At 59.0% G+C, this 69,137-nt stretch overlaps 2 protein-coding genes across 2 annotated transcripts; both read left to right on the top strand.

Annotated features, from left to right (window-relative positions):
* The first annotated feature begins 13,109 nt into the window (after positions 1-13,109).
* On the top strand, positions 13,110-15,893 carry LOC128826489 (T-cell-interacting, activating receptor on myeloid cells protein 1-like). The gene is made up of 3 exons (XM_054009793.1): positions 13,110-13,861; positions 15,360-15,490; positions 15,583-15,893. The coding sequence occupies exons 1-2, from the start codon at positions 13,546-13,548 to the stop codon at positions 15,488-15,490; spliced, it is 447 nt and encodes a 148-aa protein (XP_053865768.1). The 5' UTR covers positions 13,110-13,545; the 3' UTR covers positions 15,583-15,893.
* Positions 15,894-25,441: 9,548 nt separating this feature from the next.
* LOC128826311 (immunoglobulin superfamily member 1-like) lies at positions 25,442-63,350 on the top strand. The gene is made up of 18 exons (XM_054009559.1): positions 25,442-25,509; positions 25,619-25,654; positions 27,383-27,673; positions 29,688-29,978; positions 30,726-30,791; positions 31,621-31,686; positions 33,044-33,334; positions 34,702-34,986; positions 39,280-39,401; positions 39,991-40,090; positions 52,971-53,006; positions 54,313-54,597; positions 55,137-55,427; positions 57,943-58,134; positions 58,737-58,850; positions 60,070-60,195; positions 60,992-61,029; positions 62,947-63,350. Exons 1-18 carry the CDS (start codon positions 25,479-25,481, stop codon positions 63,184-63,186), a joined length of 2,901 nt encoding a protein of 966 aa, XP_053865534.1. The 5' UTR covers positions 25,442-25,478; the 3' UTR covers positions 63,187-63,350.
* Positions 63,351-69,137: the final 5,787 nt, after the last annotated feature.

Here is a 69,137-nt window from a genome sequence, read left to right as displayed (position 1 = left end):
TGAGTAATCAGATGATGAGAACTTCTGATCACTTGCAATCATGACTGGATATCAGAGTACTATGTTAGCAGGATGATTGCTTGCAGAGCCACTCTTTTCCATCACGAGCTTATTCAGAAGAAAAAAATAATTCTATGAGCTATTTCTGTGTTGCCCTCACAGCTCCAAGCTCTGCCTGTTCATACGTCTGACCTTAACATTGTCCAGTCCTTAAATTGTGCCTTGTTTTTCTTTGGAAAGACGTTAGCAACAGCAGCACATTTTGGGCAAGGCCAGAAATACAGGATAAATCAGTGTCAAGTATCAGGGGTAGCCGTGTTAGTCGGTATCCACAAAAACAACAAGGAGTCTGTCAGCACCTTAAAGACTAACAGATTTATTTGGGCATAAGCTTTCGTGGGTAAAAAAACCCTTAAAAAAGCCATGCAGCGGAAGAAGTGGTTTTTTACCCACGAAAGCTTATGCCCAAATAAATCTGTCAGTCTTTAAGGTGCCGCCAGACTCCTTGTTGTTTTTGATACATCAGTGCCTCTAAACTGACATTTTCACAGCTCTCGCATGATCTGCTGCACGGATTCTTCACAAGGAAGAGTTCCTGGCCTTTTTAACTCGTATTAACCATGCATTTACTTCATGAAAGTTGGACAAAACATCGTGAAAACTGAAAACACTGGCTCCCCAACCTCTGGGCTGGCAAAAGCTATCCTGACTCACTGGGAACAAGAAAAGAAAAAAAAAAAGCAAGAGAATCTTAGTACAACATATGGTCACTCGACACCAGTGGTTCCCAAACCGGGCTTCGTGAACCCCTTGGGGGGTTCGTGAAATGTTACAGGGGGTTCTTGTGAAAAAATTTCCTAATGGCGGACAGAGCTGTCCCTAGGGAACCAGGGCAACTTGGGACTAACAGCCAAGAGGCCCTGGACTTCCAAGAGCTAAGCAGATCTATCACACTCAGGAGATTTAAACTTCAAGACTCCTTATAAGAAAGGGAAAGGGAGGTGGATATTTTTTGCTGTTTTTAAAATTAAATAGAGAGCTAGGATTGTTTTTAAAATTACTATGCAGAACAAGTTTAAGCTTTGTTGTAACGTGCATTGTTTGCCTGGACTGCTCAAGACCTGAATGCTTGTGTATGAGGAACTCTTTGAGTTGGCTTCTTAAATACCTTCCTGCTGTTTCACATCTGAGACTCCTTCATGAAACATAGGCGCCTTGTCTTATAAGAGGCTTATACAAAGTGGTACAAGCTACGAAAGTGAGATCTTGGAAGAGTGTTGCCATTTTCATAATGTAATAAAAATACTGTATGATAAATAATAATAATAGTGTGCAATAATCTGGCCATAAAAACAAATTTTATATTTCCAAGATCACTGCTTTTATAGTTTATACTCCGGTAAAGGAGAAAATCCCTGGAAACATTCATTTTTGGGAGGAGGTTCGCGAGACTTGACATTTTAGTGAAAGGGGTTCACAGGTTGTTAAAGTTTGGGAACCACTGCTCTACTAGTCAGGAGCGAAGCATATTACAGTTGTTGGAGGGCTCTGTTTAACAGTAACGGCTAGAGGAAACCGTGTCAACATTTTTCGTTTCTCTGATGAAAACTGGCTCCCTCCCTGCCCCCAACCAAACTTGGCATGAATAACTGTCAACTTAATTGTCTGGTTTTGGGTCAGATATTGATTTTTTTTTTTAAATATAGAAATTGGATTCAGGATTGGTAGCCAGCAGTTTTGGCAAACGAAGTTGTTAAACGACGCTCTAAACGGCAACACGGTCCCGCTTTCATGCTTGGCTCCTCCCCAGCCTGCTGGCCCCACAGCTGCAGTCCAGGAGGAGATCGGTGGAAAGCTGCAGGACCCCCAAATCCACCTCTTGGGGGGCAGAATGGCAACAGCAGCAGCAAACCCCCAGGTCAGGTCACAGCACCAGGGACCACGGACCATGGTGAAGTTAGCGCAGCATCTGATCTCGGGAACGGGGACTGTGGCAGCTCCTCCTGCCCCGCGCCCTGGGATCGGATGGGTCGTGCCTCCCCCACCCCCCGGGGAGAGACGCTCCCCAGCCCCCCAGCTGTGCGCGCCCGATACAAACCAGCCCCTGCTGCGGGGGAGTGAGTCACTTTCACTTTCACTTTCTCCCACGCAGCCCGCCCGAGCAGCACCTCCCCCCAGCCCTGCCTGAGGGGGGGTGCTCTGCAGGGGGAGGGGGTGCTCCGCGGCGGGGGGGGGGGGGGGCAGAATGCACCTTATGGGGGGCGGGAAGTGCAGACCCGGCCCCAGCCGCGCCGCTGGGGAGTGGTTCCCCCTGCCCCCCAAACCAGCCCCCCCTCGCGGAGGCCTGGAGCCCCACACCCCCTCCCCGCGGGGGGGGGGGGTGTCCCAGAAGCGCAGCAAAGGATACCGGAGCCGCCAGCTGCCTCGCCACACGCCGGGGAGAGTCTCACACCCAGCCGGGTCCCGGTCCCCCGCAGCCGGATCCCGCCCCCGGGCCGTGCCGCCCCCGGCTCCCGCTAGGACCCAGCCCGGCTCCCCGCCCGTCCCGCAGCGCGTGTCTGGGCTCGGCCCCGATCCCCGGCCCTGCAGCGACTCCGAGCAACAGATCCCGGCAGCCCCCCAAAGCCTGGGGGGTTTGCTCCTCACGGGGGTTCCTGCCAGAGCAACCGGGACGGGAAAGTGGGGACAGGGACGTGTGAACCTGGGGGTGGCAGCTTGGGAGTGTTGGTTAACCCGGTCCGCTCAGGGGTGTGTGTGTGTCTGTCTGATTGATTGATTGATTGTGGGGCTGGAGGAACCCAGCCCAACCGAGGTCCTGCAGGGTGGCTCCATTGGGAGGGGACTTGCAGCAGGGATCAGTAGGTCTCCGTGTGAGGACACAAGCAGCACACTGATAGACGTGCAGAACCCCCCCACCTCCAGAAAAGTAACCCTAAGAAATGAGCGAACCCCAAAGTAACGGGCAAATCTGGCAACAACTTTCATGCTCCAGGGCGGGCGCTGGGCCCAGCTGGGCCAGGAAGGAATTTCTGTCCCGCTCCATGGATCGCTCCGTGGGGGGCACTGTGTGTGTGTGGGGGGAGATCCCTTTTCTGCTCTGAGCTGCTGCTCCAGGGCGGCTAGACGGGCCTGTTGGAAAATGTCAGGGAAGCCTGGGCATCTCTTGACACCTCCTGAGATTGTCCCGTTCCCAGCTGATCCCCGGACTGGGCAGCTCCCATGTGGGGCTGGGAGGTGATGGGCGGTGGGGTGGGTCCCGGCAGCTGCAGGAGGGGATGTGGTTTGCTGGGCGTTGCAGGGATCTGGCTTTGCTCTGACCACGGTAGATTTGGGCTGGAGATTGCAGAGAAACCATCTGATGGGGAAGAAAGGGGCCGAGCACATCACGGGCTTCCTGGGGCTGCAGCCCCCGGCGCAGTTCCTCATTCCGCTCGCACTCGGGCCTCAGGCTGGGTGGAGCTGGGCACTGAGGTATTTGTGGCAGCGCTGAGGGGCCCCCACTGCCCCGGCATGGCGTCTGCTCTCACCGTCCTCCTCCTCGGTGAGTATCGGAGTGTGTGTCCATGGTGGGGATCAGAGACCAGAGGGTATGCTCATAGGGAAAGGGGGGCACGACGGATCTGTGACCATAGTGTAGGATCCAGTCACTCTGGGATCTGGTCCCTAACAACCCGTCTCCTTTCCAGACTACTGTCTGGCGTGAGGAGCAGGGTGTTGGGACGTGAGTGTCTGTGGGGCCAGGGGACCCCCGACCAGGGATCAGGGATGGAGTCACTGAGGGTTCCCAGCCTGGGGGAGCAGCAGCTGCTGGAGATTCGGGGCTGAGGGAGGGGGAGCTGCAGAGCAGGAGGGGTCTTTCCCAGGCAACACATCAGTTAGGGGGTGATGGGTGGAGCTGAAGGTTATAAACCTCAGTGTATAGTAGAGACTTGCACAGTCCCCTGCAAGTCAGGGGTGGTGCTGTGCACAGAACCCAGGAGTCCTGGCCCCATCCTCCCTGCTCTCCCCACTCCCCTCCTAGAGCCGGGAACAGAACCCAGGAGTCCTGGCCCCAGGCCAACCCCTCCCCTGCTCTAACCACTATCCCCTGCTCCCCTCCCAGAGCCAGGGACAGAACCCAGGAGTCCTGGCTCCCAGCCCTCCCAGCAGAGAAGCCAGGGACTGAATGGACCCTGGAAACTGGACTGGCCTGTCACCCGCTAGGGAGCAGAGCTCTGGGCTCCCAGGGACTGGGGTTGCTCTGTGTCTCATGCTGTTAGCCCAGGGCTCACAGAAGACTGTGGGCCCCTGTGGAAAGGCATCCAGGAGCCCGTCTCCAGGGCTGCTGGGCAGAGAGCTGGCAGGGAGAAAGTCCCATTGAGAAGGGACAGAGATGGCAGGAACAGGAGGAGGCAGACAGAGGCAAGACAGAGGCATGAGGGGGAAAGTTAAAGGCAGAACCTGGCAGTGAAACACGAAGAAAAAAAGAGTCTCTACGTTACCTAAGCAATTGTTAGAAAACCACAAGAGAAGTAAAGCACGAATGACACATGATGGAAACCAGCTGTGAGCAAAGAGAAATGGGCGGAAGAAATGAGGAGGAAGTGAGCTGTAGTGAAAGTACAGCCAATAGAACAGACAAAACGTCCCCCCAGCACCTTCAGGTGCAGCGACAGGAAGGGAGAAGTTGTCCGAGATCAAAGGGACTCTAGAAAAAGCAGCGGAGGGACAGTTGTTCGATTGAGAAGCCGACCCATCGCCTGGAGAAATAGCTGCAGGTATCTGAGCTGGAACTCAGAGCAGCAAACAGAGACGGCGCAAGGGGATGGCTCAAGACACAACAAACCAGCCTAAGAACAGAGAAGCCGCGAAGGGACCGTAGAGCGGTGGGTTCTGGCCTAGTGCCTTGGACGTTCTAACGCCAGATCCTGGTGCTCCAGGAATGTAAATTGTTGCCCAGGAAGTGGGTTGAATTCAGCCAATGGCAGTTACTGTCCAGGCGAGCTCAGCAATAGTTCCCAGTGTGACCCTACCCAGCAGTTCCTGCTACACCAGCCAACTCTGATTCACTTGTGATCATTCCCCACTCAACTGATTTCTCCTTCCCCAGCTGATGGAGATAAAATGCAATTGGCCTCTAGGTCCCCTCGGCTTCTCCTTGCCCTGCCCCAGCCACCCCTCCACTGGCTCCTTGCAGATGGATCCGTGTGTTGCCCTGCTGAGGGGTGAGGGACCCCGTGTCTCTTGTGTCACTACCCCAGCTCTCTCGGTCTTGGACTTGGGAGGAAAGCATCCAGGAGACTCTCTCTGCAGGCCCCTGTATCGGCCTCGTCACTGGGGCTGGGCTGTGGGGATGGGGCGCAGTGACCGTGCCGGGGTCTGTGTCTCACGGCTTGTCTCCTCCTGCCTGCAGAGCCCGGCTACCCCAAACCCAACATCTCCCTGCGCCCCAGTGGGCGGGTCGCCCCGGGGGGAGCCGTGACTGTCCGGTGTGAGTGTCAGTGAGCGAGGTTCCTTCCGAGTAAAGCCGGAGATCCGGACGCACGGCGCTCGCTGGACCCCGCGGGGGACGTGGCTGAGTTTCCCATCTGCAACGTGAGCTGGGGAGACACAGGGAGCTACAGCTGCTGATATAGCACCAAATCCGACCTGCCCGTCTGGTTGGAGCCAAACCACCCCATGATATTTGTGGTAGTAGGTGAGGGGCTCAGCTCAGCATCCCTGCTTCCAGCCCCACAGCCAGCCAGGCCCTCAGGGGGTCTCACCCTGATGGGACGCTCAGAGCCAGGCTCTGCCCTGAGGCCTGCGCCCAGCAGAGGGGACGCCTGCAAGGGGACTGGGACGGAGTTACTGGAGGTTCCCCAGCCAGGGGAGAGTAGCAGCCACTGGAGATTCGGGACTGAGGGATGTGGGATCCCTGCCCCCAGGGGGAGCTGCAGAGTAGGGCTCCTTTGTCAGGGGGATGCTCCCTTGGGCTGCCTCCGCTCTAGGGACGCACAGAGGAATTGGGGCCCAGAAGCTGCCCAGCAAGCACCATCCCCAGTACTGAATTCACTTCCCACCAGCCTGGACAACTGTATACTCCTGGGGGAATTCTGCGCCAAAAATTTAAAAATTCTGCACCAAAAAATTAAAAATTCTGCAGAGTATTTGAAAATTCTGGAAATTTTATTTGTCAAAATAACACAATATAATCATGCCAGTTTCAATTATTTTGGTCATTTAGTTCAAAATATCTGTCAACGAGTATGTCTGTAACAATACAGACCAAAAAAAGATTCTGGTAATTAAAAAGAAATAGTTTCCTCACTAGGCATATTAACACAGAACTTAGATTAATTCATTTAAATCACACGACAGAACTGTATTTCCTGCACCTGTCAGAAGCCATGGAAAGGCTTGGGGGAGTCAGGGGTAACGGAGGAGCTGAGGGAGTGGGAAGGAGCCTGGGAGTGAACCTGGAAGGTTTTGGGTGTGGGCAGGAGAAGGTGTTTTTTTGAGGGGGGGGATTGTTAGGGAGCTGGGAAGCCTCCCCTATGCAGACCCTGGTTGGCCTCAAACATCCCCCATTCCGTTAGGCATATCAGCCCCTGTCCCCGCAACCCCCATCCCCAGTCATATGTCCCTGCAGACCCCCTTCCCCATCCCCATGGGTCTCTGCAGCCTCCTCCCCCATCCCTATGGTCTTTGCAGGCCCCCTGCCCCATCCCCAGACTTAATGCTGTCACCCCACTAGCTCCTGAGCCCCGCTCTGTGACCCCCGCAGCAGCCCTGGGTGCCCCACTCTGCCCTAACCTGGCTCTGTGGGCAGGGCCGTCCCTAGCCATTCTGGGGCACTACCCGGGGGGAGCGGGGGCTGGCCCCAGGCCTCTGCGAGGGAGGGGCTAGCTTGGGGCACAGGAGGGAACCGCCCCCCAGCACTCACTGGTGGGTGCGGTTGGGGCCGGGTCGCTGCTCTTCCTGCCGCCGATGAGTGCAGGCCCGACCCTGCTGCAGTCCTCAGTGGAGTGGGAGGGCGGAGCAGGGTCTGGGGCCATGGGGAAGGGGTGGAGTGGGGGACGGGGGCGGACCAGGGGTGGGGGCCATGGGGAAGAGGCGGAGCAGGGGCTGGAGCAGCACGCAGCTGCATAGGGCACCAGGAAATGTGGTGCCCCAAATTTCCTGGTGCCCTACGCAGCTGCGTACTTTGTGTATGGGTAGGGACGGCCCTGTCCGCGGGCAGGTGCTGTGATGAACTTCTGCTCCTGGGGGAATTCTGCAGCACGGGGCAGGCAGAGAATTCCCCCCCCCCCCGCCCCAGAAATACATTCTGCCCCAGAAGAGCTGCAGTTCCGCCTCTGCCCACCAGGGGCCGCTGCGGCACCAGAAGAACGGGCTGTGTTCATGCTGCTGGCTGCTCTGGCGCCACAGCGCCCTCTGTGGGCAAAGGGTGGAACTGCAGCACTTCTGGGGCAGAATGTATTTTCTGCGGGGGGAAAAACCCAAAGTTATGCAGGACAGATGAATGCTACGCGTCCGCAGATGTGCAGAATTACCGTAGGAGTAACTGCGTGTGTGCGTGTGTGTGTGTGTGTGTGTGTGTGTTCCACCCGCTCCTGAAGGGGCTGGGCCCTGCTCTGCGTGTCAATCAAATTGGTCCTGTGCCCTAGTGCAGTGCTTTTCAAAGTTTGGGTCCTGACCCAGTACTTGGTTGCGGAATGCCAGGCACCGGGTCGCCTTGCTCAGCAGGTCCGGCTCCTAGGCAGGGGGGCCACGGGACTCAGTGCACTGCCCCCTCCACGAGCATCAGCTCCACACTCCCATTGGCTGGGAACTGGCCAATGGGAGCTGGGGGGGGGGATGCCTGTGGGTGAGAGCCACGAGGAGCCGCTTGCGCACCTCCACCTAGGATCCAGACCTGCCGGCTGTTTCCTGGCTGCAGCGCGGTCCGCGGTGCCAGGATACCTGGGAAGCCTGCTTCTGCATCCCGGCTGCACCGCTGACCGGGAGCTGCCAGAGGTAAGCTCATGCCCCAGCCCTGAGGCACCCCCAAACCTGGACCCGCTTCTTGCACCCCAACCCCCTCATCCCTGGCCCCACCCCAGAACCTTCACCCCCAGCCCAGAGCCCTGACCCCCTCCTGCAACCCAGCTCCTTGCCCCAACCCTGAGACCCCCAGCCCCTCCTCCTGCACCCCAAAGCACCCAGCCCCAGCCCAGAGCCTGCACCCTCAGCCCAGAGACCCCTCCCAGACCGTAAACCTCTCATTCCCGGCTCCACCCCACAGCCCTCACTCCCACACCCCATCCCTCTGCCCCAGCCCTGAGTACCCTCCCGCACCCCAGGGTCACCAGAAAAAAAGTTTGAAAACCACTGCCTTAGTGGATCAAGTACCGGGCTGGGCCTCAGGACTCCTGGGTTCTATTCCCAGGTCTGGACTTTGACCAGGTCCCCTCGCTCAGTGCCTCAGTTTCCCCATCTGTGCAATTGGGAGGGTGACCCAGCCCCTCCCCTCTCCAGATCTGAAATAAACACAGAATCACAAACTGCCCTGCCTGGCACCCCACAGCCCACCTTTACCTACGCCAGGAATGTGTGTAACACCTGGGGGAGATGGGATCGCTCGGGGATCGGGGGAGGCACGGGGGCCCCCTGCTCTAACCACTAGACCCCACTCCCCTCTCAGAGAGCCGGGGTATATTAAAGGCTAGCAGCCAGGACATCAGCTTTACGCAGAGTTTCACTGTAGTATCAGAAACTGCAAGCGAGCCCTGGCTCTGGGCAGACTTCCCCTTTCGTGGTTTTATCGGCTGCTCCTTTAAGAACTTAGGATCTAAATTTACCCCCATGTCCCCCCGTCACAGGGGCCGGAAACAACAACCCCTCCCATCCCCCCCCCGTCTCTGTCCCACGCCATTTGGCTAAGAATAGATTGTTACCTGAGAAGGAGGTTGGCCAGGCCCCTCCATGTGACGAAGTGGAGAATTCTCTTGGTGCTTTGTATGAGCACTGTGAGTGCCTCAGTTTCCCCGGTGTGCTGCATGTATAACAAGGTGATGGGAGAGGGGGTTTGCTGGTGCAGAGGGCCAGGTGTCACCTCGCCTAGCAGCCTGGACGCTGGACAATGCCTGGACATGGTGGAACGGAGCAAGTGATGACCCGGAGGCCCAGCCCATGTTGGGAGCCGGTGGTTCTGGCCAGTGGGAGGACAAAGGGCTGAGAAGAGACGGCCCTGGTGGTGGGTTTGCCTGGGACCGAAGACACAGGGCGGAGAAGGGGCTGTGGGGAGGTGATATCGGATGATCAGCTGGAAGCAGCTCGCTCTGGGCTGGGGACAAAGAGCAGCCGGAGCCCACCTGGACTGGGACAGACCCAGCTGGACGGTGCTGAGATGGGCCAGGCCTGAGCACTGCCTGGGCTGGGTTCGGCCGTACAATAAACCTCCTGTTTTACGCTGGCTGAGAGTCCCTGCAGGCTGGAGATCGGGGGCATCGCTCGCTCTGAGGCTGGCAGCCCTGGTGGGCCATTGTGAGGGGACCCCGAGGGGGCTCCCGGAGGAAGCAAGGTGGGCTGGAGGCTCAGAGGTGCGGCCCCAGGAGGTGGCGGGGCCAGAGGGCCTAACCCCGGAGAGCAAGTGCGCCCCTCGGGGGGGGGGGAGAGGGTGTCACACCGAAGGGGGGGTTTCCCAGTGACCGTACCAAGCCGAGAGAGCCTGTGGCCTGTGAGTCCGAGATAGGCGGTCGGAGGGTACATGGGATGGGGGTGGGGGACAGAGGTTTGAGAGGAGATGGGACAGAGTGGGGGATGGGAGATGTAGGGGAGACGGGAGGGGTGGGGGACGGAAGGGAGACGGGAGGGGCGGGGGTTGGAGGGGGGATGGGTGGGGCGGGGGATGGAAGGGAGACAGGATGGGTGCATGGGGTGAGGGGTTCCCCTCTCACAGAGTCGGGGTTCATGGATTGGGGGGGATTTCATTTCCTGCCAAAACTCCGTCAGAGCTGGGGCACCTCTGGCCGGCTGGAGGGGGGAGTGAGGGGCAGGCGATGACCCCCGACCCCCCATGGCCATGGGGCAGATTCACCCTGAAACACTCATGGGGGGGAGAACCAGGCCCCCTCAACCACTGGGGGCAGCTTCCATTGTCCCCCCGCCATTGCCCTGCCCTCGCTTAGCTCCTGCCCCCTCAGCCTCAGCCCCCTGGTCCGGAGGCGGACAAGGGTTTTGTGGGGCCCTAGGCCAGAGCAAGTGGGGGGCCCTCCCCACCCCTTTCTCCTGCAGCCCCCCCTCCTAGAGCTCCTGCCAGGGAACTGGGGTGAGGACTCCGTTGGCCCAGTGGCTAATCTGCCATTTTCTTGGCCCCAATGTTCCCCCTATGTTCTCCCACCCCCCCGTATTCCCCTGCCCCCCACTCTGCCCCTCCCATTTCCCGGAGAGCAGCCTGGCAACAAGCCCACTGGGGACACTGGGAGGTGGCGGCCATATTAACTGAGGGCGGGGGATGGGCATTTGAGGGGAAACAGGGGAGAGGATGGGGGGATGTGAGGAGAGTGAGGAGGGAGGGGCCAAGGTGGTGGGAAGGTGTGAGGGGGGCAAGCTGGGGGGGATTTGAAGGGGGATAGACCATGGGGGAGGCTGGGGGGGGGGAGGTGACTCTGCTAAGCCACGAATCTGCTGTTCTTCTCCCCCTCCTCGCTCCTTGGGGCTGAGAACAGCTATGGGGGGGAGGCTCCCGAGTGGTTGGGGGGTGGCTGGTGAGCAGGGGGGCTTCAGCATTTAAGAAGGCCTTTGTGTCCATCTGGTCAGGCTGCTGAAGGACATTTAATGCTGCCCTCCAGTCACGGTGGCCCCGGCGTTACCCAGCGCTGCGTGAGAACGGACGGGTGACGGCGCCACCATCACACCCGGGTCCTGGTTCCCAGCCCCCTGCTCTAACCCCTAGACCCCACTCCACTCCCGGAGCTGGGTCATCAGCTGGGCTTGAACCCAGAATGAAAAGGGGATGGAATTTTCATGGAAATCGTGGTCAGTGGAAGATTGAAGACCAGACCCCGTGGTCGCCTGGTTCCCAGTCCAATGCACAAGGCTGCAGGGTACGTTGAGGGTGCCCTGTCCCCGCTCTCCATAGAGACACTGTGAGCTGCATGGTGCTTGGCCAGGCTGACGGTCCCTGGGTGTCCTGGGTTTTGAAGGGACCTCTGCTTACTTTCACCGCACTAGATTTCACCTGCAGATTAGAGACAACTCGTGAGAGACGAAGGAAGAGACGAGACATCATCCACTTCCTGTAGCTGGAGCCACCAGCTGAGTTTCTCATTTGGGGCTCGGTGGAGCTGGACTCCGGGGTGTTAGTGGCTGCTCTGAGGGGCCCCTTGCTGCCCTCATCATGGTATCTGCTCTCCTGATCTTCTTTGGTGAGTATCGGAGACAGCCAGGGCGTGTGTCCACGGGGGGGTCTGAGACCAGGGCGTGTGCCCAAGGGGGCGGGAGGGAAGAACTGAGAACAGGGCGTGTGCCCTTGGGGGGAGGGGGTGATCAGAGCCCAGGGTGTAGGATCCAGTTGCTCTGGGATCTGGTCACTAACAAGCTAGGGTGATCAGATGTCCCGATTTTATAGGGTACTGATTTTTAGGTCTTTTTCTTATATAGGCTCCTATTACCACCCACCCCTGTCCCGATTTTTCACCCTACTAACAAGCCGTCTCCTCTCCAGGTTGCTGGCTGGCCAGGCACAGTGGGGTATTTGCACGTGAGTATCTGTGGGGCTGGGTAAACTTTAGTATTAAGGATGGAGGGGGAGGGGAAAACGGGAGCTGAACCCTGAACCTTCACCCAGAACTCATTTTAACCTCTTAATATTTACTCCAGGGGATTGAGATCAGAACCCAGCCCTGCCCCTAGTGCAGTCAGGGGTGACTCCGGATTGACCCCAGGGGCTGAGATCAGAATCCAGCCCACAGGTTACCTGTGGATGCAGTGAGGTGTCTGTTAGCCCAGGCGCTGTCCCTGGGGCTGGGCACTAAGGGCAGGTTACAGACACACGGGGAGGGGTTTGTGTCTCCCCATCTCACTCCTGTTTGTGTGTGAACGCAGAGCTCCCTGCGCCCGGAACCTCCATCTCCGTCAGCCCCAGCGGGGTGATCGTCCTGGGGAGCCGTCACCATCCTCTGTCAGTGTCGGTGCGAGGCCAGGAGGTTATTTCTGTATAAAGGTGGAATCAAAATCCGGGAGCTGGATGCTGCTGGGGACGGGGGTGAATTCACCATCCCCAGCACGGAGCATCACACGATGCCCCCACTCCCAGCCCCACACCCTGCCTGACTCACAGGGGTCTCTGGGACGCTCAGAGCCAGGCTTTGCCCTGAGGTCTGGGCCCAGCACAGAGGACGCCCGGCCCGGGACTAGGGACCAGGTTAACTGGGGGGTTCCCAGCTGCTGGAGTTTCGGGGCAGAGGGAGGGTGGATCCCTTCCCCCAGGGGAAGCTGCAGAGAAAGGGCTTTCTCAGGGGGATGCTCCCCCTGCTGCCCCGGCTCTGGGGACGCACAGAGGAGTCGGGCCCAGGGGCTGCCCAGCCGGCCCCACCCCCAGCCTGTGACTGCATTCCAGGGCTGGCTGTGTGATGCCCACCAGGGCTGGAGGCTGTCGGGTTAAAGAGCAGTGGGAGCTGCACACGTTGGCTGCTTGGCAGCAGTCTGGAAGCAGCTGCTCTGGGGAGACCCCCAAGCAGAGAAACGGGCTGAAGAAATGAGGAGGAAGTGAGCTGGAGCGAAAGTAAAGCAAATAGTACGGACAAAACGTCCCCCCAGCACCTTCAGGGGCAGCGACAGGAAGAGAGAAATTGCCAGAGAGGGAAGGGATTGTGCGTCCGCCAGAAAGCAGTGGAGGGATGGTTGTTCAGTCGAGAAGCCGACCTGTGGCATGGAGGAATAGCTGTAGTTAATTGAGCTGGAACTCAGAACAACAAACAATGACATCACAAGAAGATGGTTCAATCAAGATATAACGAAGCCTCCTAAAACATTGTCCTCCGAACTCGGGGCGTGCCGAGGCTGAAAACAGAGAAGCCGTGAAGGGACCGTAGAGCGGTGGGTTCTGGCCTAGTGCCTTGGACGTTCCTACTCCAGATCCTGGTGCTCCAGGAATGTAAATTGTTGCCCATGAAGTGGGTTGAATTCAGCCAATGGCAGTTACTGTCCAGGCGAGCTCAGCAATAGTTCCCAGTGTGACCCTACCCAGCAGTTCCTGCTACACCAGCCAACTCTGATTCACTTGTGATCATTCCCCACTCAACTGATTTCTCCTTCCCCAGCTGATGGAGATAAAACGCAATTGGCCTCTAGGTCCCCTCAGCCTCTCCTTGCCCTGCCCCAGCCACCTCTCCATGGGCTCCTGGTAGATGGATCCGCGTGTTGCCCTGCTGAGGGGTGGGGGACCCCGTGTCTCTTGTGTCACTAGCCCAACTCTCTCGGTCTTGGATTCGGGGGAAAAGCATCCAGGAGACTCTCTCCCTACAGGCCCCTGTATCAGCCTCGTCACTGGGGCCGGGCTATGGGGACGGGACGCAGTGACCGTGCCGAGGTCTGTGTCTCATGGCCGGTCTCCTCCTGCCAGCAGAGCTCAGCTACCCCAAACCCAACGTCTCCCTGCACCCCAGCAAGCGGGTCACCCTGGGGGGAGCTGTGACCGTCCGGTGTGAGTGTCAGTGTCCGGGAGCGAGAGTCCTTTTGTATAAAGCTGGAGCCGTAGGTGTATGGCGCGCGACGGATTCCGCTGGGGACGTGGTTGAGTTTCTCATCCGCAACGTGAGCCGGAGAGATGCAGGGAGCTACAGCTGCCAATACAGCACCAAGTCGGACCCTCCCGTCTGGTCGGAGCCCAGCGACCCCATGGAGCTGGTAGTAACAGGTGAGGGGCCCAGCTCAGCATCTCTGCTCCCAGCCCCATACCCAGCCAGACCCTCGGGGGGGCGGAGGGGGGAGCTCTGCACTTATGGGACACTCAGAGCCAGACCCTGCCCTGAACCCTGGGCCCAGCAGAGGGGTCGCCCGCCTGAGGAGCGGAGATGGAGTCATTGGGGGGTTCCCCAGCCAGGAGAGAACAACAGCCATTGGAGGTTAGGGGCAGAGGGATGGGGGATCCCTGCCCCCAGGGGAGCTGCAGAGCAGGGTCCTTTCCAAGGGGGATTCTCCCCGTGCTGCCCCCGCTCTGGGGACGCGCAGAGAAATGTTTGTCTACATGAAAACTGGACTTGAAATGACGAATCCCGTGTGGTTCCCAACCCCCAGTGGTGATCTCAGAGTGAGTCTGGGCTGTCGGTATTAGCGCCCCCTGGTGTGATACAGCCCCGTTTGGCAGACAAGCTCCCCTGTAGCTCTATAGACACAGGGACGTTCTCCCCCGAAATAGGAACAGCCGCTCCCAGACCTGCTCCGCAGAGACTCCGGGTGTGAATGGCACCTCCTGGCCTGCCTCCACTACAGGCAAACAGGAGGCAGTTAGCCCCCGCCCAGCGAGGGAAGGGGGGTCCCCGCTCCCCAGTCACTAACCCCTCCCACCCCCCGGAATGACAGTGAGGCTCAATGCTGAGTTGTGGGATGGGGGTGGGGCGATCGCTGAGTCACTATTTCAGCCCCTCCCGCCCCCCCGGACACTGGTTCTATTCCCGTGGGGGGAACTGACTCGACCCAGCCTGGCACGACGCCGGCTCCCACTCGCCCGGGCAGCACGGGGCCTAGGGTTGCCAACCCTCCAGGATTAGCCTGGAGTCTCCCAGACTTGGCGTTGGTCTCCCGGTGCCTATTGAAAGCAATCTGGGAGATTGTAATAGGATATTTAAGGAACTGAGATTATGTCATGTTGGGAATTCCCCCCCCCCCCCCGACCCCCAGAATAGCTTCAGTCAGAGTTGGCAACCCTAGCAGGACCAGGTACCAGGGCTGGGGAGGAAATTACCATTGAACCAGCCCTGGAAACAGGCTCGTGGTGCCCAGGGGCTGGAGCTAGATGGGGGGGACAGGTCAGAAAATCCGGGTGGGTGGGGCCCAGACACCCCGGGGATGGAGTCTTTGACTTGGGAGGGATGGCGAGACAGCCCCACTGTCCCTCCCCCATTGCCAGGCCCCCAGCTCCCTGGATGCCTCCTGCCTTGACGCTCACTGCCTGGAAGCTGTGGGGGGATCCCAGGGGTGGGGCAGCGGGGCTGGGACCTACTGGGTGCAGGGGGGATGGGACAAACCCCCCCTCCCTAGGCCCCCATGGCATCCCCCCTGGCAATAGGGGGCGCTCTAGAGCCGGGGCACCTGGGAGATTCCCAGAGGGGGCTGGGATGGCCGTCCTGGATGTTCCTGGGGCAGCACCAGCTCCTGATCTCCCCATCAAAGTAACTCTCCCCTTCCCCCCACAGCTGCCCCCCCAGGGCACCCAGATTTCAACCACGCCAACATCACCCGCCTGGCGCTGGGCGCCGTGGTCCTGCTTGTCCTGGGGCTGATCCTGGCTGAGGCCTATTACAGCCGCCCGAGGGGGACACCCTAGGTGAGGTGACCCCGTTTGTGTCCCTTGCTCCCCTCAGGGGCTGAGCTCTGGGTGACATGGGCCATTCAGACAACGTCTCTCTGCACCCCCAGGAGCCTAGTTCTGGCCGTGCGGAGAAGAGAATCTCCCCAGGGACGAGCTGCTTCCCCTTGGGGGTCCAATCCCCCTCGTGAGCCGACTGCTGCACTCCAGGATTGAACCCCGGACTTCTGGCCCCGAGGACACCAGCTAGAGGAGCTGCCCCTGCGCTGGGCCCATCGAGCTCGCCTCGGAGCAGCCGCTGGAGGGCGGCGGGGTCCCACTCGCTGGCTCAGTCACGCCAATTTCTGCTCAGGGTTGTCCGTGGGGAGCGGGGATGCTGCGTCTGATCCTGGTGCTGGAATAATGATTGCCCCGCAGGTTTCTGTCCCCCTCCTCTCTCTGCAGCAGGCCCCCCCAGCCCCTTTTCTCCCCCTTTCTCCATATACATCCCCCGCCCTGTATTTCTATTGTACAAACCCCCAGAGCTTCCTTCTCCCCTGCCCCCCAAATCTGCCCACCCCAGTGGGCGGCTGTGATAACGGATCCTCCAAATGTCCCCTCGTGGGGGGTTCAGCTGACGAAGGTAAGTGAGAAGTTCAGGCAGCATCACGAGAACCTGGACGAATGAACTTTGGGGGGAAAGTTGGCGAGACAGAAAGACGGGATTAGTCCAACCCGAGCGGCCGCCGGACAGAACCCACGGGCCGGGCTGGGGCCCACCTGGGACACGGGAGAAGTGGGGGAGCAGAAATCCCTGACCCACAATTGGGGTGTTGGAAACAAGACCTCATTGGTGGATAAAATATTGCGGGGACGGGCTGTGCCGCCCACAACCCTTTGGGGCCTTAAAGAAAGAGACTCGCTTCACCGTCGTGGCTGCCAACTCCTGTCTCCAGGGCCCCCGGGCCATCTGGACTCTGCTCCGCGGAGACGTCCTGAGCAGAGCGGCCGGAGAGAGGGACTCCGACGCCATCGCTCCTCCCCCGGCTGCACCCCCTGTGACGAAGTGGGGCATTTTCTTGTTTTTTCCTTGTTTTTCCAATGGTTTGCATGCAGAGGGAGTGGGACTCAGTGTCCCTGGGTTTTGCTGGTTTAACGAGGTGAGGGGAGAGGGAGTTTGTTGTTACAGAGGACTGGAGAGGGAACTTGGGACCCCAGCCAATGGCCTGGAGGATGGAGACCCCAGCGACTGGTGACCGGGTGACCCAGAGACCCACCTCAGGAGTTGCAGCCGGTTCTGGCCAGTGGGAGGACAATGGGCTGTGAAGAGAGGACCCCGGTGACCTGACCAGCTGGTTCCAGCTAGAAGGGGCCAGAGGACAGAAGAGAGGAGAGGAGGCCCAGGTGACCCGGTTTCCCTGGAGAGAAGACAATGGACAGAGGCGGGGCTTGGGGCCGGTGATATCAGAGGCCCAGCTGGGAAGCAGGGGGGCTCGGGGCTGGAGAGGGGGAGCAGGCAGAGCCCACCTGGATGCAGGGGAGACTGGGGTGTGCTGGGCTGAGGGAGGCCAGGCCTGAGGCCCTGAGAGTTTCCTGTGCTGTGTTCAATGCTCAATAAACCCTCCTGTTTTACACTGGCTGAGAGTCACTCCGGGCTAGAGAACCGGATTTTCTGTTTTAGCACGGGGCTGCTGCTGGGTGGCACTAAGGAGAGGGTCCCAGAGGTAGCAGGTGTCAGCTGAGCTTCTTGCCTCCCTCCACACCAACTCCCTGTGGGCCACCCTCCCCTCCCTCTCTAGTTCAGAGACTCCCTCTGTGGGGCCCCCAATTCTCCCTCCCAGGCCTGGGGCTTTGTGTGTCCCCCCTTCACTTCTCCATCAGACCTTCCCAGCCAATGACCTGTGGGGAATCCCCATCCACTCCTGGCTCCCAGCCCCCTGCTCTAACCACTAGACTCAACTACCCTCCAGAGCTGGGGAGAGAACCCAGATGTTCTGACTCCAAACCCCACTCCCGCCCTGCCATAACCCCCTAGACTCTGCCACTGTCTCTGTGCCTCAGTTTTTCTCTCTGTAACATGGGGCTAATGACCCTGGCCCATGCTGTGGGGCGGGGGAGGGGTGGCTGTGCCGGGCCCTGACCCCCTGGCTGGACAGAGGGGTCGGAGCTGGGTGTGGGGTTCTGCTCTGGGCCGGCCGGGGGTGCAGCTCAGCGGGTGTCTCTGTTCCGCAGACGCCTCCATGGACGAAGGGAAAGAGACGCAGACCCTGGTAAGTGTTCCCTGTTCCCTCATGGGGCCTGACCCCCAACCTTGACCTGCATCGGCCCAGCTGTCCCCTCACAGTCCCCCGCCACCCCTGGCACACTCAGTGGTTTGGGGTGGGGGATGGGCTGCTGGGATGGGGATGGGTTTATGGGATCGCCAGCTGGGGTTGCAGGGTGTGTGTGTTTCCCTGTCACCCCCTGCTGCAGGGGATGGGCCCTGCTCTGTGTGTGTGTTGGGGGGGGGGGGGTTGGTGCGTGCGCACACACACACACACACACACACACACACACACAGAGTGACTCTCTCCCCGTCCAGCCCCAGGCTGGACGACCAGGTGCTGCAGGCCAAGCGGGGGGGCCCTGCCCCCACCCAGCCCAGTGTGTACGCTGTGATCAACGTGCACTGGGGACCGCACAGTGAGAGCCCCCCACAGCCATGGGGCGCCAGCCCCCAGCGGCCAACAGACTCATCCCCCTGCAGCGCCAGCCCCAGAGAACTCTGCTTCTAGGGAAGATTAAGGGGGGACCCTCCCCCCCGCTGCAGCCTTGTGCCATCGAGCTGCTGTCTGTTGCGGATTGTGGGGGAGTTAGGGCCCTGCACCCCTCTTCCCGAGATTCACTGTGACTCTCAGCCAGCCAGTAAAGCAGAAGGTTTATTTAAGGACAGGAACACAGTCTCAAGCAGAGCGTGTAGGTACGACCAGACCCCCTCAATTAGGTCCCTCAGGGAGGTTCAGGGAGCTTGGACCCCAGCTTGGGGTTCCCTGCGTTGCACCACCCAGCCCCAACCGAAACTAACTCCAAAACTCCTCCCGCTGCTCCTCTCCTTTGTTCAGTCTCCCGGGCAGAAGGTGTTAATTCTCCCCACCCCCGTTCCTGGCTCAGGTTACAGCTCAGGTAGCTTCCTTCAAGGGAAGTCCCACATCCCCACTGCAACCCCCCTGCAACATTCCCAGGTCAAATCTGCCCTGCTCCCTGCTCCGTCACATCTCTCCCCCCTTCGAGACTGAACTGAGCGGGGTCACTCTGACCAGTGACCTGGGGAAGTTCAGGGCTCCCTCTCCGGGACAACGCGTCCGCTATCAGGTTGTCACGTCCCTTCACATGGACCACGTCCATGTCATAATCCTGCAGGAGCAGGCTCCATCTCAGGAGCTTGGCGTTGGCTCCTTTCATCTGGTGCAGCCAGGTCAGGGGAGAGTGGTCGGTGTGCACGGTGAAGTGACGCCCAAAGAGATATGGCTCTAGTTTCTTGAGGGCCCACACCATGGCCAGGCATTCCTTCTCGATGGCCGCGTAGTTCTGCTCCCGGGGTAGCAACTTCTTGCTCAGGTACACGATGGGGTGTCTCTCCCCCTTTTCATCCTCCTGCATTAACACCGCCCCCAGTCCTGTGTCTGAGGCGTCGGTGAACACCATAAAGGGCTTGTCAAAGTCTGGGTTTGCCAGAACTGGGCCACTGACCAGAGCCTCCTTCAGCGCCCGGAGAGCCTCCTGGCACTCCTCGGTCCAGACCACTTTGTCTGGCTTCCCCTTCTTGCACAGCTCAGTGATGGGGGCGGCTATGGCGCTAAAGTGGGGCACGAACCTCCGATAGTACCCTGCCATCCCAATAAAGGCTTGGACCTGCTTTTTGGTTTGAGGAGCGGGCCAGTCTCTGATCACCTCCACTTTGGCTGGTTCCGGCTTTAGGCAGCCGCTTCCCACCCGGTGGCCTAGGTAGGATACCTCAGCCATCCCCACCTTGCACTTCTCCGGTTTTACGGTCAGCCCAGCCTTCTGGAGTCGGTCCAGCACTTGTCTAACCTGGGATATGTGGTCCTCCCAGGTCTGGCTAAAGACACAGATGTCATCGATATACGCCACGGCAAAACTCTCCATCCCCCTCAGTAGCTGATCCACCAGGCGCTGGAAGGTGGCCGGCGCTCCCTTGAGGCCGAAGGGCAGGGTCAGGAACTCATAGAGCCCCAGAGGGGTGACAAAGGCCGATTTCAGCCTGGCATCTGCATCCAGCGGCACTTGCCAATAGCCCTTTGTAAGATCCATGGTGGTAAGGTACCGAGCACCTCCCAGCTTGTCTAGGAGCTCGTCCGGCCTGGGCATGGGGTAGGCATCGGCTACAGTGATGGCATTGAGCTTCCGATAGTCCACACAGAACCGGATCGACCCGTCCTTTTTGGGGACCAGCACCACCGGCGAGGCCCAAGGGCTGGAAGACGGCTGGATCACCCCCAAAGCCAGCATGTCATTGACCTCTCTTTCCAGGTCCTGAGCAGTTTTCCCTGTGGCTCGGAAGGGGGAGCATTTTATAGGCGGGTGCGATCCTGTCTGCACCCGGTGGACAGTCAGATTAGTGCGTCCAGGCTGGTTGGAAAACAGCTGCTGGTACAGATGCAGCACCCCTCCGATCTCAGCTCGCTGGGCAGGGGTTAGCCGATCAGAGAGGGGAATTGCTTCCAGGGGGAAGCCAACTCTTGTCCCAGGGAATAGATCTACTAAAGGGTCATCTCCCTGCCCCTCCCACTGTCCACACACGGCCAACACCATATTCCCCCTGTCATAATATGGCTTCATCATATTCACATGGTACACCCGGTGGTGGTGTGCCCGGTTCGACAGCTCCACCACATAGTTTACCTCGTTTAGTTGCTTGACAACCTTGAAGGGCCCTTCCCAGGCGGCCTGGAGTTTGTTTTTCCTCACGGGGATGAGGACCATCACCTGATCCCCAGTGGCGAAGGTGCGGGCCCGTGCTGTGCGGTCATACCAGACCTTCTGCTTCCTCTGGGCTCTGGCCAGATTCTCCCTGGCCAGGCCCATGAGCTCGGCAAGTCGTTCCCGGAAGGTCAGGACATACTCCACCACCGACTCTCCGTCAGGAGTGGCCTTCCCCTCCCATTCGTCTCTCATCAGGTCCAGGGGCCCCCTTACCCGCCTTCCATATAGCAGTTCGAAAGGCGAAAACCCGGTAGACTCCTGGGGTACCTCCCTGTACGCAAACAGCAGGTGAGGTAAGTACTTGTCCCAGTCCTGCGGGTGCTGATTCATAAATGTTTTCAGCATCATTTTTAGCGTCCCATTGAACCTCTCCACCAGCCCGTTGGATTGGGGGTGATATGCTGAGGCCCAGTTGTGCCGGACCCCACATCTCTCCCACAAGCACCGGAGTAGGGCCGACATGAAGTTGGACCCTTGGTCCGTCAAGACTTCCTTGGGGAACCCCACTCGGCTGAAAATGGTCAGCAGCGCATCCGCCACAGTGTCTGCTTCAATGGACGATAAGGGCACTGCCTCGGGGTAGCGGGTGGCGAAATCTACCACCACCAGGATGTATTTCTTCCCAGACCGGGTCGTCTTGCTGAGAGGTCCCACTATGTCCATGGCCACCTTCTGGAAAGGCTCCTCTATGATGGGCAAAGGTCTCAATGCTGCCTTCCCCTTGTCCCGGGCCTTCCCCACCCTCTGGCAGGGGTCACAGGATCGGCAGTACTGCCGGACGTTGGTGAAGACCCCGGGCCAGTAAAAGTTCTGTAGCAGCCTCTGCCTGGTGCGCCGGATCCCCTGGTGCCCTGCGAGAGGGATGTCATGGGCCAGGTACAGTAGCTTGTGGCGAAACTTCTGGGGAACCACCAGCTGCCTCCTGATCCCCCACGACTCCACTTCCCCCGGGGGAGCCCACTCTCGGTACAGGAACCCCTTCTCCCACAGGAACCTCTCCTTGCATCCTCTCCTCATGGTCTGTACCACACTGAGGTCAGCCAGGCCCCTTAGCTTCCGCAGGGAGGGGTCCTTCTGCAACTCGGCCTGGAACTCGGCGGCTGGGGAAGGGATGGGGACCTGCTCCCTCTCGTCGGCTGGGTCGGAAGCCCCAGCCACCCCGTGGCCTGTCCTTGGGTGTTCCCTCCCCACCCGGGAAGGGTTCGGTGCCTCCGGTGGGACATCCTTCCCAAGGTCAGGGCGTAGTGCCCCTCGCCGGCTCTGGCTACGGGTCACGACTAAGGCGGTCTGGGGGCTGCTTGGCCAGTCCTCTAGGTCCCCCCCCATCAACACCTCAGTGGGCAAATGGTGGTGCACTCCCACGTCCTTGGGGCCCTCCTTGGCCCCCCATTTCAGGTGTACCCTCGCTACGGGAACCTTGAATGGGGTCCCGCCCACCCCGGTCAGGGTCAGGAAGGTGTTGGGCACCACCCGATCTGGGGCCACCACCTCGGGCCGGGCCAGTGTCACCTCTGCGCCCGTGTCCCAGTATCCATAAACTTTCTTCCCATCCACCTCCAGGGGAACAAGGCACTCGCTCCGCAGGGACAGCCCCGCGCCAACCCTGTAAACGGAGAACTTTGAATCCGGAGCATCTGGCCCCCCAGAGAAGCTGGCCGGGGGCCCTTCTCTCTCTTGAGCAGTTGATAAGCTGCCAGCCCCTCTCGCGTGGGAAGCCGGCCCCTCGTCCGTCTGGGCCTCTACCAAGTTAACCCGGTGCGGGTTCGGTCTGCTCAGTCTGTCCTTGAGCTTGGGGCACTGGGCCCGAACGTGGCCTCTTCGGCCGCAGTAATAGCAGCTCAGGTCCCGTGGGTCCCCTCGAGCCGGTCGGTTGTCCCTGATGCTGGGCCTTCCCCGTGGGAGGGGATTCCCCATATTCCCCCTTTGGGAGGTCCCAGGGTGACTCTCTCTCTGCATCGCGGCGGGCCTGTTCCTTTGGGGCTCCTCCCTGCCACCCCCTGACCGGCTCTTTACAAACTCATCAGCCAGCTGCCCGGCGTGTCGCGGGTTCTCTGGCTTTCTGTCCACCAACCACAGCCTCAGGTCGGATGGGCACCGCTCATACAGTTGCTCCAGTACCAGCAGTTTAATCAGGTCCTCCTTCGTCTGGGCCCCACCAGCCCACTTGCTGGCGTATCTTTCCATGCGGACGGCTAGTTGCAGATATGAGATCTCAGGGGTTTTATCTTGACTCCGGAACCTTTCCCGGTACATCTCAGGAGTCAGCCCAAACTCTCGTAGCAGGGCCTTTTTGAATAGTTCGTAGTCCCCTTTCTCTGCCTTTCCCAGTTGGCGGTACAATGCCACGGATTTGGGGTCCAGTAAGGGGGTAAGGACCCGGAGTCTGTCCGCGGGATCCACCCGGTGCAGCTCGCAGGCCGTCTCAAAGGCCTCCAGGAAGTCATCCATGTCCTCCCCCTCCTTGTATGGGGCCATGATGCACTTATCAAAGCTCCGTGCAGTCCTGGGTCCCCCCTCACTCACCGCAGCCGGGGGTTCGCTGCCCTTCAATCTCGCCAGTTCCAGGTCATGCTGACGCTGTCTCTCTTCATGCTGTCTCTGTCTCTCATTCTCCTCCCGTTCCTGCTGACGCTGTCTCTCTTCACACTGATGCTGTCTCTCTTTCTCCTCCCGTTCACGCTGATGCTGTCTCTCTTTCTCCTCCCGTTCATGCTGTCTCTGTCTCTCTTTCTCCTCCCGTTCATGCTGTCTCTGTTGTTCACGATCCTCCAGCTCTCTCAGTTTTAGCTCTTTCTCCCATTCCAGCCAATTCCGCTCCCCGGATGCCGAACGTCGCCGGGAGGATCCTCTGCTGGCCGGCGAGCTTCGCCGGGGGGACCCCCTGCTGGCCGGGGGGGCCACGGCGCCTTCGGTATTTGCTGGGCTCCTCCCCACCCTTCCCCTAGGCATAGGAAGGAGGGGTCTCGGGAAGCCCTCAGCAGCCGGCTGACCACTCCCAGCTGGGACAGACACTGGTGCCTGCGCTGCATTTGCCAGGCTGCTTCCCTGAGACACAGGGATCAGTTCATTCGCGCGATCTTCTGCCTCCAGCTGGGCAATGAGCTGTTCTTTGGTGAGCCTCCCAATGCGCAGCCGCCTCTGCTTGCACAGCTCCACCAGGTCGCTCTTAAGCCGCTTGGCATACATCTTCCTGCTGGCCACTCACCGGCCTGTGTGCTCACAGCTCCCCACAGTTCCCAGGGGGCCCCCTAGTGTGCCAGCCCTTCTCGAGGTCACCACCTCTCTGCCAGGGTCGAGCTGCAGACTCCTCCGCCCCTGGGACCACTCGCTGCGATCCCCTCGGGGGACCCTGTTACTGCAAAAGTCCTTCTCGCTGGTCACACACTCCCAGGGGTAATAACCGTCCCTCTCTCACTCTTCAGCGCGCCTGGTCCCCGTCAATCCCCCTTCGTTTTACTGCTCCCCAGTCACTTACTGCAGGAAGCGCCGTCCACGGGGTGCAGTAGATCCCGCCGCTGCCACCAGTTGTTGCGGATTGTGGGGGAGTTAGGGCCCTGCACCCCTCTTCCCGAGATTCACTGTGACTCTCAGCCAGCCAGTAAAGCAGAAGGTTTATTTAAGGACAGGAACACAGTCTCAAGCAGAGCGTGTAGGTACGACCAGACCCCCTCAATTAGGTCCCTCAGGGAGGTTCAGGGAGCTTGGACCCCAGCTTGGGGTTCCCTGCGTTGCACCACCCAGCCCCAACCGAAACTAACTCCAAAACTCCTCCCGCTGCTCCTCTCCTTTGTTCAGTCTCCCGGGCAGAAGGTGTTAATTCTCCCCACCCCCGTTCCTGGCTCAGGTTACAGCTCAGGTAGCTTCCTTCAAGGGAAGTCCCATATCCCCACTGCAACCCCCCTGCAACATTCCCAGGTCAAATCTGCCCTGCTCCCTGCTCCGTCACACTGTCCCCCTGCCCCACCCAGACCCACGTGTGGGGGGCTAGGAGGACTCAGCACCGGGAGCGGGAGAGGACGCATCGAGACAGATTTTATATTATTTTGCATCTCCAGATTTGTAATAAACACAAACACCCCCCCGCGTTCCCAGGCACCTCACAGCCCCCCCGTCTCTGCACCAGAAGTGTGTGTCACACCTGGGGGAGATGGGATTGCTCTGGGGATGGGCAGGGGGACCCTCCTGCTCTAACCACTGCACCCCAGTCCCCTCCCAGAGCCAGGTTATATTATAGGGTCGCTGCCGGGGAATCAGGTTGACGCAGAGTTTCACAGGCAGTAGCGGAAACAGCAAGCAAGCGCCGGCTCTGGACACACATCCCCTTTTCACGCATTTTTCGGTTGCTGCTTAAGCAATTCAGAATCTAAATTTATCCCCCCCCGTCCCATTACGGGGGCCGGAAACCACAACCCCCCCACCCTTCTGTCCTGTCTCTGTCTCACACCACTGTGCTAAAAATAGCATCTGCAGTGACACTACCTGAGAGGGAGGTTGGCCAGGTCCCTCCATCCTCATGCTCCAGGGAGGGCGCTGGGCCCAGCCTGGTCAGGAAGGAACCTCTGCCCCACTCCGTGGGAGGGGGTCTCTCTGTGGGTGGCTCTGTGTGTGAGTGGGGATCCTTCCTCTGTTCTGAGGTGCTGCTCCAGGGAGGCTAGACGGGCCTGTTGGAAAAGGTCAGGGTAGCCTGGGAATCTCTTGACATTGCCTGAGATTGCCCCGTTCCCAGCTAGTCCCCAGACTAGGCAGCTCCCATGTGGGGCTGGGACGTGATGGTGGGGGGGTGGAGGGGACCAAGCAGCTGCAGGAGGGGAAGTGGTTTGCTGGGCGTGGCAGGGAGCTGGTTTTGCTCTGACCACGGTACATTTGGGCTGGAGCTTGCAGAGAAACCATCTGATGGGAAGAAAGGGGCCGAGCGCATCAGGGGCTTCCTGGGGCTGCAGCCCCCGGCACAGTTCCTCATTCCGCTCACACTCGGGCCTCAGACTCGGTGGAGCTCAGCACTGGGGTGTTAGTGGCAGCGCTGAGGGGCCCCCACTGCCCTGTCATGGCGTCTGCTCTCATCGTCCTCCTCCTTGGTGAGTATCGGAGACAGCCAGGGTGTGTGCCCATGGGGGGGATCTGAGACCAGGGTGTAGGATCCAGTCACTCTGGGATTTGATCTCTAATGACCCGTCTCCTTTCCAGGCTGCTGGCTGGCCAGGCGGAGCGGGGTGTCGGGAGGTGAGTATCTGTGGGGAATGGGGCAGCTGGGGGAATTTCCACATTAAGGACGAGGGAGGTGGGTGGGTGGCACAGATCCCCCAAAGGGATGATTCTGTCAGACCTCTGCCTCCTTCCACACGCAGAGGTGGGGACTGAGACCTCGCCGCACTCATTACAGGGATGGGCACCTGTAACAGGGTCCCTGCAGGGCCCTCCTGGCTCCTGTCCCCACTGGGCTGAGAAAGTCACACAGAGACCTTGGTGCAGTGCTCCCTTGGTGCTTTTCTTTACAGGTTGGGTTCCCACCACCTTTCCACCATACACATAGTCCCCTTCTTACAGGCCACCAGCAGGAGAGAGAGGGCCTGCTATCTCTCCCTGCTTCCCCTCACGGCCTTTCCTCTAGTGCGGCTCACAGCCTGTCCAGCTCCCCCTAGTTTCCTTCCCCGGGGGTTTTTATCCAGGCCCAGCCTGATGGGGCAGCAGCCGTTCCAGCTTTCCCAGTCAGGGCCAGGTCATCTCCCCAGCTCCAGTTCACCTCCCCGAATTGCAGCTGGCGTGACAGAGGGCTGGCGAAGCGGTTTTCTGTCACAGCACCACACAGGGAGAATTCACCTGCACTCAAACCTGTGCATCCTGTGCATACAGCACATTGCCGGACAATTGGGGTAAATGTGGTTTTTAGACTATTTTAAAGAATAATCCACGTTCAGCCCAACTCCAGCAGAGCTGCAGCTCGGCTACAACATTAGAAAAACAGAAGCGGGTGATTCTGATCTCAGTCCCCGGGGTCAATCTGGAGTCACCCCTGACTGCAGTGCGGGCCGGGCCGGGTTCTGATCTCAGCCCCCTGGGGTCAATCCGGAGTCACCCCTGACTGCAGCAGGGGCAGGGCTGAATTCACCCTGGAGAACTAAAGGAATCAGAGACTGGCAATCTCCTTTCTTAGGGTTACCATCCGTCCGGGTTTCCCCGGACATGTCCGGCTTTTTCAGCTTTAAATGGCCATCCGGGGGGGATTTCTAATAAGGTAGAAATGTCCGGGATTTCCCCCTTCCCCTCATGCAGAGTGCGGCGCGGCTGATTGGACGGCTGGGCCTGATTGAAAGCCGCTCGCAGCCACTGGGGCCTCTAGCAGCCAGAGTCCCTCCCCCTCCCCCGCTCCCTCCTCTCCCGCAGAGCAGCGCAGAACAGTGTTTGGCTGCACGTGGCGCTCGCAGCTCTCCCTCGGCCTGGGGCGGGGCAGGCGCGGGGGTGCAGAGGTTGCAGGGCGAGGAGGAGCAGGGCAGGCAGGGGCATAGAGGCTGCAGGGGCAGGGGGGCGCAGGGGGCACAGAGACTGCAGGGCGAGGAGGAGCAGGGCAGGCAGGGGCATAGAGGCTGCAGGGGCAGGGGGGTGCAGGGGCAGGGCAGGCGGGGGGGTGCAGAGGCTGCAGGAGCGGGGGTGTGTGCAGGGGCTGCAGGGCGAGTGGGGAGCAGGGAAGCACTTAGCAACCTTCAACCAAGATCAGAGCGGGAGGGGGAATGCAGGGTGCTCGGAGGAGGGGACAGAGTTGGGGCAGGGACTTTGGGGAAAGGGTTGGAATGGGGGCGGGGAAGGGGCGGAGTTGGGGGGGGGCGGGGCCCCGTGGAGTGTCCTCTTTTTTAAATGTTTGAATATGGTAACCCTACCTTTCTGCTTCCTGTGTCTCACCCCGGACGCGGTTTGTGTCACCCCCACTTACTGCCTGTTTGTTTGTGCATCCAGAGGGGTCCTACCCCAAACCCTCCATCTCCGTCAGCCCCGGTGGGGTGATCCCCATGGGGGGAAATGTCACCATCCGGTGTTGGCATCAGCGCCTGGGCCTGAGGTTCCACCTCTACAAGGCTGGAGATGGGAACTATCTGACTTACACAGACCCTGCTGGCTCTGAGGCTGAATTTCCCATCACCAGCGCCAGACGGGAACACGGTGGCAGCTACACCTGTCGTTATAGCAACAGAACAGTACGAGCTGCCTCCTCGGAGCCCAGCGACCCTGTGCAGATCATTGTAGCAGGTGAGGGGCCCAGCCCAGCATCTCCTGCCCCACACCCAGCTAGATCCCCGGGGGGCTCGCACTGATGGGCCACTCAGAGCCAGGCTCTGCCCTGAGCCCTGGGCCCAGCAGAGGGGACGCCCGGCCGGGCAGCGGGGACGGAGTCTGTTGCGGATTGTGGGGGAGTTAGGGCCCTGCACCCCTCTTCCCGAGATTCACTGCGACTCTCAGCCAGCCAGTAAAGCAGAAGGTTTATTTAAGGACAGGAACACAGTCTCAAGCAGAGCGTGTAGGTACGACCAGACCCCCTCAATTAGGTCCCTCTGGGAGGTTCAGAGAGCTTAGACCCCAGCTTGGGGTTCCCTGCGTTGCACCACCCAGCCCCAACCGAAAACTAAACTCACAACTCCTCCCGCTGCTCCTCTCCTTTGTTCAGTCTCCCGGGCAGAAGGTGTTAATTCTCCCCACCCCCGTTCCTGGCTCAGGTTACAGCTCAGGTAGCTTCCTTCAAGGGAAGTCCCCCCTCCTCACTGCAACCCCCCTGCAACATTCCCAGGTCAAATCTGCCCTGCTCCCTCACAGAGTCACTGGGGGGGTCCCAGCCAGGGGGGAGCAGCCTTCTACCCTGCACATGGTCTGACGCTGCCCTGGTCACCGCGGTGTCGGGCGCCTGCCAGTCGAGCATTAAGCGACGTGGCCCCGTCTGTCACGGGCGGGTCGTTCTCACTCGTCCTCTCCCCGGGAGAGGTCTGTGCCCACCGCGGAGGGTCTGGTCTGGGGCGGTTTGGGGGGTCAATGGCTGTGCTGCCCCGGGTCGATAACGGAGCAGGCCGGCCAGGGGAGGGCGCCTGGCCTTGGAGCCGGAGGTGAGGAGGTTTGCGGGGCCATTGGCTACTGGGGGAGCTCGTTCTGCAGCCTGGGCCCGGCCCCGGAGGAAGTTCTGTCCCCTGCCCAGACGAGCCTGACCCTGATTGTGGCCCGGCCGGAGGCAGGGAGCCGTCACCCCGGGGTCACCCCAGAGCTGTGGGCTGTTGTCGGGTGTCTGCCCTGGAGCTGGGGGCTGGCGTGCGGCACCCGGGCTAGCTCTGATGGAGCTGAAAATAGCAATGGAGCCATGGCCGGGCAGGACTAGCTGCTTGTGTGTGCACCTGGTGCCCTGGGCGGCTTGTCCGCGAGCTTGTCCACACACCTGGCACTCGCAGCACCCTGCAGCCAGAGCCGGGAATACGCTGGCCTCAGTCCTCGGGCACCTCGGAGATCAGGACAGAGACCTCGGACTTGACTCTGTCTGCGGGAAGCTGATGCAGGGAGCGGGGGCTGGGCGTGGTGCCCTCGCGGCAGCCTGTGCTGGGGAGGAGCTGCGCTGCAGCGTCTGTGCCAGGTGGAGTCTGCGAAGCGCTGATGGCTTCCTGCCCAGCTCTATCACAGCGCGGTCCGGCCAATGGGTGCTGGCAGCGTGACCCAAGGGCAGATCATTGCTGCCAGGATGGGACGGCGTCTCCTAGCCCAGCGCAGCTGGGGGAAAGCGCTGCTCATGGACGCTGCTACGTGAGAGCTCAGCGGCCGCGGGGAATCCAGGAGCTCCCCAGATTGCAGCCTAAACCCACCGATTGTGGGCAGGCGCCGTCAGCCACCGGAGACTGCGCTACACCTGCCGACCCCTCCCGGTGCTGCCCTCCGCCCCCAGCATCGCCCCTGCCTTGCTCAGGGTCAGCTCAGCTGCTGCTCTCCGGCCGTGTGCTGCCCCAGAGAACAGCTCAGTCACTCTGTGTCCAGGGCAGGCCGGACGCAGTGAATGAGGCAGGGGCCACACACGGCATATGAGGATCCCAAGAACTAGGGAGCCGCGGCTCGGTGTCTGTGGGGCTGGGAGCCCAGCTCGCAGGGCCGGGATTCTGGGTGGGGGAAAACTGGGATGTGGGAGAGAATCTCTGCCTGGGGGCCCCTGGATGTGCCCAGGACTGGGGTAGGCCAGGGAGGCCGGGGCTGGGTGGGTGACCGGGTCTGGCTCTCTCAGCCTGTCTCCTGTGCGCAGATCCCAGCTTACCCAGACCCTCCATCTCGCTGAGCTTCACTTCGGTCACCGCCCCAGGGGCAGACGCCACCATCCGGTGTCAGGGGCAGCGCCGGGACGTGAGGTTCTTCCTGCACAAGGCTGGAGACCTGAACTTGCAGCGACAGATGGACCCTGCTGGGGACGGGGCCGAGTTCCTCATCCCCACCGTGGGCCGGCAGCACGGAGGGAGCTACAGCTGCAGCTACCGGCCCCGATCAGAGCCCTTCGTCTCCTCGCAGCCCAGTGACCCCTTGCAGCTGGTGGTAGCAGGTGAGAGTCCCAGCTTGGCATCCCTGCTCCCAGCCCCACATCCAGCCGGACTCTGAGGGGCTCTGCCCTGAGCCCTGGTCCCAGCAGAGGGGACGCCCGGCCGGGGAGAGGGGACAGAGTCACTGGGGGGGTTCCCCAGCCAGGGGGAGCAGCAGCCTCTGCAGATTTGGGACCAAGGGAGGGGAGATCCCTGCCCTTAAGTTCCCTCTAAGCTGCCACAGCCAGGCAGAGGCACCTCTCCCCCAGCCCCGGGCTGCAGCAGCGAGAGAGGGCTGGGGGGAGTCCTCTCTCCCCGCCGCAGCCCTGAGGCAGCCTGCACCCGAAACCCCTCATCTCCTGCCCCGCCCCAGAGCCCGCACCCCCAGATGGAGCCCTCACCCACCCACCCCACAACCCCCTCCCTCAGCATTGAGCCCCCTCCCACACTCTGAACCCCTCGGCCCCACCCCCGTCACACGTCACCTCTCTGTGCACATAACAAAATTCATTCCACACATGGATGTAACAAATGAGAGGGGAACACGGCCCTGCCCCCAGGGGGAGGCTCCCTTGGCTGCCCCAGCTCTGGCGACTCACGGAGGAGTCAGGGCCCAGGGGCCGCTGAGCCAGCACTGGCCCCCAGCCACGAAAATCCCCCCCTGGAATGACAGCGACGATCAATGCTGAGTCATGGGGTGGGGGGGTGGGGCGATTGCTGAGTCATTGTTTCAGCCCCTACCCCGATGAACACTGGTTCTATTCCCGCAGGGGGAACCGACCCGTCCCAGCCTGGAGAGGCGCCGGCTCCCACACACCCGAGCAGCCCAGGACCAGGTACCGGGGGGTGGGGGGAAATCTATTGAGTTACAGATTATGGGGCAGTTTCTCCTCAGAGGTTGCCCAGGGGGAGGGATGGAGGCTGTTCTCAGGGGCAGTGACTCCCCCCCGCTGACAGATTTGGGAGGGGAGCGAAGCCTCTGCCTCAGACACAAACCCGCTGCTAACGGGACAGCCAGAGGCTTCCTCTTGGGGCAGCTGGGCCCATAAATGGCCATGGGGGGGGGCGACCTGCAGCGACACATGGACCCTGCTGGGGACGGGGCCGAGTTCCGTATCCCCACCGTGGGCCGGCAGCACGGAGGCAACTACAGCTGCAGCTACCGGCCCCGATCACAGCCCTTCGTCTCCTCGCAGCCCAGCGACCCCGTGCAGCTGGTGGTAGCAGGTGAGGGGCTCGGCTCGGCGTCCCCACTCCCAGCCCCACCCCCAGCCAGACCCTCGGGGGCTCAGACTTTATGGGACGCTTACAGCCAGGCTCTGCCCTGAGCCCCGGGCCCAGAGTTGGGGACATCCGGCCGGGAAGCAGCCACTGGAGAGTCAAGGCTGAGGGAGGGGGGACCCCTGCCTTCAGGGGGAGCTGCAGAGCAGGGGAGTTTTGCCAGGGGATGCTCCCCGAGGCTCCCCCTGCTCTGGGGATGCACAGAGGAGTCGGGGCCCAGGGGCTGCCCAGACGGCCCTGGCCCCAGCCACAAAAATCTCCATCCCCCTACCCAGAATGACCCTGACAATCGATGCTGAATTGCGGGGTGGGGGTGGGACGATTGCTGAGTCACCATTTCAACCCTTTCCCCCACCCCAATGGATGCTGGTTCTATTCCTGCAGGGGGAACCGACCCGACTCAGGCTGGAGCGGTGCCGAATCCCACCCACCCGGGCAGCGCGGGACCAGGTACCAGTGCCGGGGGGAATCTATTGAGTCACAGATTATGGGGCAGTTTCCCCCAGTGGTTGCTCTGGGGGAGGGGTGGAGCCTGTTCTCAGGGGCAGTGACTTTGAGTGCAGAAGGTGGGGCCCTCAAGGATTCTAAAAATTAACACTGGCCACTCCAGGCTGGTATTCAACTCCCAAGGTCACAGCTTCTCTCTGACCTTGGATGGGTAGATGCTGCCACCACCCAAGTGAAAAAACAACAACAACCCTTTGAGAACCCAGGAAGGCGCACTTGGGAATTCCTCCCTGTGGGGTACCCTCAAGCCCTTTCACCCCCCGTCTGGGGGTTGAGCTGAGAAAGAAAAACAAAGGAAATCAGATGTTGCCACCAGCTAATTAAACAACATGCTCTACCTCTTAGGACACAAAAATCCAATCCTGTTCTTAAAAATGGTAAATTGTATTTAAAAAGAAAGAAAATACATCTGGGAACTCAGGTTATTGCTAGATTTTAAAAGAGTAATTCCAAGGATTAAGCACCCAGAATAGCTTTCTTGAGGTCCATCTTAAAGGTTACAAGCAAAAACAAAAGCATTTGGGGTTAGCCCAGAGGAATCCACATGCCATAAAGATATAAAAAGAGAGAAACCAAATAGCGTCTTCCTAGACATTTCCTGATCTACTTACATATCTGGGGGTTTCAAAGGCCTAGTTTCTAGGTATGATTCAGATGATTTTTCATATCTGGCCCAAAGCTTCTTACAGCAGAGTTGCTGCCTTTCCCCCTCTCTCTGGAGAACAACCGCAGACAGACAAAGGGGAAGTTTTTTCTCTGTTTTAAAAAGCTCTAGCCTTCCTATTGGCTCTTTTGGCCAGGTGTCCACTCACTTCCTGTTACCTATGCATGCAATGAGACTTTTTAACCCTTTACAGATAAAGCAAGTAGAGAACAGCTACTAAGAGGTATTTTATAGCTACCTGGCTGGCTGTGTGTCCATAAAAGGGAGCTACTCACCCCCGCTTCATTTATCACACCAGCGAACTCTGATTCACTTGTGATTATTCCCCACTGAACTGATTTCTCCTTCCCCAGCTGATGGAGATAAAACGCAATTGGCCTCTAGGTCCCCTCGGCCTCTCCTTGCCCTGCCCCAGCCACCCCTCCACGGGCTCCTTGCAGATGGATCTGTGCGGTTGCCCTGCTCTTGTGTCGCTAGCCCAGCTCTCTCGGTCTTGCATTCAGGAGAAAAGCATCCAGGAGACTCTCTCCCTGCAGGCCCCTCTATCGGCCGCGTCACTGGGGCCAGGCTGTGGGGACAGGGTGCAGTGACCGTGCCGGGGTCTGTGACTCACGGCCTGTCTCCTCCTGCCTGCAGAGCCCAGCTACCCCAAACCCAACATCTCCCTGCGCCCCAGTGGGCGGGTCGCCCCGGGGGGAGCCGTGACCATCCGGTGTGAGTGTCGGTGTCCGGGAGCAAGGTTCATTCTGAGTAAAGCTGGAGACCCAGACGCACGGCATGTGACGGACCCCGCGGGGGACATGGCTGAGTTTCCCATCCACAGTGTGAGCCGGAGAGACGCCGGGAACTACAGCTGCCAATATAGCACCACATCGGACCCGCCCATCTGGTCAGAGCCCAGTGACGCCGTGGAGCTCGTAGTAGCAGGTGAGGGGCCCAGCTCCATGTACCCACTCCCAGCCGCACACCCAGCTGGACTGTCAGGGGGTCTTACCCTGGTGGGACGCTCAGAGCCAGGTTCTGCCATGGGCCCAGTAGAGGGAATGCTGTTCCGGGGAGTGGGGATGGAGTCACTGGGGGTTCTCCAGCCAAAGGAGAGTAACAGCCGCTGGAGATTTGGAGCTGAGGGAGGGGGGATCTCTGCCCCCAGGGGAAGCTGACGAGCAGGGGTCCTTTCACAGAGGGATGCTCCCCCAGGCTGCCCCCACTCTGATGATGCACAGAGGAGTCGGGGCCCAGGGGCTGCCCAGCCGGCACCATCCCAATACTGAATTCACTTCCCACCAGCCTGGACATCTGTATACTCCTGAGGGAATTCTGCAAAATGCTGTATTTCCTGCTCCTGTCAGAAGCAGGGCAAAGGTTTGGGGGAGTCAGGGGTAATGGAGGAGCTGAGGGAGAGGGAAGGAGTCTAGGAGTGAACCTGAAAGGTGTGGACAGGAGAAGGTTTTTTTTGGGGGGGGGTGTTGTGTTATTAGGGAGCTGGGAAGCCTCCTCCATGCAGACCCTGGCTGACCCTAAGCCTCTCCCATTCAGTCAGGCACATCAGCCCCTGTCCCCGCAACCCCCATCCCCAGCCATATGTCCCTGCAGACCCCCTCCCCCATCCCCATGGGTCTCTGCAGCCTCCTCCCCCATCCCTATGGTCTTTGCAGGCCCCATCCTCAGACTCAACGCTGAGCCCCACTCTGTAACCCCCCAGCAGCCCTGGATGCCCCACTCTGTGGGCAGGTGCTGTGATGAACTTCTACTCCTGGGGGAATTCTGCAACACTGGGCAGGCAGAGAATTCCCCCCCTCCCCCCGAAAATACATTCTGCCCCAGAAGTGCTGCAGTTCTGCCTTTTGCCCACCAGGGGCCGCTGTGGCATCAGAACAGCGGGCTGTGTTCATCCTGCTCGCTGCTCTGGTGCCACAGCAGCCTCTGGTGGTCAAAGGGCAGAACTGCAGCACTTCTGGGGCAGAATGTATTTTCTGTGGGGAAAAAACAAATTATGCACGTCCTAAGGTTGCCAACCCTCCAGGATTGGCCTAGAGTTTCAGGAATTAAAGATTAATCTTTAATTAAAGATTATGTCATGTGATAAAATCTCCAGGAATACATGCGACCAACATTGGCAACCCTAGCGTGTCCGCAAATGCACAGAATTGCCCCAGGAGTAACAGACGGTGGATGCAGTGAGGTGTCTGTTAGCCCTGGCGCTGTCCCTGGGGCTGGGTGCTAAGGGCAGGTTAGAGACACACGGGGAGGGGTTTATATGTCTCCATCTCACTCCTGTTTGCGTGTGAATGCAGAGCTCCCTCCGCCCGGACCCTCCATCTCCGTCAGCCCCAGCGGGGTGATTGCCCCGGGGCGCACCATCACCATCCGCTGTCAGTGCTGGTGCGAGGCCAGGAGGTTATTTCTGTGTAAAGGTGGAATCCGAATCCAGGAGGTGGATGCTGATGGTGATGGGGGTGAATTCACCATCCCCAGCGCCAGACAGGAAGACGGAGGGATCTACAGCTGCCGATCTCGCTCCAGATCGGAGCCACCCAACTGGTCATATCCCAGTGATTCCGTGCGGATTGTTGTAGCAGGTGAGAGGTCCGACTTGGCATCCCCATTCCCAGCCCCACCCCCAGCCAGACCCACAAGGAGTCTCTGGACCAATGGCACCCTCAGAGCCAGGCTCTGCCCTGAGCCCTGGGCCCAGTAGAGGGGATGCCGTTCCGGGGAGTGGGGATGGAGTCACTGGGGGTTCTCCAGCCAAAGGAGAGTAACAGCCGCTGGAGATTTGGAGATTAGGGAGGGGGGATCTCTGCCCCCAGGGGAAGCTGAAGAGCAGGGGTCCTTTCACAGAGGGATGCTCACCCAGGCTGCCCCCACTCTGATGATGCACAGAGGATTCGGGGCCCAGGGGCTGCCCAGCTGGCACCATCCCAATACTGAATTCCCTTCCCACCAGCCTGGACATCTGTATACTCCTGAGGGAATTCTGCACCAAAAAGTTTTAAATTCTGCAAAATGCTGTATTTCCTGCTCCTGTCAGAAGCAGTGCAAACGCTTGGGGGAGTCAGGGGTAATGGAGGAGCTGAGGGAGAGGGAAGGAGTCTAGGAGTGAACCTGGAAGGTGTTGGGTGTGGGCGGGAGAAGGGTTTTTTTTTGGGGGGTGTTATTAGGGAGCTGGGAAGCCTCCCCCATGCAGACCCTGGCTGACCCCAAGCCTCTCCCATTCAGTCAGACACATCAGCCCCTGTCCCCGCAACCCCCATCCCCATGTGTTCCTCCAGGCCCCCTCCCCTGTCCCCAGACTCAATGCTGAGCCCCAGTCTGTGACCCCCCAGCAGCCCTGGGTGCCCCACTCTGTGGGCAGGTGCTGTGATGAACTTCTACTCCTGGGGGAATTCTGCAACACTGGGCAGGCAGAGAATTTCCCCCCTCCCCCCGAAAATACATTCTGCCCCAGAAGTGCTGCAGTTCTGCCTTTTGCCCACCAGGGGCCGCTGTGGCATCAGAACAGCGGGCTTTGTTCATGCTGCTGGGTGCTCTGGTGCCACAGCAGCCTCTGGTGGTCAAAGGGCAGAACTGCAGCACTTCTTGGGCAGAATGTATTTTCTGTGGAGAAAAAAAAATTATGCATGTCCTAGGGTTGCCAACCCTCCAGGATTGGCCTAGAGTTTCAGGAATTAAAGATTAATCTTTAATTAAATATTATGTCATGTGATAAAATCTCCAGGAATACATGCGACCAACATTGGCAACCCTAACGTGTCCGCAAATGCGCAGAATTTCCCCAGGAGTAACAGACTGTGGATGCAGTGAGGTGTCTGTTACCCCTGGCCCTGTCCCTGGGGCTGGGCACTAAGGGCAGGTTAGAGACACACGGGGAGGGGTTTATATGTCTCTGGACCAATGGCACCCTCAGAGCCAGGTTGTGCCCTGAGCCCTGGGCCAAGCAAAGGGAACGCCTGGCCAGGGAGCGAGGATGGAGTCACTCGGGGGTTCCCGAGCCACTGGAGCTAGGGGGATGAGGGAGGGGGGATCCCTGCCCCCAAGCGACCTTGGGGTGTCACTAAATCTGCCTGTGCCCCCATTTCCTCTTGCAAGAATGGGGGATAATCATCCTTCTTCACCTTTTGTCTGTGTCTGTGCAGCACCCAGCACCTCTGACTCCCAGCCCCCTCCCGATCTAAACTGGGGCTAGGGATAGAACCCAGGAGTCCTGGCTCCCAGACTGGGAGACCCCATTACGTAGACAGATGGGTACAGAGGGGTTCTCTGGATTTTAGGCAGTTTGGGTTGTAGCTCCCAGGAATCAAGGGTTGCCAGGTGTCCGGTTTTCAACCGGAACGCCTGGTCGAAAAGGACCCTGGCAGCTCCAGTAGGCCCTGCCGACCAGGCCGTTAAAAGTCAGGTCCGCGGCACAGCGGGGGCCCAGGGTGAAGGCAGGTTCCCCCCTTACCCTAGCTCTGCGCAGTCCCTGGAAGTGACTGCCGGGTCCCTGCGGCCCCCAGGCGCTGGGGTGGCCAGCGAAGCTCCACACGCTGCGCCCGCCCCAGTGCCGGCTCTGCAGCTCCCATGGGCCAGGATCTGTGACCAATGGGAGCTGGGGGGAGTGGAGCCTGCGGGCGCAAAGGCAACGCGCACCCCACAGAGCTGCCATGGGGACTGGGTGGCCGCTTTCTTGAGCCCCGGTAAGCGCTGCCGGGACCCGAACCCCTTCATAGAATCATAGAAGATGAGGGTTGGAAGAGACCTCAGGAGGTTCTAGTCCAACCCTCTGCTCAAAGCAGGACCAACCCCAACTAAATCATCCCAGCCAGGGCTTTGTCAAGCCGGGCCTTAAAAACCTCTATGGATGGAGATTCTACCACCTCCCTAGGGAACCCATTCCAGTGCTTCACCACCCTCCTAGTGAAATAGTGTTTCCTAATATCCAAACTGGAACTCCCCCACTGCAACTTGAGACCATTACTCCTTGTTCTGTCATCTGCCCCCACTGAGAACAGCCGAGCTCCATCCTCTTTGGAACCCCCCTTCAGGTAGTTGAAAGCAGCTATCAGATCCCCCCTCACTCTTCTCTTCTGCAGACTAAACAATCCCAGTCCCCTCAGCCTCTCCTCATAAGTCATGTGCCCCAAACCCCTGATCATTTTTGTTGCCCTATGCTGGGCTCTCTCCAATTTGTCCACATCCTTTCTGTAGTGGGGGGCCGAAAATTGGATTCACCCCAGCCCAGAGCCACTTCCTCCACCCCAAACCCCCGCATCCCCGGCCCCATCCCAGAGCCTGCACCCCCAGCCAGAGCCTGCACCCTGTCCTGCATTCTGAACCCCTCGGCCCAGGCCCAGAGCCCCCTCCCACACCCCAAACTCCTCATCCCCAGCCCCACCCCAGAGTCTGCACCCCCAGTCCACAACCCTGACCCCTTCCCACACTACAGCCTCCTCCCCCAGCCTAGTGAAAGTGAGTGAGGGTGGGGAAGAGCGAACAATGGGGGGAGCGGGGATTGAGTGAGCAGGGGGCGGAGCCTCAGAGAAGGGGCGGCGAAGGGGTGTTTGGTTTTGTGTGACTAGAAAGTCAGCAGCCCTAGTGGAAACAGACAGCCACGTGTCCGTGGGAATGTGGGTCTATGGGGATGTAGGGTGGTGGACAGATGGGAGCACGTCTGGTGAGGGATAGAAAGATGGATTAAGCTCATGTCTACATGAAAACTGGACCCGAAATGATGGATCCCATGTGGTTCCCAACCCCCACTGGTGATCTCAGAGCAAATCTGGGCTGTTGGAATTTGCGCCTCCTGGTTTGATACAGCGAGGGAAGGGAGGGTCCCCACTCCCCAGCCACTAAAATCCTCCTCCCCCTTCCCGGGACTGACAGTGACGATTGATGCTGATGTCGGGGGTGGGGTGATCAATGAGTCGCTGTTTCATCCCCTCCCCCCGCCCTGACAGATGCTGGTTCTATTCCTGCAGGGGGAACCGACCCGACCCAGCCTGGAGCGGCGCCGACTCCCACTCGACCAGGCAGCGCGGGGCCAGGTACCGGTGCTGGGGGTGGGAATCACCATCGTACTAGCTCTGGGAACAGGCTCGCGGTGCCCAGGGGCTGGGACGGGGGCAGTGAATCTGGTGGGTGGGGCCCAGATACCACAGGTCATTGACATGGGGGGATGGAGAGACAGCCCCACTGCCCCTCCCCCACTGCTAGGCCCCCAGCTCCCCCAAAGCCTCCTTCCCTGTAGGTTGCTGCCAGGAAGCTGTTGAGGATCCCAGGGTCGGGGCAGGATCTGGGGCACTGGGCCCTGCTGGGCAGAGGGGGGCTGGGGCTATAACCCCCTTCCCTACACCCCATGACATCTCCTTGGCAATTGGGGTGTACATTACCCAGAATTCCCTCTCCTTGCCCTCCCCCCACTGGGTTCTCAGGGGATCCCCGACCCACCCCCCAATAGATGTTCTGCTGCATCTGGCTGGGCCCTGGGCTCCATTGGGACGTGGGGGGCAGTGGGTGATGTCCCAGCCTCCCCCGCGCGCTCTGCCTGGCTGTGTTTGGCAGCAGCCGAGATACCCCGGGGATGGACTCACTGCACAGCAGACAGGGCGGGGCAGAGGTACCTGTGGGGGTGGACAGAGGGGACTACAGGGGGGCCGGGTGGCTCAGGGGGCAGTTCAACTGCCCAGGTGCCCTGTTCTCTGGGGAAACTGAGGCTCAGCCCCCAGGGCAGCAGGACGCAGCCTCCCCTGAGGGGTCCAGCCCCAGGGAGGCCCCAGAGAGGGGCTGGGCCAGACCTGCCGAATGGCGGGGGTTGGGGGTTCCACTCCCAGGGCAGCGCTAGCTGTCGATTTCCTCATCCAAGCTGCCAAGTGACTCTCCCCTTCCCCCCGCAGCAGCCCTCCCGGGGCGCCCGGATTTCACCAATGCCAACATCGCTCGCCTGGTGCTGGTCGCCGCGGTCCTGCTCGTCCTGGGGCCGATCCTGGCCAAGGCCTATTACAGCCGCCCGAGGGAGGTGCCCTAGGTGAGTGACCCCCCCCTTTTGTGCCCCTTGCTCCCCGCAGGTGCGGGACCCAGGGCGATACGGGCCCCTCTAACCCATCATCTCTCTGCATCCCCAGGAGCCTGGATCTGGCTATACAGAGAAGAGAATCTCCCCAGGGGAGGAACCGCTTCCTCTTGGGGGACTGAGACACCAGCACAAACTCCCCTGCCCCCAAACACCCCTGCCTCAAAAATCCCACTCCCCAGACTGCTCCCGACCCAACTGCTGCACCCCAGGATTGACCCCCTGACTTCTGGCCCCGCGAGCACCAGCCCCTGCGGTAACAGCTAGAGGAGCTGCCCCAGCGCTGGGCGTGTCGGGCTCCCCACGGAGCAGCCCCTGGATGGCGTTGGGGTCCCACTTCCTGGCCCTAATGGGCTGGTCTCTGCCTGGGGCTGTCAGTGGGGAGCGGGGAGGCTACGTCTGACCCTGACACTGGAAAATGGCACTTGCTGCCCCCCAGGTGTCTGTCCCCCTCCTCTCTCTGCAGCGGGGTCCCCCAGCCCCTTTTCTCTGCCCCTTTCTCCCCACCCTGTATTTCTATTGTACAAACCCCCAGAGCTTCCTTCTCCCCTGCCCCCCAAATCTCCCCACCCCAGGGGGCGGTTGTGATACCGGAGCCTCCGAATGGCCCCTCGTGGTGGGTTCAGCCGATGAAGGTGAGTGAGAAGTTCAGGCAGCCACACGAGAATCTGGACGAATGAACGTTGGGGGGGAAGTTGGCGAGACAGAAAGACGGGATTAGTCCAACCCGAATGGCCGCTGGACAGAACCTATGGGCCAGGCTGGGGCCCGCCTGGGACATGGGAGAATTGGGGGAGCCGAAATCCCTGACCCACAATTGGGGTGTTGGAAACAAGGCCTCATTGGTGGATAAAATATTGCGGGGATGGGCTGTGCCGCCCACCACCCTTTGGGGCCTTAAAGAAAGAGACTCGCTTCACCGTTGTAGCTGCCACCCCCTGTCTCCGGGACCGTCCGGGCTGTCCAGACCCTGCTCCGTGGAGACGTCCTGAGCAGAGCGGTCAGAGAGAGGGACCCCAATGCCATCGCCCCTCCCCTGGCTGAACCCCTAAATGGGAGGAAATGGGGTCAGACTTTAACAGCAGCCGCAGTGACACCGGCTCCAGCCCAGCTCCGCTGGCTTCTCTGCCCCCCCAGGACAGTCGCTAGCGTCTCCGGGGCCAGCGGGGAGATGCCCAAACCCAGGGGATTTTCCAGCTAGAGACTCACTCCAGCGAACGGGGCCGGGGCTGGAACAAACCCCTCATTTCACACGGCGCCTGCCACGGCTCCCCTGGTTCCTGCTCTGCTGTGTCTGTAACAGCCGGTCCCAGGGGTCAATGGGGGGTTTGCCGTGGGGCTGAGCAGGCTACGGGCTCTGGAACCCGCCCCCAGCCCATGTTTAACCCTGTTCAGTGTGGGGCAGGAGCTGGGGCGTGTTCGCACCTTGGGCCCTTTATTGCGTTTCCTTGAACACAACAGGGCGCAGAGTGATTTAGCTGCTGGCGCTTGTGGGCCGCCCCACGGTGGGTGTTTCGGGGGAGCTGGGAGTTTGAAGGAAGTAGGTTGGGGTGTACGGAGTGTTGACCTGAATTTGATGGGTTAGTTTTTATGGCTCACCACTGATCGCATCCGACCAGAAGATTTATAGGTTCTTGTCCAATTCAGACTAGAGAGTTCAAGAACCCAAAGAGTTCTATATCGGGAGAGGACTCTCGGGGTGCTTCGCAAGAACGCATACACTGAGGACAATACCAAATTGATAAAATCTTTATTGCCATTAACATAAAAACAAGGAATGCAATGAAACTTATAACTGCAAAACAGTAAAAGAATTCCAAACTCCTGCTGGTAACATTTCTATTATAAGTATCTTAACCTAACACTCTCACACCCTTCCTTGAGCGCCCGGTGATGGGAGGTGAAGGACCAGCCTCACTCCTGACATGCCCGATAACGCGATGGTGCTGGCTTCCCTAATGGTTAGGAATGTTGAGCAGTTACTGTACTGCACAAGCTGAGCTGATAGAAGATAGACTAGAGGTGAGATAAAAAGCACCCCAAGAAACCGAAGCGTCAGGAGTTAGAAGAACTTAGAATTTAGAGGAGTAAAAAACCGAACTAACCAAGAACTCTCTTACGAGGTATTTTATAGGATCCTGAGCTATGTAATTCAGGCCCAACCTAGTATACCCACATCTTATTTCCGTACCCTAAGAAATGTATGGGTCCCCTTCTCTTATAGGTTAGTGGATTATGACACTTACTTTCTAAATATATGAATAAGAATTACACCTCTACCCCAATATAACGCTTTCCTCGGGAGCCAAAAAAGCTTACTGCATTATAGGTGAAACGGCGTTATATCGAACTTGCTTTGATCCTCCGGAGTGCGCTGCGCTGCGCAGCCCTGCTCCCCCGGAGCACTGCTTTACCGCGTTATATCCGAATTCGTGTTATATCGGGTCGCGTTATATCGGGGTAGAGGTGTATCTCACTCCAAAACTGCCAACCTAGGCTCTCTTGATGACCTCGAGTTGTGGTGGACCCTGCGGTTACCAACCGGTTGTAGAAGTCGGATAAACCTGTGATCTGAGCAGGAGGTTGGACTAGATGACCTCCCAAGGTCCCTTCCAACCCTGAGATTCTATGGTTCTAAGTTCAGGGACCATTCTCATCTGTACCAAAGGTTCCTAGCTTTTATGCTGACATATTTATAACTAATTCTACTTTTTGCTATATAGCAGATCTTACAGGCCAGTAGGCTTCTTGCATTTCAGCAAAACTTATTGGTAGGAAACATGTGCCTCAACACATCCTAAATTCCAGAGAATTAACACTGATAAAATATAAGAATAAAATGGATGAATTTCAGAAAAAGAAACATATTAATTAATCCAGCTGGCTGGATTAGTAGGATATAATAGCTACCAAAATAATCCTATGGGCTACAGGAGGGGGCTTGAGGGGAGGGGGGTGGGATGTGGGACAGGAGTTTGAGGGCAGACAGGCTCCCCCCCCAGAAGGTCAGAGCTTGGGACACAGGATTGTTGGGGGGTGTGAGGAGCGAGGGGGGAGCACCGCTCCCCAGTGCCCCCGGGCTGCCACTTCTACCCCTGGCAGAGGTGGGGGGGTCAGGCCAGGGTGGGAATGACCCTGCTTCACAATGAATCTGTTGTTCGTCTCCCTCCTGCTCCAGGGGCCATGGGCGAAGGCTCCCGGGGGGCTGGTAAGCATGGGGGTCGGTGCCCGGGGATGAAGGGGGTGATTGAAGGAGGCTCATTGGGACTCTTCGGCCGGGCAGCTGATGCACCTTTAATGCAGCCCCGGCCCGGCCCAGCGCCGTGTGCGAGCACCAGAGGGGCGACACCGCAATGGTTACACCAGGAGTCCTGGCCCCACCTGCACCCCGGCTCTAACCACTAGTCCCCACTCCCCTGCCAGAGCCCGGCACAGAGTCAAACCTTCCTGACCCGCAGCTTTCTGCTGCCCTCTAGCCAATGGCGTATACACAAAGCCTGTGTCACATCCCTCTCTAGGGGCCTGGCCACATAACCACTGACAGTGTCTCCTCCAGCTCGGGGGCAGGGTCTCTGCGGGGGCATTAGAAGGTCCCTGGGTCTCTCCTGGCTGGTGACCAGTTGGGGGCCTGAGATGGAATTTCTCTTTCTGCGATTTTCTTTTGAACCTGGTGGATTTAATTCACACACTGAGAAAAGCCCCTTAGAACCAGGCGTTACAGTGGAAAGCCGCCATCACCGCTCAGCTATGGCTCAAGGGGCAGCAAACCCAGGTGTTCCCCTTCGCACCCGCTCCTCACATGGTGCCACGGTGCACGTCACAGGTGGGCAGGTTGGCAGATTTTGGGGAAGACTGCAGAGTTAAACCCTCCAGAACCAGGAAATGCCACAGTTTAGGTTTCTCAAATAGCCTTAACTCTGCCCCCTTGTGCACATGCATTACTATGCCATCCTTTAATTGCATGGGTAAGCAAGGTCTGAATGAGCTCTCTGCTGACAGCTGATGATGAGCTGGGAGGAAAAGGCTTTGGGACCAGACTGTATTCATACCTACTCTGCCTCGGTATCCGGCAGACAGAGCTGTGCTGCCCAAGCGATCCATTTTGGCTGGCGTTGGGTTATAAATCCAGTATTGCAAACTCCAGATGTTCTAAAATCCTGAATCAGACTCACCAAAAATCATGAGATTGGCTTTAAAATCATGAGATTGTGAAAAAAAAGAGAGATTTGATGTTCTTTTTATTGGCCTTCTGTTTTATGAGCCATTAGGGAGCACTGGGGTCACACCTGGAAACTTTCTCCACAGCCACGAGGGCTGGAAACTTACTTTCTCTTTGAGAATGAAGCCTGAAATCATCACGTCTCTGCTTGACTCCAGGGGCTGGGGCTTTACGGAGAACAACAGTTCTTCCTTGAGCGCTTGTTCATGTCGATTCCAATCCGGTGTGTGTGCACATGCACGGGAGTCGGGAGATTTTCTCCTAGCAGCATCCGTCGGGTCGGCCTGGGTATCCCCTGGAGTTGCGCCTTCATGGTGCTCAATATAGAGCCCTGCCGACCCGCCACCCCCTCAGCTCCTTCTTCCCTTCACATGCTGCACACAGGCCCCGTTTGCAATCTCCGATACTGCAAAAGAAGAGGCCGGAGAGGGGTCATTTTCCCCCTGCTAGGCCTAAGGAGTCTGCCGCTGTGAGACCTGAGTCGGGCCACACTAGTGCTTCCCCACAGGTGACGCTCGCCCCGACTCCTGCCCGCGTGGAACTGCACGTCCCTTCGACACCGGAAGTGTTTCTGGCGGCCCAAGAACTGCTTCGCCTCATGGCACTGTTCTCCCCTCCCAGTCGGGACAGATCACCGGCATCGGTCGTTCCCCAGGCTCCTTCAAGGGGAAAGCCTGCTAAGATAGGCCGCCGATCTCCGACCTGGCATGCCACTCCCTGGGAATGGAGCACACCGTGGCCTGTCCAATGGCAGCCCCAGCGCAATGGACCTTTTGGACTCCCTGGGCTTTTCATCAAAGCCAAAACCCACCCTCCTGCCCGGCTGTCGGAGCAGCCGGCAAGAAGGCGCTGAGGGGGTGGCAGGTCGGCAGGGCTCTATATTGAATGCCACAAAGGTGCAACTCCAGCGGGGGCCCAGGTCGACCCAATGGATGTTGCTAGGGGAAAAATCTTCCAGCTCCCGTGCACGTGCAGACACCACATGGGAATGGACGTGAACAACACCTCTCGAAGCACAACAGTTACGAGAAGGTCAGTGACCGTTTTTTCTCATGAGACTCACGACAAAATCATGAGAGTCGGCAACGCTGCAAATCACTTCAGTATTGACAAGGGGGCAGTGAAATGTCATTCCCCTTATTGCAGGAGTGAGGGGCAGCAGGGCTGTGCTGAGGGGGGCCCCTCATCTGAACTGGGCTCGCTAATCAGGGGGCTGAGATACCGGATCCCGGGGGTGAGTGACAGAGGGTGGGGGCGGGTGTCCCTGCCGGGTGGTGTGGGCTCTGCCTAAGAGCTACAGTCACCATCCAACCTACCGGGGCCGGCTCCAGATTTTCTGCCACCCCAAGCGGTGGGAAAGAAAAAAAAAGCGGGGGCACTTTGGCGGCAGCTCAATCGCACCGCTCCATTCTTCGGCAGCAGTTTGGCGGCAGGTCCTTCATTCCCTCTCCACCTCTTCGGCGGCAGCTAAAAGAGGAAGAGAGGGACTGAGGGACCCGCCGCTGAATTCCCGCCGAAGACCCGGACGGGCCGCCCCAATAGCGGACGGCGTGCCGCCCCTTTGTAGTGGCCACCCCAAGCACCTGTTTCCTTAGCTGGTGCCTGGAGCCGGCCCTGCAACCTTAGGGTTACCATTCGTCCGGATTTTCCCGGACATGTCCGGCTTTATGGGTTAAAAATAGCGTCCGGGGGAATTTGTAAATAGCTACAAATGTCCGGGATTTCCCCCCCATGCAGAGCGCGGCGCGGCTGGGAGGGCTGCAGGAAATTCAGCCGCTCGCATGGGGCTCCGGCAGCCAGAGCCCTTCTCCCGCAGCTTCAGATCAGCTGCCGGAGTCCAGCCCGGCCAATGTAGAGCTACTCCCCTCCCCCGCTGCATTCTCGGATCGCCGGCTGCCCTGCTCCCCATCCCCTGCTCCCCTCCCCCTGCTCCCCATCCCCTGCTCCCCCTCCCCCTGCTCCCCATCCCCTGCTCCCCCTCCCCTGCTGCCCAGCGCCCGCTCCGGCAGCACTGTGTGGGGGCAGGGACCGGGTTGTGTGTTGTGCTGGGGAGCGCAGCCACGTGTCGAGCTCTGCGCGGGGCCCGACATGCTGTTCTGAGCAGCAGGGTAAGGGGGCCAGGGGGCTGGAGAAGGGGCAGGGGGTTTCTGGAGGGGGCAGTCAAGGGACAGAGAGTAGGGGGGATTGGATGGGTCAGGGGTTCTGGTGGGGGACTGTCAGGGCGGGGGTGTGGAGAGGAGTCGAGGCAGGCAGGGAGCAGAGGGAGTTGGATGTATCAGGAGTTCTGCGGGTCCTGTCAGGGGGCGGGGAACGGTTGGATAGGGCATGGGAGTCCCAGGGTCTGTCTGGGGGAGGGGGTGTGGATATGGGGCAGGGGTGTGGAGAGGGGTTGAGGCAGGCAGGGAGCTGAGGGGGTTGGATGGGTTGGGAGTTCTGGGGGTACTGTCAGAGGGTGGGGAGCAGTTGGATAGGGCATGGGAGTCCCAGGGGGTCAGTTTGGGGGCAGGGGTGTGAATATGGGGTGGGGGTGTGGATAAGGGTCGGGGCAGTCAGGGGACAGGTAGGGGGTAGAGTCCTAGGGGGGAAGTTAGGGTGAGCGGTTCTTGGGAGGGGGCAGTCAGGGGACAAGAGGCAGGGAGGCTTAGATAGGGGGTGAGGTTCTATGGGGCAGTTAGGGGCAGGGGTCCCAGGAGGGGGCAATCAGGGGACAAGGAGCGGGGGGGATTGGGGGTTCTGAGGGGGGCAGTCAGGGGGTGGGAAGTGGGAGGGAGTGGATGGGAGTGGGGCGGGGCAGGGCTAGAGCGGGGCTCCTCCCCCCACAGTGTCCTCTTTTTTGATTGTGGAAATATGGTAACCCAGTGCAACCTGCCCCCACCCCCTGTTTGCAGACAGAGCTGATCCGGCTCCACTGAGCGACCTGCGTTTTGTTCAGTGACCACTAGAGCTGGAATGGGTGAGAATCAGGTGTGAGCGCTCGGACCTGCAGCAGGACAGTGGCTCCTGGGGACGAGACGGCAGGAGGTACCCCCTCCCCCTCCACGGAAGCGGAAATCACTGGGAGCTGGGGGGAGCATCAGGAAAGCGACTCGCAGAGGTCCCAGTGGAGAGGTGGGTGGCAGCAGACGGTGACGGCGCAGGGCTGGTGGCGACGACATGGTGCAGCGAGCGGTGGCAGGACGAACGAGGTAAACTCTCGCGAACACACCTCCGAACTCGGGGTCTCCGCTGACCAAGGACATCAGCTATGACCGGGGTGCAGGGAAGGGGCAGGGGAGCGGCATGTTAAAGGGACATTTGGTTGATGGACCTTCGCCCCGCAGGGGGAGACACGGAGGTGAAGGACGCTGCCCAGCGCACTCTGGGGCGGGAGTTTTGCTCATGCTCGGATGTGGCGAATCATGGTTGGGGTGTTTCCCCAAATTAATGCCGGGTTCTGTTCCCCTTTTTATTCCCAGTTCTCTCTGCTCTGGACAGACTCAGGGCTTGCGCGTGGGGCAGGGTCGTCTCTTACAGACACGCGGGGGGGCTCTTTCATTTTCCCAGATGACTGGACGGAGGCTTGAGCCAGGTGTGTGTTGTATTGTTAGGAGGGATCCCTGGATATTGAACCCGGCCCTGGTTGCTGCCGACTCCCCCTGGCAGAAGGTTACACATGATCACGTATTAATTTTACCTACGTGGGTCATCAGCAGGGTTTGAAACCAGCATGTAACACGGGGGAGGATCTGCATGGAAATATTCGCAAAGGTCAGCCGAAGATTGAAGATCAGATTCTGTGGTTTCCGGGCTCTACCTTCCCCAAGGCTGCAGGGTACATTGACGGTGACCTTCCCCCCTCCCCACAGAGACACAGAGAAGCTGCAAACTAACTACCTGACACTTGGCCTGGCTAATGGCCCCTGGGTTTCCTGGCTGTTGCAGAGACCTCTGTTTATTTTGACCGCACTAGATTTGGCAGCAGATTAGAGACAACGTGTGAGGTATCAGGAAGAAGTGGGCCAGCGGCAGGGAGGGAGCTACAGCTGCAGCTACCGGCTCTGATCACAGGCCTGAGTCTCTTCATACGCCAGCAGCTCTGTGGAGCTGGTGGTAGCAGGTGAGGGGCCCGGCTCAGCGTCTCCGCTCCCAGCCCCACACCCAGCCAGACCCTGGGAGGCAGTCGGCATCGATGGGACGGCCAGAGCCAGGCTCTGCCTGGAGCCCAGCAGAGGGGATGCCCGGCCGGGGAGCGGGGACAGAGTAACTGGGGGAGCAGCAGCTGCTGGGGATTTGAGTCCGAGGGAGGGGGGATCCCTGTCCCCAGGAGGAGCTGCAGAGCAGGGGCCCGTTCCCAAGGAGATACTCCCCGTCTTGGGGGACGACCAGAGGAGTCAGGCACAAGCGCTGCTCAGCCGGTCCCTCCCACAAGCTCTGAATCCAGGGCACTTCCCCACTCCCCTGGAAACCCAGCACTCAACGGGGAGCTGTGCTGAGGAGGGGCCGGTGGCTGGGTCACCCTGTCAGCCCCTCCTCACTTGGGGTCTGCGTCGCATGTTGTCACGGACTCCCAGGTCGTTCCCACTCTTCTCCCAGTACAGTCCCTGGGGGGAACCCCCTTCAGTACACCTCTCTGAGCCTTAGCATGCCTGTCTCTCGCCATGGGACCCCTCAGGGAGTCCACTCGCTCTGGACCCCCGGGGCCTCCACCCCCGGAAGGGGTTGATGCAACCCCGTTCTCTAGCCTGGAGTGACTCTCAGCCAGCGCAAAACAGGAGGGTTTATTGAGCATTCAACACAGCACAGGAAACTCTCCGGGCCTCAGGCCTGGCCTCCCTCAGCCCAGCACAGCCCAGTGTCCCCTGCATCCAGGTGGGCTCTGCCTGCTCCCCTTCTCCAGCCCAGAGCCCCCCTGCTCCCAGCTGGGCATCTGATATCCCCGGCCCCAAGCCCCACCTCTGTCCATTGTCTTCTCTCCAGGTAAATAGGGTCGCCTGGGACTCCTCCTCTCATGCGTTCTTTGTTCCCCAGTGGCTGGAACCGGTTGGTCAGGTCACCGGGTTCCTCTCTTCGCCACCCATTGTCACCTTCCCCCAGCTCAGCCCCAGCCCCCCAGCACTGCAGCCCCTCGACTCCTCTAAAGGACTTTCCTCCTGAGAGGCCGGAGTCGGCCGGCTGGGTTCTTGTTTAAGGACCTTTGTTTTCCCCTCTGCGAGCTGGAAGTTGTCCCATTGCCGTGACCTGCTGCCTCCAGCCCGCCCGTGGGGATAGCTGATTAGCAGCACCGCAAAGGCCCTGGAGATCCTTTTCCCTACCCTGGTTGGTTTATTTTTCTAGCTCACTCTCCTGGCTTTCCATCGGCTGCTGCAGTCGGGTGTGTGACACCCACCCCACCTGCGCTGCCTAAGGAGAATGGACCCAAAGCGGGTCCGGCCCTGCCTGGATTGTAACCACCCAGGGTCCAAGCAGCAGGGGTCGGGGTCTCCTTACAGCCAACACAACCACTGGTCACTAACCCGTGTTCAGCGCCGCTACCATCCCCAGAAGCCGTATTTCACCCACTTTTCCATCCTATCTCTCCCCCACTTCCCGTCTGTCTGTTTGCTAGGAACATGGTCAGCGACTTCAATACACAGACTGGACTCCATTCCAGCCTGCAACCAGCCTTCCCCAGTGCAAAGTCTTTGTCCTCCAGATGTTCCTCCAGGTGTTGAGTTGTGGGGAAGAGAAGCCCAGGGGTTATGTCCCTTCCCCTCTTTTATATTTTCTTCCAGCTTGCTGGAAAGATCTTTGCTATGACCCGGGGATGAGGCAGACCCCATTGGTCCAGCAATCTCCATTGTACACAGTCTCTGGGATAGTGGATTCTTTCCTTGAGGGGTGTTGATGAGCCATTAACAGTGTCTGGCTGGTCCTCTATTGCAATTAAAAGGGTAGCAGCAGGCATCTCTCAACCTCACAACATATTTCAGTAGCACACACAGCAATGCTTCAGAACTTCCCATACAAGAAGAAGAACAGGAGTACTTGTGGCACCTTAGAGACTAACAAATTTATTAGAGCATAAGCTTTCGTGGACTACAGCCCGGGCTGTAGTCCACGAAAGCTTATGCTCTAATAAATTTGTTAGTCTCTAAGGTGCCACAAGTACTCCTGTTCTTCTTTTTGCAGATACAGACTAACACGGCTGTTACTCTGAAACTTCCCATACAAGGACAGCACATACAGTCTAACAGGGCATGAATGTTCAACAGATCAAGACTTTTAAAATGATGCCTCACAAGGCAACTTTGTACCCAACCTATCATAATCCTATCATAGTGGTTAATACGGGGGCTCCAGGGTGCTACTTTGAGGTACAGATTGTCACACTGTGGTATCACCGCAGCACGGCCTCTCCTGGGCAGGAGGCCTGGGACGTGTGAGGAACAGACTGTGAACTTCCTTTCCCGTGCAGAGATGACTGTTTGTGGTGTTCCCGTGCCCACAGGGCGGGTGACTTGTTTCCTTTAACCTTCCCCATCTTTTCCTTATTTTTTAAGAGTTGCTGTTTAATAAATTGTACATAATCTGAACTCTATGTACTGATCAGTGGGTCAGGGAAGCATCCGTTGCAAAGAGTGCCCCAGATTGGGGACACCCTCACCCCTGTCCTAAGTGGCCACGACAAGACTGGGGATCAAGCCCGCAGGGATCCGGGGCCCAGCCTTGCCGGGGTTACGAGGACTCTGCAGCACGGGAGGGAGGAAGGGGAGCCCTCGAGGTAAGGCAGGTCTCTGGGTAAAGGGAGTGGGAGCGAGGACTCAGATCCTTTCACTAGCCAATCCCACCGGGGCGTGTATAAGCCAGGAAAGTTCCCCACAATAGTGGGACCATTCCGCCGCTTACACTAGGAGCGGGGACAGCGGCCACCCTGCCCGTCTGTCTGGAGAGTGAAATGAACCAGTTCCTCCCCCCAAAGCCCGGCTGGTCTGGGAACAAGCGGCTCTGCTCCGGTGACTCCCAAAGGAGCGAGACTTGGAGCTGGTCTGACTCCTGCTGTTGGCCGCAGTTGCTCGGCCCCTGTTTCAATAGACAGGCTGGGTGTGACTCCTTGTCCGTGGGTTTAACCCGAAAGCTTTGCCTTTGAACGGCTGCTGCTGGGGGTTTGCCCTGGAGCCGAATAGAACCAGAGGCTCGGTTTGAAATGAGCCCCGACCCCCGGCCTGTGTAACGCTGGTGAGGGAGAGAGTTTCCAACCCCCCTGAGCCCTCTGGGCCTGTGAGACACTCTGCAAAGAGCAGCAGGGTATGGGAGTTTGGGGGGCAGGATGAGGTTGGGAGGGGAGGGATTAGAGGGGAGATGGGCTGAGATCAGGGAGGGAGTTGGGGACAGGAATTTGAGGGGAGACAAAAAGGGGGCAGGTGGGTGGGTGTTTGAGGGGAGAATGAGGGTTGGAGGGGGGACAGGAACAAGGGAGGTTGGTGCTGGGTGGGGGGTTTGAGGGGAGACAGGACAGGGGCAGAGAGGACGGGGATTTGAGGGGGGATGGGATGGGGTTGGGGGGGTGGAGCTTGGAGCGGAGATGGACCAATGTCCGGGCGGGGGGAGGGATGGAGGTCGGAGGGGGGATGGGGCAAGGACGGGGGGAGGGGCTCCCCTCTCACAGAGTCGGGGTCAGTGGATGTGGGGAATTTGTTTTCCGGCCAAAACTCCAACTGAGCACCTCTGGCCAGCTGGGGGAGGGGCGAGGGAAGAGAGGGGCAGGCGATGACTCCCAGTGTCCCCCATGGCAATGGGGCAGATTCACCCTAAAACGCTCATTAGGGGGGAACCCAGGTGCCCCCAAATACTGGGAGTAGCTTCCATTCTCCCTACTTCCCTGTCAGTACCCTGCCCCACCGCTCCTGCCCCCTAAGCCCCCTACCCAGCACCAACCCAGCGCTGGGTGAGAACGGACGGGCGACGGCGCAACCATCACACCTGGGTCCTGGCTCCCAGCCCCCTGCTCTAACCACTAGACCCCCCTCCCGGAGCCGGGAATGGAGTCCCCTGACCCCCAGATTTCTCCTGCCCTCTAGCCAATGGCATATACACAAAGCCTGTGTCATGTCCCTCTCTAGGGGTCTGGCCTCATAACCACTGACAGTGTCTCCTCCAGCTTGGGGGCAGGGTCTCTGCGGGGGCATTAGAAGGTCACTGGGTCTCTCCTGGCTGGTGACCCATTGCGGGGCCTGGGATGGAATTTCTCTTCCTCCTGTTTCTTTTGAACCTGGTTGATTTAATTCACATGCTGAGAAAAGCCCCTTAGAACCAGGCGTGACAGTGTAAAGCCGCCATCACCGCTCAGCTATGATGCAAGGGGCAGCAAACCCAGGCGTCCCCCATCGCACCCGCTCCTCACACGGTGCCACGGCTTGTGTTGCAGGTGGGCAGGTTTGCAGGCTGAGAGGGAAGGCTGCAGAGTTAAACCCTCCAGCACCAGGAAATACCCCAGTTAAGTTTTCCTTAACTCTGCCCCCTTTAATTGCGTGATCACGTATTAATTTTACCTACATGGGTCACCAGCCAGCTTTGAACTCAGAATGCAGCAAAGCAGGCAGGGTGTGTGTGTGTGGGGTCTGTTATGGTTTCCTGAATGACCTCAATTCTCATCATGCAGGTCCATTACAATGCAGGCCTTGACTTGCATAATCACATATTAACTTTACCTATATGGGTCACCAGCCGGTCTTGAACCCAGAATGAAAAGGGGATGGAATTTTTATGGAAATTGTGGTCAGTGGAAGACTGAAGACCAGACCCTATGGTTGCCTGAGTCTTAGTCTCACACACCTTCCTCAAGGCTGCAGACAAGCTGTGAGCTGCATGACACCTGGCCAGGCTGACGGTCCCTGGGTTTCACAAAGCCGTTTGTTTACTTTGACCGCACTAGATTTCGCCTGCAGATTAGAGACAAGGTGTGGTGGGCAGAGGAAGAGATGAGACATCGTCAACTTCCTGTAGCTGGAGCCACCAGCTGAGTTTCTTATTTGGGACTCGGTGGAGCTGGGCACCGGGGTGTTGGTGGCAGCGCTCAGGGGCCCCTCGCTGCCCCCATTATGGGGTCTGCTCTCATGAGCCTCTTCCTTGGTGAGTATCGGAGACAGCCAGAGCATCTGTCCATGGGGGGGGAGGGGGGCGGTGAATCTGAGACCAGGGTGTGCACACAATGGGGTGGGCGGGTGAGGAGTAGGATCAGAGACCAGGGAGTATGTCCCTGGAGCGGGGGGGATCTGAGACCAGGGTGTTGTATTGAGTCACTCTGGGATCTGGTCCCTAATGAGCCGTCTCCTTTCCAGGCTGCTGGCTGGCCGGGCAGAACGGGATGTCCGGAGGTGAGTATCTGTGGGGCAGGGGAAACTTCAGTGTTCAGGACTGGGAGGTGTGGGGAAGCGATTTCCAGCCTGTTCCCACCCCGAACCTGCAGGGTCCACTGCAGGCCCCTGGGCAGGGGCTTAGAACCCTCTTCACCCCATAATTCCTTGCCCTGTGTCCTGCCCCCAGGGAGCGTGGGGCTGCTCCGCCCCCTAGGCACCCTCCCCTGCTGAGCCCCCCCTCTGGCTGGGGTCACTGAGGCCCCTGCAGTCAGGTTCCCTGGGCTCTGGTGCACAATGCAGCCTTAGGGCTTAACCCCTTCCTGTCTGCACGGTAGCTGAGGGACAGGAGGCGGCTGGGTTATGTGGGTGGCCAGCAGCAGCCTGGGGGTGTTCGCTGCTTCCATCCCTGGGGGAGAGGGGGAGAGATGAGCTCTGCAAAGACAAGGGCCGGGTCATTCCTTCCCCCTCACCCCACCCCTGTTCCTCCCCGGTGGCTGGAAGCAGCTCCCGGGATGCTGCTGGCCTGGCCACATTCTGGTGTGAACCCTGGCAGAAATCTGGGGATGGGGGCATGGGGCCCTGTGTCTCTCCCTGCTTCCCAAGTGTTGCCTCAGGAAGACATGGCGCCAGGTACCAGGAGAGGCGGGTCCATCCCTGATGGCCCAGCCAGGCATGGAGGGCAGAGAGTGCTGGGCAGGGAGGATGGGGTTGGCCTGTCACCCCCCCGTGTGAGAGAGGGGTACGTGCGTGTGTGTGTGTGTGCGTGTGTAAAACCTCTCCCCGGGGAGGAGAGGGGATAGGGGTGTGTGTGTCACCCCTCCCCATGTGAACCCTGAAGCCTCACAGAAAAGAGGGTAAATAAAAAGAATTCAGCTATGCAGGATTTCTTTTTAACAGGGGCTCAGTCAACTTGATGTTAATTTGAGTCTTTGTACTGCACAGTTCTCGTTGATTGCCGTTAAACATGCTTGAATACGAGTAATTTTACCAGGTGTCCCATATTCAGCAGAGGGAAATATGGTCACCCTCCTGGTGGGCTGAGATCAGAACCCAGCCCTGCCCCCAGTGCAGTCAGGGGTGACTCCGGATTGACCCTGGGGGGCTGAGATCAGAACCCAGCCCGGCCCCCAGTGCAGTCAGGGGTGACTCCGGATTGACCCTGGGGGGCTGAGATCAGAATCCAGCCCACAGGTTCCCTGTGGATGCAGTGAGGTGTCTGTTAGCCCTGGTGCTATTCCTGGGGCTGGGCACTAAGGGCAGGTTACAGAGACACGGGGAGGGGTTTGTGTCTCCCCATCTCACTCCTGTTTGTGTGTGAACGCAGAGCTCCCGGCGCCCGGACCCTCCATCTCCGTCAGCCCCAGCGGAGTGATTGCCGTGGGGGGAGCCGTCACCATCCGCTGTCAGTGTCGGTGCGGGGCCAGGAGGTTATTTCTGTATAAAGGTGGAATCGAAATCCAGGAGCTGGACGCTGCTGGGGACGGGGGTGAATTCACCATCCCCAGTGCCAGACGGGAAGACGGAGGGGTCTACATGTGCCGATCTCGCTCCAGATCAGAGTCGCCCAACTGGTCGTATTCCAGTGACATTGTGCGGATCGTTGTAGTAGGTGAGGGGCCCAGCTCGGCATCCCTGCTCCCAGCCCCACACCCAGCCAGACCATCGTGGTGGTCTCTGGGCAGATGGGACACTCCTTGGGGTGTCACTTTACCTGCATGTGCCTCCATTTCCCCTTGTCTGAATGGGGGATAATCATCCCTCCTGCACCTTGTGTCTGGTTAGATCCTCAGGGCTTGGCTTTAGGGCGGGGGCTTTTACTCAGCATGTTTGTTCAACACCCAGGACCTCTGACTCCCAGCCCTCTCCCGATCTAACCACTAGACCCCACTCCCCTCCCAGAGCCAGCGATAGAACCCAGGAGTCCTGGCTCCCAGGCTGCGGGGCCCCATTAAATAGATAGACGGGTGTGGAGGGGTGCTCTAGATATTAGGCAGTTTCTGGTGTAGCTCCCAGGAATCTCTGGGATCTCGGAGAGATTCCTCTGGCTGGGTTTTCTCCCAGGACCCCGTCTCTGGGACCGTGCAGCGAGGACGGGGCGCAGTGACTGTGACAGGGTCGTTCTCATGACCTGTCTCCTTCTCATTGCAGAGCTCAGCTACCCCAAACCCTCCATCTCCCTGCGCCCCAGAGGCAGGGTCGCCCTGGGGGGAGCTGTGACTGTCCGGTGTCAGGGTTGGCACCAGAACGTGAGGTTCCTTCTGTACAAAGATGGAAACCCGAATGTGCTGCAGGACGTGGAGCCGGCTGGGGACCTGGCTGAGTTTCCCATTCGCAATGTGAGCTGGAGAGACGCCGGGAGCTACAGCTGCTATTATCACGACAAATGGTACCTGTTCATCTGGTCGCATCCCAGTGATTCCGTAGAGCTGGTGGTAGCAGGTGAGGGGCCCGGCTCTGGATCCCCGCTCCCCGCCCCACACCCAGCCAGACCCTCAGGGGCAAGGGCATGTGCCTGGGGGGCAAGCAGGTGCAGGGCCCCCCTGAATTAGTGGGTCCGGAGAAGAGAACTCCTCCGGGAAGCAGAGGCAGCTCTTCTGGCCGCGGGGGGCACACAAAGTGCCCCTTCAAAAGCGGCCACATTTTTATTCCTGTGCACGTCACTGATCAGGGGGTCTCTGCGCCAAAGGGGCGCTCAGAGCCAGACTCTGCCCTGAGCCCTGGGCCCAGCAGAGGGGACGCCCGGGTAGGGGGCAGGGACAGAATCACTGGTGGGGTCCAGAGCAAGGGGGCAGCAGCAGCTGCTGGAGGTTCGATGCTGAAGGGGAGGGGATCCCTGCCCCCAGGGGGATGCTGCCCCGGCCTTCCCCGCTCTGGGGGCGCACAGAGGAGTCAGGCCCAGGTGCTGCCCAGCTGGCCCCGCCCCCGCCTGTGACTGCATTCCCGGGCTGGCTGTGTGATGCCCACCGGGGCTGGGGGCTGTCGGGTTAAAGAGCAGTGGGAGCTGCACACGTTGGCTGCTCAGAAGCAGCCTGGAAACAACAGCTGTGGGGAGACCCCCAAGGATTCCCGGGCAGTGGAAGTGGGGGGAGCTCGAGCCTGGGGCGGGATTTTTTTGTGATGGGGAGAGAAAGAAAACAGCGAGGGACAGCAGCCAGCAGCTCCTCTCCGAGCGCTCCTGGTGGAAATGGCTGGTAGAGTTTGGAGGGAGGGTGTCCAGCACCGGGAGAGAGACACCAGCAGCCAGCGAGGTAACAACCGGCACCAGAAATGAAGGAACCCAGCGAGCGGGAGCCAGTGGATAAGGACCCGGTGGCCGAGCTGTGTCATCGAAGGGGCCAGACAGAGAGCTGGCAGGGGGAAAGTCCCATTGAGAAGGGACAGAGATGACAGGAACAGGAGGAGGCAGACAGAGGAAAGACAGAGGCATGAGTGGGAAAGTTACAGGAAGAACCAGGCAGTGAAACAGGAAGGAAAAAGAGTCTCTAAGTTACAAAGCAATTGTTAGAAAACCACAAGAGAAGTAAAGCACGAATGAAACGTGATGGAAACCAGCTGTGAGCAAAGAGAAACGGGCTGGAGAAATGAGGAGGAAGTGAGCTGTAGCGAAAGTAAAGCAAATAGTACGGACAAAACGTCCACCCAGCACTTTCAGGGGCAGCGACAGGAAGGGATAAGTTGTCCGAGAGCAGAGGGACTCTAGAAAAAGCAGCGGAGGGACAGTTGTTCAATTGAGAAGCTGACCCATCGCCTGGAGAGAGAGCTGCAGGTATCTGAGCTGGAACTCAGAGCAGCAAACAGAGACGGTGCAAGGGGATGGCTCAAGATACAACTGTGATGAACTGGGACTGTTCTTACCGTGGTCTGTGAATGCTGACAGGGGAGTGTAGCTAGGATAGTCTGCATTGGGGGATGGGAGACTGACCTACGGAGGAGACCTGAGCATGTAACCTGAGAACCCAGGAAGGGGTTAGAGGCCAGGTGACACCTTTGCCCGGGAAACTGAGCAAAGGTGGTGGGAGGGGTCGCTGAAGGCAGAGTTTCAGGAGCTTGCTGGTGAGATGGCTGGGAGGCAGACGAGGCTCTGACCTCGCAAGGGGGCTGGGATGCCCTGAGACCCCAAGATGGACCCAATTGAAGGGGGTCCTGTTGTCTGTGCCTGCAAGACCTGTCTTGGACTGTATTCCTGTCATCTAAATAAACCTTCTGCTTTACTGGCTGGCTGAGAGTCATGGTGAATCGCAGGAAGCCGGGGGTGCAGGGCCTTGTGTCCCCCCACACTCCGTGACAACAACAAACCAGCCTAAGAACAGAGAAGCCGCGAAGGGACCGTAGAGCGGTGGGTTCTGGCCTAGTGCCTTGGACGTTCTAACGCCAGATCCTGGTGCTCCAGGAATGTAAATTGTTGCCCAGGAAGTGGGTTGAATTCAGCCAATGGCAGTTACTGTCCAGGCGAGCTCAGCAATAGTTCCCAGTGTGACCCTACCCAGCAGTTCCTGCTACACCAGCCAACTCTGATTCACTTGTGATCATTCCCCACTCAACTGATTTCTCCTTCCCCAGCTGATGGAGATAAAACACAATTGGCCTCTAGGTCTCCTCGGCCTCTCCTTGCCCTGCCCCAGCCACCTCTCCACGGGCTCCTTGCAGATGGATCCGCGCCGTTGCCCTGCTGAGGGGTGGGGGGCCCTGTGCCTCTTGTGTTGCTAGCCCAGCTCCCTTGGTCTTGGATTTGAGGGAAAAGCATCCAGGAGACTCTCTCCCTGCAGGCCCCTGTATCGGCCTCGTCACTGGGGCCGGGCTGTGGGGATGGGGTACAGTTACCGTGCTGGGGTCTGGGTCTCACGGCCTGTCTCCTCCTGCCTGCAGAGCCCAAACCCAACATCTCCCTGCACCCCAGTGGGCGGGTTGCCCTGAGGGGAGCCATGACCATCCGGTGTGTGTCGGTGTCGGGGAGCGAGGGTCCTTCTGAGTAAAGCTGGAGACCCGGACGCACGGCGCGCGATGGATTCCGCTGGGGACGTGGTTGAGTTTCTCATCCGCAGAGTGAGCCAGGGAGATGCAGGGAGCTACAGCTGCCAATACAGCACCAAGTGGGACCCGCCCGTCTGGTCGGAGCCCAGCGACCCCGTGGAGCTGGTGGTAGCAGGTGAGGGGCCCGGCTCAGCATCTCCGCTCCCAGCCCCAAACTCTGACGGACCCTCAGAGCAAGTCTGGGCTGTCGGAATTCACCCTCCCTGGTTTGATTCAGCCCCGGTTGGCAGACAAGCTCCCCAGTAGTTCTATAGACACAGGGACGTTCCTCCTACGAAATAGAAACAGCCGCGTCCAGACCTGCTCCGCAGTGACTCCAGGTGTGAATGGCACCTGACTGGGTCAGGGACCGTCTCTGTGTCGTGTGTCTACATCTCCGAGCACACGGGGGAACTGGCCAAAGACAGGGGCTCCTGGTAATTAATACGAGTCAGTAATGATTTTGGTTCCGGTTTCCGTGGAGCCAGGCAGGGGCTGTATCTGCGCTCATGGTCTCGCTGGGCCGATCCTCCCCATTCTGGGATCCCGGGGTGCTGAGCCGGCCCGAATCCCTGGGTCCCGTCCTCTCCCCAGGGACGCCGGCTCAGCCCAGGGAAGAGCTGCCATTGCCGGTTGGGTGGAGGAGACGTTCCCAGTATAACTAACCACAGACACCAGGGCTCCAGCTTTCTCACCCCCACGCCCCACCCCTGACAGACGCTGGTTCTATTCCCGCAGGGGGAACCGACCCGACTCAGCCAGGAACGGCACCAGCTCCCACCGGCCCAAGCAGCACGGGACCAGGTACCAGGGCTGGGGGCACGAAATCACCATCAACCCCCCCAGAAACAGGTTTGTGCTGCCCAAGGAGCCGCCCTCAGGGGGAGTCACGAAGGGCTGGGTGGGTGGGAAGGTGGCAGATCCCCACAGCAAATGTCCCATCTGAACCCCTCCCACCAGCCTCATTTCATATGCTGAGGGGGGGGGAGTGTCACTGGACAGTTGCCAGATTGGCTTGGTGGGGGCAGGGCCTGGGAGAGCTTCCCCCCAATGCACAGCCCCACCCCGGGGGCCCCACAAACAGAGAGCATAAGAAGAGCCATACTGGGTCAGATCAAAGGTACAGTATCCTGTCCTCTGACAGTGGCCAATGGCAGGTGCCCCAAAGGGAATGAACAGACAGGTTATCAAGTGATCCATCCCCTGTCACCCAATCCCAGCGTCTGGCAAACAGAGGCTAGGGACACCATCCCTACCTATCCTGGCGAATAGCCATTGATGGACCTATCTTCCATGAATCTATCTAGCTCCCTTTTGAACCCCGTACTATACTGCCCACAGGCACCACAAACACACCTGTGTGGGGCACAGCTCGGTGCTTATGCCCCTGGGAGAACGGGGATGGATTGCTGGGGATAATGGCCTCGTGTATCCCGTCTGTCTGCCTGAGTCTGCAGACAGCCCAGCAGAACAGCTCAGAAGCAGGGCTCCCCCTTTGCTGGGGTGCTGCCCAGTTGGGCATTAGCCCTGGAACCTCTCAATCCAGATAGACATGATGTTAACACTTGAACCCACTGATTCAGAGTGACACACTGTTGACTCTGGAACCTACTGATGGCTGTTGCAATGACAGCACAATTATGTCTTCCACTGCTGATCACTTCACCAAGGCATAGTTCTCCCAATGATCTCAAAGTACCCTTCTGGGCCAGAAGCCCCCTCCCACTGCCATCCCCCCACCCATACGATTCCTATGCAGAAGTGAGCTGAAGCTGCTGAGAAATTCCCAGGACAGGGGCAGGACCCGAGGGTGGGGGTGCTGCAGGATCTGGGCCCAGCTGACTTCACAGGCATGGGGCCTGAGGTACACCCCCCACACACACACCCCACCCCAGTACAGCCCTCTGCCACTGGGTGTGAACCCCCTGAACACTATTACCCAGAATCCCCTCTGATCCTGCCCCTCCCCAATAGCCCCATAGCATGTTCTGCTGTGAGTCTCTGGGTCCTTGAGAGGGAGGGGCTGGGGCAGCAGGTAACGAGATGCTCACAGCCTGGTGGTGCTTCCCAGGTGGATCAGAACCACGCGCAGCACCGGTTCTGACCTGCACCATCCTCACCGGGGTGAGCGTGGCAGCTGACGGCTTCCTCCTCCTCCTCCTCCTGGCCTTCCTCTGCTACAGAAAATCCCGAGGAAGTGAGTGCCCTGCCCAGCGAGGGACGGGTTAAACCCGCCGCTAAGTTGGGCTGGGAAGGGGGTCAGGGTTTGGATGGGTGACAGGGAAAGAAACCCAGGGGGTGGGGCAGAGGCCCAGCAGGGGGCGCTCTCCCCTGGCAGTCAGGGCTGGCCCCAATGCCACAGGGCAGCACTAGGTGGCGCTGTGCTGCAGGGAGTGGTGGTTCCGCGGGGGATATTGGGCTGCAGGGGGTGGGGCAGGGGCCCAGCAGGGGGCGCTCTCCCCTGGCAGTCAGGGCTGGCCCCAAAGCCCCTGGGCAGCAGTAGGGGACGCTGTGCTGAAGGGGGTGGGGGCTCAGTAGGGGGGGCTATGGTGCAAGGAACAGAGCGGGGGGCTCAGTTGGGGGTGCTCTGTGGTGCAGGGAGTAGGGCAGGGGGCACTGTGCTGCAGGGGGTGGGGTAGGGGCTCACTATGGGGGCGCTGTGGTGCAGGGGGCAGGGACCTGTCTCTTGGGTATCAGGCTCAGCATCTGGAGGGGGCGGGCTCCCCTGGCAGAGCGGACACATCCTGAGTGTGGGGGGGTATGCTGATATGGGGTGCAGCCCTGATTCACTGTGTGCCTTTGGGGGCGCCCCTGCCCCCCTTTGTGCCTTAGTTTCCCCCGCTGCACCACGGAGCTAGTGACCCTGCCCCACCCCAGTGTGCTGGGTGGTAGGCGGGCCAGTTTGCAAAGGGCTCAGATGTGGGGTGGGGGGCTGGGCTCAGGGCCCTGATCTGGACCCAGCCGCTCACCAGGGGGGTGTCTCTATTCCTCAGACGCCCTCATGGGCAAACAGAAGCAGCTGGATGGCCTGGTAAGTGCCCCCCACTCCTCACCCCCCCAGCACCAATGCACCATCCAGCCCTCCCTCCCCACCATCCGGCCCTGCACAGGTCCCACTAGAGGCATGTTCTGACGCTGAACCCCCAGACTCTGCCTGGTCCCCCCCGTACCTCCTCAGGGCAGACACCGGAGCTGGGGATCAGAACACAGAGAATAAAAGCCTGACCCTGCACCCCCAAAACTCACCTTGACCCCCGCAAACCTTCCTCCAAACGTTTGCATTTGTCTGAGATTTGCGGAGGGTCAGTGGAATTCCATGGGGGGCAGGTGCCAGGGGGCAATTTCCCTGATCTCTGCCCCATGGGACTGAGTGGGCAGGGGGTGTTGCTGGATTCCCGGGTGGGTGGGGAAGAGCAGCTCTCCGGAGCCCCCTGCTGGAGAGGACAGAGCGTGTCAGAGCAACTGTTAAACGGGGGGGAATCGCTGCCCTGCCAAAATCTTAACAACCGGTTCCCTATAAAAAGTTCTGATTTAAGGGATGTGCCACAGTATGTATTTTTTGTACCAATAGGGTTACCATACGTCCGTATTTTCCCAGGAGAAATGTTTAAATTTTAAAAATTCCTCCCGGAAGGCGATTTAAGAACCAAAAAGCCTGACATACGGATGTATGTTAACCCTACCTAAAGTTCTTTTTTAAAAAGATGGGTCTGAACTAGAAATGAGCTCTGTTTCACATGTGTGGGTCCCTGCCACTCCCTGGGGGTGTGTGCACATGTTTGGGTCCTGGCTGCTCCCTGCCCCCCTCATTGAAGCAGGTGTGGAGGATTACTGCCCTGGGAACTGCAGGGCACCAGTGGATGTGGGGCCAGCTGCAGACAGGGGTGTGGGGCAGGGCTAGCCGTAGGCAGGGGGCGCGGGGCTGGCTGTGGGCAGGGCAGGGGGTGCGGAGCTGGCTGGAGACAGCAGGGTGTGGGGTTGGCTGGACTGGAGGCAAGGGGGTGCGGGGTTGGTTGGAGATGGGGTGTGGGGCTGACTGGAGGCAGGGCAGGGGCTGACTGGAGGTAGGGGCTGGGTGCAGGCAGGGCAGGGGGGGTGCGGGGCTGGCTGGAGACAGGGGGTTTGGGGCTCTCTGGCTTCGGGCAGGGCTGCAGGGGGGTGCGGCAGGGGTGGGCTGGCTTTGGGCAGGGGATGTGGAAGGGGCTGGCGGCAGGCAGGGGGTGCGGGGCTGGTGCGGGCAGGGCAGGGGGTGCGGGGCTGGCAGCGGGCAGGGGGTGCGGGGCTGGTGCGGGCAGGGCAGGAGGTGTGGGGCTGGCAGTGGGCAGAGGGTGCGGGGCTGATGCGGGCAGGGCAGGGGGTGTGGGGCTGGCAGCGGGCAGAGGGTGCGGGGCTGATGCGGGCAGGGCAGGGGGTGCGGGGCTGGCAGCGGGCAGGGGGTGCGGGGCTGATGCGGGCAGGGCAGGGGGTGTGACAGGGGCTGGCTGGGGCAGGGTGTCTGGTACTCACGGGGAGAGCGGCTCGGAGCAGCCCGAGCAGCAGGACGCAGCCCAGGCCCAGCAGAGCAACCGGGGACCCACGAGGCAGCAGCGGGAGCCCCAGGGCCAGGGGTTGGGGGAGCAGCAGCAGCAACAGGGCCAGGCAGCGGCCCACATGGCTCCGCAGCGCAGCGCCCCCGGTGGCCAGAGGAGGAATTATACACTTCCCGGCCGGAGCCCATCAAAGCCGCAGCACCCACTCCTTGCAGGGAAACGGGTTAACAACCGGTTCTAAAACCGCTTCAAAATTTAACAACCGGTTCGCGCAAACTGGTGCGAACCGGCTCCAGCTCACCACTGGCTGGGATCAGAACTGTCTGGTGTGTGTGTGTGTGTTGGTGTTCTCTCTCTCTCTCTCTCTCTCTCACACACATACACACACACACACACAGAGTGTTTCTCTCCCCTCCCAGCCCCTGGAGCCCGATCCCAGCGCCGAGGGACTCACCTACACTGAGCTGGACGGCCAGGCACTGCAGGGCAAGTGGGGCGGCCCGGCCCCTGGCCCCGAGCCCGTCCTGTACGCCATGATCAACGTGAACCAGGGGCTCAATGGGCATAGCCCCCAGGGTGCAGGGGCCCCCCCCCATAGCGTGAACCCAGGGGGAGTTATTGCAGTGACGGGGCAGGGAGTGTCGGCCACCAGGGGGTGACAGAGTCATCCCCCCCCCCAGAGAACGGGCTCAACTTATAGCCCCCCATAGCCCTCCCTCCAGCTGCTGCTGCCCCACCCAGTCCCACGGGTGGGGGGCCAGGAGGGCTCAGCACCGGGAGGGGGAGGGGACAAGCCGAGGCGGCTGTTTGTGTTATTTTGCATCCTGTTAATCTCCAGATTTGTAATAAACACAGAACCACAAACCAGCCTGTGACGTTCCCCTGGTGTTATCCCGACCGGTGATCTGCTCGGTCACTCCAGTCCTGCTCCGCTGTGAGACCCCCATAGGGTGACCAGACGTCCCGATTTTATTGGGACTGTCCCGATATTTCCTTGTTTGTCCCGCATCCCGACCGATGTGCGGTCGGGACACTGGACAAACAAGGACATGCTCTGGACCCCAGAAGTGCTCGCGCCCCCCCCGACTCCGCTCCCTCCTCCCCCCATTGGCTCCCTCCCCGAATCCCCGCCTCTTCCCCAGGCTCGCCATTCCTCCTCTCTCCACAAGCGCTGGATGGAGGCCCGGGAGACGCAGGGGGAGACGCCGGGGCCCCTTTCGACCGTGGGCCCAGAGCCATGGCGCCAGTGGTGCCATTGTAAATCCGGTATTGCTAGGAACCTCCGTCCGGCAGTGCCCAGTTCTGCTCGCTGGACACTGCCAGCTCCTCTGAGTGTCAGGGGGGCTCACGTGGCTCAGGCCTGACACCTTGGTGAACCGACACACGCTGGATGTTACTAGCGCCCCCGTCCTCCTCCCCTCCCCGGTGTCTCCCCTCACTGGCCACAGGGGAGCCTTCACCCTCCGCGCGCTCACACTCCACTGCGCGGCGGCTGCTGGCCCCTCGGGAGCAGGCGGAGCTGCTGGTGCTGGAGCCGGGGTCGCCCATCTCCTGCTCTGGGCAGGCTGGGGGCTCTGCAGGGGCCAGGCAGGGGGACGGCCCCTGCTGGGCCCTGGGGCTGGGCTCCTGGCTCCTGGAGATAGGGTTACCATATTTGAACATTGAAAAAAGAGGACACTCCATGGGGCCCCGGCCCCGCCCCAACTCCGCCCCTTCCCCTCCCCCGGTCCCACCCCTTTCCCCACCCCCGGCCCCGCCCAACTCCGCCCCTTCCCTGTCCCCATTCCAACCCCTTCCCCAAAGTCTCCGCCCCCTCCCCTGAGCACCCCACATTCCCCCTCCTCCCTCCCAGCCACACGAAACAGCTGCACCAATTCTAAAGTCAGGCACTCCACTAGTATAGACTCCCATGACTTTAATGAAGCTGCTCAGTGGAGGATCTGCCCCGGCCCTCAGTTTTTGGGAGCGGTCAGGACACGCAGCTCACACTGTTCTGTTTCCCAGCTCCCCAGATGCCTTGGAGCACCCAGTTCTCCTCCCTGCCCGGTAAAATCCCGGACATTTTGAGCTATTTAATTCTTTAATTCTAAAACGTAATTCTTTATATGTAGTGAACTTTGTATTTTCGTTTTGGCATTGTGTTTGCTCCTAGGATCAGGGGCAGCCAGGGTCTCCACGTGCTTGGCCCGCCACAAGCCAAGCTCAGAGGCTCCCATTGGCTGGGAAAAGCTCCAATGGGAGCTGTCGGAGCCAGCCCCTGCAAGCCCTGCCCCCGCAGCTCTGATTGGGCAGGTATTTCGCAGTGATCCACCACACTGCTGTGTCTCATCACAAATGGGGAGCTGAGTGCCATACAGCACACCCCAGCCCCAGGAGCTCTGATCCACTTGCAGGCAAGGCAGCCCGATGCCCATCGCAGCCAGAGCTCTGATCCCTCTGCACACTCCTGCCTTTCTCACACTGCCCTCCCCTCCTCCCCCACCACAGTCAGTGCTTTTTGGCGACTCCCCGGAGCAGCTCCCCCAGCGCTGCCCCCCACCTGTGCAATCAGCGGCGCATGGTACTCCCAGCTTTGCTGCTCCCTGACTCTTCGGCTCTGTTTAAGAGCCAAGCTGCCCTAGTGCTACCGGCTTCAGGCACTTCTCCTACCTGGGCTCCACCTGAGCTGCTCCTCCCAGCTCAGACTGTAAGAGCCGAGCTGCTGGCTTCTGGCAGCCCTCCCCTACCTCAGGACCCAGAGCTGGCTGGACACGTCCCTTCCCCAGCTCCAGCCGAGCTGCTCGGCTCCGCCCCCTCAGACTTACAGAGCAGAGCTGCAGGAGCCAGCGTTACCGGCTTCAGGCAGCACCCCCCCTGCCTCGGGACCTTGCACCGTGGGAGCAGCTCAGCTGGAGCCGGGTAGGAGAAGTGCCTGGCTGGGGGCTCGGGGTCCGGAGGCGGGGGGGGGGGGTGCTGCCTGAAGCCAGTAGCGCTTGCTCGGGCAGCTTGGCTCTGTAAATCTGAGAGAGGAGGAGTGGAGCAGAGCCACAGGGGGAGAGGAAGTGCCGGCCATTTTCCCGGACATGTGTGGCTTTTCAGCAATTCCCCCCGGACGGGGGTTTGATTGCTGAAAAGCCGGACATGTCCGGGAAAAAGAGGACGTATGGTAACCCTACTGGAGAGGAAGCCCCAGAGCCGCCGTGCCCGGCTCCGCCCTGGCCTGGGTCCCTCCCGCACAGCTGCACCCTGGGCCCCCTCCATGATGGTCCACAACGTGCCTCAGGGCCTGCTCTGGGAGCCGGTGTCTCCCTCCTGCAGATCGACAGGCACTTCCCCCTCTTGGCCAGGCCAGGGCCTGCATACCCGGGAAGGAGGCTGAGCTTGTCCTGGGAACCCCCAGCTAAAGTTCACAAGGTCCCAGTCACATGAGGCCTGACCCCCTCAGTTCTCACTGATTTCATTGACTGGGGTTCTGGGGGTTCAGCAACTGGCAGTGTCTGGCTCCCCCAGAGACTCAGCTGGGGAAACAGTCTCCTACAAGGGGAGGCCGGGAGCCCCATTGCTGGGACATTTCCCCCACACGGAGACAGCTCTGGAGAACATCCAGCAGGAAACGTGCTGCCCCGGCCCAGAGCGAAGGGCTGCAGGGGGCTGTGTTATCAAATCTAGTCTCCCTGCGAGGAGATTCCCCCCATTTCTCCTCCTCCCCAAGGAGAACAGGGAAGCCTCTGAGGATGTGCTACCTGCCACTCACTTGGTCTAGATGGTGTTGAGCTGGGTGGCAGATGCTCAGAGTTGGTCCGTCCCTCGCCCTCTTCCTCGCTTTCCCGCTGCGATGTGAGCTGGGAAAGGTGCTGCGCTGGGCGGTGCAATGCCCTGCCAACAGGGCTGGGTGTAGAAACCGGGAGACCGACCATGGCTGTGAAAACAAGATGATGTTTTATTGCCAAGGGATGGAGAAACTCAGGCCAGCAGCCGGGGTCCAGAACACGGACCTGCTGCAGGCAGCGCCTCCCAGCTCACGGTCTGCCAGCACCTTACACACATTCCTGACGCCTGACAAGTCCTGGGCTCTAGGGGCGGGACCCCAACTCCCCTGATGGGAAACTGTGGCCTGGGCAGGGGAGTCACTGCCTCAGGGTCGCACTGGGAGCCAGTGACAGAGCCGGGGATGGAGCCAGGAGTCCTGGGTCCAGGCCCTGCACTGAGCACTAGAGGAACACTCCCTTCGAGAGCATCAGTCACAGGGTCTATAACACCGACCCACCATTGTCAGCGCTCTGAGATCTAACCAGGAAAAGCCGCCCTGTAAGTGCTGTGCAGCATTGGGCCATTAAAGATCAGATCCAAATTCCTAGAATTTACATCTGGGCTTTCAGTTCAGCCCAGTGCAGAGTGAGGAGCCCAGCCCCAGACCTTAGATCGAGGAGGATCAGCCCTTCCTGGACTGGGAGATGAGCTAGGAGCCTTTTCAATCCCGAGGCAGATGGATTAAAAATAGATTATTTTTAAAATAGGAACTGGATTTTAAAAAATTAAATTAACCACAGGTTTGTTTGTTAAACTAAACCTGCTGAAAATTAAATTTGAAATTGACAACCTATGTTAAGCCCTAACCTTATTATAATCTCTTAAAATAATTGAAAGAGAATAGAAAAAACCCAATATTAAGTAGTACATGTTTACTGCCAAGTTTTAAGGACAGTCAAACCACTGAAGCCCCTAGAACCAGAATTATTGAAGTGCTAAAACAGCTTTAGACAGCAGTAGCCTCCTTTGAAAGCACAGAAAAAATAGTTTTTTCATTTTAGTTTTGTCAACTAGTTCGGTTCAATGACAAATTCACTGGATTTAAGAAACCCTTGGGGAGTTGACCAAGCAGGTAAACTTGTTTTATTCCTTCAATCTATGAATAAAAACGAGGTGTGAGGGGATGAGATCTACCAGTTAATACATCTCGAAGGACATGGTGAGCAGAAGGTTTCAATTCAGTTCACTAACAACAGATAATATTTCCTTTAAGAACTCAATTTTAAATGCAAAACATTTTTGATCAGTGTTTTTTCTTATGCTTCTCTTTCTGGCTCTGCTGCGGCCGTGCTGTGTAACCACCTCTTGGTTCTTACCTCTATTTTCACCACCTCTGTTCAGGACAGAGACACTTCTCTAACTCCTAGGAGTAGTGTGATTTGAGTAGGCCACGAGCATTAGACACCTTTGAGCTCCAAAGGACAATGGGTGATTGTTGTTTGGGGCAAGAATCCCTAGTGATTTCCTGCTTCTCCCCCATCCAAAGCCAATGTCACATCTTTGGGTTTGGAATCAACGGCTGGAAATTCTCAGTGTCCCTCAGTCTCCCACTGCCTTCAATTGTTCCTTGGATTTAGAGCAGTGGTTCTCAAATTTTTGTACTGGTGACCCCTTTCACACAGCAAACCTCTGAGTGCGACCCCCCTTATACATTAAAAACACTTTTTTGTATATTTAACATCATTATAAATGCTAGAGGCAAAGCGGGGTTTAGGGTGGAGGCTGACAGCTCATGACTCCCTATGTCATAACCTCGCGAACCCCTGAGGGGTCCCGACCCCCAGTTTGAGAACCCCTGATTTAGAGGCTTGGCTGCTAACGGGACTAGAATTTGTTCCTGGGTTCCTGGCTGTCCCTAGTCAATGAGGGTCTCAGTCTGGCCTCCAAAATTCAGTATCGCAGAACTAGACATCAGGGTGGATTGACTTAAACCATTGATTTTCATCATGTTTTACACTTGTACTTTTCAGTTATTTTCCTAACGATAGGTTGATTCTCATTAGTTGATAACCATTAATAACACTGATTTGCAACTAAATAGAGTCTTTACACTAAATGTGGTGCTTTTTCTTTTGCTAACCATATGGTAAACTATATCTATGCACATTGATTAAACAGTTATATGGAGTTACATTTCTTTAATCTAATTTTGACATTTTTATTATGTTAGAAAATGGCAAATGATGCATTTATTGCCTAGATGACGATTTTTTTACTTCTGATTGTCCAAGCTCTATCTGGATGGAAATTCAAATGCACTCAAAAATGCACAGAAACAGCATTTTCAATATGTTTATTAATTAAATAAAACTACCTTAAATGTGCAGAATACATAATAGCAAAAATGTGTACCAAAAGGTATTTTTCATTTAAACCTAACTGATGTAAGGAGGTATCTGCAGTTAGTGACATGAACTGGTTGTTTCTAGTCATCGTATCTCTCAGATTTGAACCCCCACATGTAGTATTTATTCATAGATTGGAAGGGGAAAAGAAGCTTTCCTGCTTTCTCAACTCCCCGTCAGTATCTGAAATTTGAATGAACTTGTCTTTGAACTGAACTAGCTGAATACACTGAAATGAAGAAAATATTCTTTCTGTGCCTGCAGAAGAGGCTACTGCTGTCAAAAGCTGGTTTTACCCTTTCAGCAAACTCTGGTTCCAGGTGCTCAGACAACGACTTCCACGAATTCAGTGGTTTGACGTCCATTAAAACTGGGCAGCAAACACAGACTAAACTACAGCAAGTCTAGGCATTAACATGGGTTGTCATCATTTCACATTTAATCCCCAATAGTCTTGTTTTTCAAAACAAACAAAC

Source organism: Malaclemys terrapin, chromosome 20 (genome assembly GCF_027887155.1).
Source record: "Malaclemys terrapin pileata isolate rMalTer1 chromosome 20, rMalTer1.hap1, whole genome shotgun sequence".
NCBI classification, from domain to species: Eukaryota; Metazoa; Chordata; order Testudines; family Emydidae; genus Malaclemys; species Malaclemys terrapin.
Note: the sequence above shows the minus strand (reverse complement) of the source record. Positions and strands in the feature narration are given on the sequence as shown.

Coding starts and splice junctions, on each gene's coding strand:
- LOC128826489 (XM_054009793.1), top strand. CDS start 13,546: ATGGCCGGTCTCCTCCTGCCAGCAGAGCTCAGCTACCCCAAACCCAAC. Junction 13,862..15,359: donor CATGGAGCTGGTAGTAACAG/GTGAGGGGCCCA, acceptor TTCCCCCCACAG/CTGCCCCCCCAGGGCACCCA.
- LOC128826311 (XM_054009559.1), top strand. CDS start 25,479: ATGGCGTCTGCTCTCATCGTCCTCCTCCTTG. Junction 34,987..39,279: donor CGTGCGGATTGTTGTAGCAG/GTGAGAGGTCCG, acceptor TTCCCCCCGCAG/CAGCCCTCCCGGGGCGCCCG. Junction 54,598..55,136: donor TGTGCGGATCGTTGTAGTAG/GTGAGGGGCCCA, acceptor TTCTCATTGCAG/AGCTCAGCTACCCCAAACCC.